General features: G+C 40.0%; 1 protein-coding gene across 1 annotated transcript; it reads right to left on the bottom strand.

Annotated features, from left to right (window-relative positions):
* Nucleotides 1–29170: 29170 nt before the first annotated feature.
* Nucleotides 29171–71251, bottom strand: npffr2a (neuropeptide FF receptor 2a). The gene is made up of 4 exons (XM_082170036.1): nucleotides 70719–71251; nucleotides 69479–69816; nucleotides 55143–55242; nucleotides 29171–31451 (listed from the first exon to the last, which is right to left on the bottom strand). Exons 2-4 carry the CDS (start codon nucleotides 69807–69809, stop codon nucleotides 30611–30613), a joined length of 1272 nt encoding a protein of 423 aa, XP_082026162.1. The 5' UTR covers nucleotides 69810–69816; nucleotides 70719–71251; the 3' UTR covers nucleotides 29171–30610.
* Nucleotides 71252–72089: the final 838 nt, after the last annotated feature.

The raw sequence follows: 72089 nt of genomic DNA, 5'->3' as shown, positions 1-72089 counted from the left end.
GTTTTACCCATGTGACTGGTTTTGTGGTCCAGGGTCACAAATAGTATTTTCAGCTTTCATTTTCAACCACTCATACTCAACGGAAATGTCTGTCATCTCCGTCAAGGGCAAGTGATCAGGAAGCTATTGAATCTGGTTAACTAGGTTTCATCCCTATGTCTTTCCTGTACTGTGTTACCATCGAGACGACATTGAATCAGATCCACAACCTTTTCTGTGTTACTGTAAGGTAATAGTTACATAGTGAAACAATGTATAGGGCCAAAAATATATAATAAAAGTATATTTAAAAATAGAATAGCTTGCCACTTGGTTCCTGCATGGTTCATAGGGGGTTATTATGTGGTAGACCACCTCATAACGTACTTGGTTACTTCAAGACAAACAGAACCTCAGATACTTTTATCTCCCGAGATATGGACAACACAGACACACAGCCATTTGTCTCCACACCCCACAGAGTGAAGCTGTGGGAAAGCTTCTTTCCCTCCTGTCCTCCCCTCACATTTGTTCCTTCTCCCCCACTTCCTTCCCTTTACACATTATTTTTTTTACTCAGTTCACTTAGAAAGATTATATAAATTATTGTTATTATATTATTATTGTTCTATGTCAATGCAAATGAATGAACAGTCACGTTTGGTCTCATTGAAAATGTCTCAGTGCGACTGGTACAATGGTCTCGTCTCCACAGAAGTAAACCAAAAGGCAATAAAGGTTTTAAGAGTTTAGAGATACTTTGCTTACTGTGGTGGGTGTGCCCCTTTCCCAGAGTCCTTCATCCAAACCACCTCCTGTTCCTCGTCAAGGGGTGCGAACCACCTTGGTCTTTAACCCTTGTCAATGCAAATTCCTATTGTAAGTTCATGGCCCACATTAAAGGGGGATATTTTGTCTTGGTCTGGGTATTTAAAGAAATGCTGAAAAAGACTTGGGGCGATTTGTAGTCAGATCAGCCCGTAATGCTTATTGTCCTCCAGACTCTCAACGTTCCCATTATTTCAGGGAACCGAGGTAACTGTAAGGCCCGCCCAATCGGCCAAACAACAGTTTCTGATAAGCGGGTGAAGGTTTCCCGCACGTTCTGCCTTTTCAGTGTGGCAATGTAGTTTAATTCCAATTTACTTTTATCTTACTCCATTTTATCATAACCTCACATTTAGATAAGGTTTAGTTCAAATGAGCAGTCGTTCGCAAGATCCACTTATGATGGTGTTCACTTTATCTATTTCCAGCAGGTGCAAAATTAATGTTCATTGAGAAATCGTCTGTATCACTATGCTGGGAATTTCCTATGATTAGTGAGCTGGATGGTTTTCCTGAGCTACTCTCGTGGTTTGTTTGCAGAATGGGTCTATAGGCATCAAACAGACATTACCTCTGGGACAGACACTTTTTCAAGGTTTTGTATCCTCCTCACAAACCCCCATCCCCCATCACTGACATGTTAAACTTACAGCTTGGACTCTATTTAAATTCACAGCCTGGTTCATAATTCAGTTACACCCATTAACATTGTTATATTCTTGAGTCAGATTCACAGTTAAATATAATTTGCAACACTGAGATAACATGCATGATTACAAGATCATATATTTTTTAATATCATCATGAGTGAGAGGTTAATATAATTCAAATAAAAGCATTATACAGTTGTAATTGAAAGTATTCAACCCCAAGTATTCAGGTTTATTGGCAAAATTGACATACTTTCAGCTGTTTGCAATAAACAAATAAAACAAAATAATTTCCCCAAATAGTTTCCCCAAATTCAACTGAAAATGCAACTTTTAACAACTTCTGGAGTCTCAAAAATTCCCCAATAACCATTCAGAAATGTCCAGGTGCAGTCTAAAAGTTGCAACCTGTTCCTGAGTCTCTGTGTAAGGCTGCACTCCGCTGCTGGTTATATCTGAGATTTTATTCAACCCCCTAAACAGAATCTCTCACAACAGCACAAATCTACAAAACAGGTTTTGTCTCAAGCACACCTGATGCAACTAATCAAGTGCTTCATTAGTTGCACCAGGTGTGCTTGAGTGCAAACACATAAAATATCATGCATGTTAGAAAAAAGTCAAAAGAATGGTCCAAAAAGTTAAAGGGGACATATCATGAAAATCTAACTTTTCCGTGTTTAAGTGCTATGATCGGGTCCCCGGTGCAACCCAGAAAACGTCTACCAACCCAGAAAACGTCTACCAACCCAGAAAACGTGAAAAAGTGGCAACACATTAACTTTGTTTTGGTAAGCCTTTCTCTGCAAGCATGTCAAATAAAAAGCCGATCAGATTTCGCTTCCCTTCTGACGTAGGAAAGGGGATCTTATTATAATATTACCGCCCCTTAATCTGCACATTTCCACCCACGGCGCCACCATTTGGTTTTCACAAGCGACAACAGTGTAACCAGTTCTAACGCAATGGCAAAAGTTCGAGCAAAGCATGCAAACTGTTCTGTCGTTGGCACTGAACACTATTTGACCCAAAAAATATCACAGCTGTCTTATAAAGACCTCAGGGAACTGTGTCAACTTGTGTAAAAGTTGAACATGACGGTGCATGCAAGTCGATGAAATGAATCAATGCAACTCCACAACTACATTTGTACCCAACAACCATTCAGAAATGTCCAGGTGCAGTCTAAAAGTTGCAACCTGTTCCTGAGTTTCTGTGTAAGGCTGCACTCCGCTACTGGTTATTTCTGAGATTTTATTTGGATGAGAGAGAAATCACATGTTTTGTTATTGTTGGAATATCCAAAGCTTGTGTAAAAGATTTGACCATCTTCTGAACGGAGGTGGGGAGCAGCAGCTCATTTGCATTTAAAGGGGTACACTAAAAAATGCCGTGTTTTTGCTCACACTCCAAAACTGTACATTTTAACATGCTATAAAAAAAATCTGTAGGGTATTTTGAGCTGAAATTTCACAGACACATTCTGGAGACACCATATATTTATATTTATATTTAGGGGTTCAAGCATGAAATGCTGAAACCCTATTGTAATTGTAAGGATTTGTAAAACGCATCGTGCAGGACAAACCATAAGGCCTAGAGACTTGAAACCTGGCCAGATGGTAGGCCTCAATTTGGGGACAACCTATCAGAGTATGACACCGATTGGCCCATAGGTGGCGCTACAGCAACCAAAAGTTAAAAATTGCTCATAACTCTTAGACCGTTTGTCCCAGGATCGAGTGTCTTGTATCGTTGGAATCCTTGGCTCAAGGCGGACAAAATGGCTATCTCCGATTTGGATGGAGGCAGGGAAAATGTTCTGCTATGTCGAATTTTGTCCAAAACCTACTTTTGCGAACTAGTCCCTGGTTTTTTGCCCGATCGGAACCAAACCAGTCTAGGACAATTCTCTGGACTCTCTAGATCAATAATTATCGAAAAAAAGTTGAACTTTGGCATTTGGGTGGCTGTAACAGGGTCATTTAGAAAAGGGGGCGTGGCAAAATACACTCAAAAGCCTATAAATCCCAAAGGAAAACTCAGAACTTCACAAAAATTGATGAGCATATGTGTCAGAACATGGTGAGGAAGCATGCAGAGTTTCATGGAGATCGGACCATAGGTGGCGCTATAACTGGCAAAAAGCCTTCATTCTTATTAGGGGTTCAAGCATGAAATGCTGAAACCCTATTGTAATTGTAAGGATTTGTAAAACGCATCGTGCAGGACCAACCGTAAGGCCTAGAGACTGGAAACCTGGCCAGATGGTTGGCCTCAATTTGGGGACAACCTATCAGAGTATGACACCGATTGGCCCATAGGTGGCGCTACAGCAACCAAAAGTTCAAAATTGCTCATAACTCTTAGGCCGTTTGTCCCAGGATCACGTGTCTTGTATCGTTGGAATCCTTGGCTCAAGGTGGACACAATGGCTATCTCCGATTTGCTCGCACTTTGGCGCCAATTTCGAGTAAATTGCTTTTTTTTTTTTTTTTACTATTTTTGCGAACTTCTCCTAGGTTTATGGCCCAATCGGAACCAAACCACTGCAAGAATATTCTCTGGAGTCTGACAATCAATAATCATCCAAAAAATTCTAAATTTCAATTAACGGTCGATAAGGGGAACCAAAATATTTGATGGCACCAGGGCCACTTTTACTAAAACGGTTATAAATTGTGAACGGAAAGATATTTTTTTGCTAAACTTGGGACACATCTTCCTGAGCTCAATCTGAGATCACTTGAAAAAAATCGCAACAATTGGCCACTTGGTGGCACTATAAAATGGTTATAACTTGTGAGTGGAAAGAGATATTTTTGCTAAACTTGGGACACATGTTCATAAACTCAATCTGAGTTGACATGAAAAAAATCGTGACAATTGGCCACTTGGTGGCGCTATAACAGTGAAAGAAATCTGGAAAATAGCTATAAGCGCACCCAACCGTTAGTCTACTGAAAATTGGCACGCAGTGTCTTTGTCCAGGGTGCCATGATAGTCTATGAGAACATTGGTGTATCTCAAAAAACTCAGTATACGTCATTGGCACAATGCCTTGAAGGAGCCGTAGAAGTTTCAAGCCAGTGTTTTTTCACAAGAGTGAAAAACTAAGACTGAATCCTTGCCGAGTCCAACAATACCAAACATGCCAGGTTTCGCCTTATGGTTTTTGTAAGTGTCATTTAGAGCAGTGGTTCTCAATCCTGGTCCTGGGGACCCACAGCTCTGCACAGTTTGTTTGTCTCCCTCATTTAACACACCTGATTCAGATCATCATCTCGTTAGGAAAGAGCTCTATGAACTGAACTGGGTGTGTCAGATAAAGGAGACATATAAAATGTGCAGAGCTGTGGGTCCCAGGACCAGGATTGAGAACCACTGATTTAGAGCTTTAAAAAATTGTGGTTATCTTCAAAGCCGTTAGTCCGATCGAGACAACAACAAAAAAACTAAGGAAATTTGAAAACATAGGTAAATAGCTAAACAATAAAGCCAAAATGTTAAAATTATGATAGGAACTGACAAAAAAATCAATTAAATCCAATCAATTTCACCCATGGATCATTTTGATGCTCTCACATGTTTGAAATAATACATCAATGTTTGTTTCTAGTGGAAAACGTCCACAACGTCCCGGTAATGCTGATCAATAGTATTGTTGATTGATTAATTAATTAAATATCTCCAAATATCCCCAACTGAGCAAGCCAAAGGCAAAAGATTGTGATGAAATTTGTTTTGAATTGGGACTGGCGAATCCCCGTCCATTGAGCTGGTAAGTCCCGCCCCCTCCGTAAAACCCCACTGGACCTCAAAGTTGAAAAACCGTCAATGCAAGTGAATGGGAGAAAATAATTATTTTCTGGTCCCGTTTGAATTGTGCCATGAATGTGAACATATGTGACCCTGGACCACAAAACCAGTCTTATGGGTAATTTTTTTTTTATTGAGATTTATGCATCACATGAAAGCTGAATAAATAAGCTTTCCATTTATGTATGGTTTGTTAGGATAGGACAATATTTGGCCAAGATACAACTATTGAAAATCAGGAATCTGAGGGTGCAAAAAAATCTAAACATTGAGAAAATCGTCTTTAAAGTTGTCCATTTCTGTTGGCGATTGTGCTGCATCCATTCACTAAAATACATTTTTGATATATTTATGGTAGGAAATTTACAAAATATCTTCATGGATCATGATCTTTACTTAATATCCTAATGATTTTTGGCATAAAAGAAAAATCGATAATTTTGACCCATACAGTGTATTGTTGGCTATTGCCACAAATATACCCATGCCACATAAGACTGGTTTTGTGATCCTGGGTCACATATGTTGTCTGTGAATTTTTTATATAATCTTTCGTGTGAAGAATGCTACAATTTAGCGGGTAGAAGTTTGATACGGGTAGACTTTGTGTGAGAGCACTTTGTGGACTACAACTCTCGACGCGTTTGAAACGTCAACACCACTAGCACACGGCTCTAGCTCACGGATCCCGCTAAACATGGCTGTGTCTTTGGTGCACTTCACCGCCTTCTTTCAGGGAGAGGACAAAATCGTTGAGGTTGGCGAAAACCACGGGTAAGTCAACTTTATGGGGTGACGTCACATAGGCGACATGTAGTCTTTCTCGTTATGTCTTTTCCACAACTGCTAGCCGACGAATCATACCATATACTGTCAAACTTGTAACATGAAAGATTATATAAAAAATTCACAGACAACATTATGTTCACATTCATGGCACAATTCAAACGGGACCAGAAAATAATTATTTTCTCCCATTCACTTGCATTGACGGTTTTTCAACTTTGAGGTCCAGCGGGGTTTTACGGAAGGGGCGGGACTTACCAGCTCTATACTGTCAATTACCGTTCGCAAAGACCCGCCCACTTTAGTTACTGTTGCTATGTCTGACAAGCGACACCACTCTCACACCACACCAAGTTCTCACGTAGTGAAAAATACATTGCGGATCAGAGAGGAGACTGCGCTGACAGACAAGTACTTTTGATATGAAACAAAGTCTCACCTTTCAAATGTAGTCATTTTTTTGAGATATTTAAACAATAAATACCGTTTTGTGACTCTTTAATGTGTCTGACAGATCGCTGTAGACTCGAGGCTAAGCTAAAGCTGCTCGTGAACCGATCATCTCTTCCTTCTAGTTAATTTATAGGATTAAAATAAATATGAATGAACATAAAAGGAATGTTGTTTTAAAGTACTAAGACGTCAGTACACTTTGTTTTTCAAATTTAAATCCTCCAATGTTAATCTACTAACTCTCCTGACTGCTTTGTTGGACAAAATGGCGGATTATGATTAGTCAGATCGCCTGTCAATCAAACTCCCTGCGAAGGGTCAATTGAGAATGCCCGTGCGCACAATCCTGATCTAATCGACAACTTTGCAGTTGCACATAGGAAAGCCTGGAAAATCCCACTATAATGTGAGAGAGCATCTTTTTTATGTATTTGGACCTAGGCCTAACAATGTGTTATGGTGCGCTGTCACCAGTGTTTTTTTTTGTTTGTTTTTTTGTTTGTTTTTGTGAGCGTAGGCTACTCCTGATTTTGTTAGTCATCTCATCTCTTACATGCTGTGTATGATCATATCCTGCCCTATTCATGGTAGCCTACTCGCGGACATTGCGTCATCAATGTCATCAATTGCGTCATCAAGGGGCCCGCCTTGATAATCCTACTTAAGGGCCCGGTGTTGGCTCGTTACACCACTGAATATAATTGTCTAAACTCCTTATCAAAATTACATATTTACAAAAAATTTGACACATATTTATGGGCACACTTTGAGTAATACTAATAAAAGTGGTGGAGATCAGGCAAGACTGTAAGAAGACTCAGGCAAAAAGGTGCTATAACTGTAAAAACGCTTTAAAACCATATTTCCTATGGTAAATTGCCTGTATTTGCTGTAAATGGTATTTTCCATCTATTATGTCAGTGGTTACATGCTTGCTAAATAAAACTTAATAACTTTTGATGCTTTTGTGCTTAAAGACCTTGCTTGAACCCCGATAAATGCTGCTTGCAGCTTTATATTTATATTTATATTTATATTTATATGTCACCTTTAATGCTGGGGCCACACCACAAGATATTCGGGCCGATTTCTCCCCTTCCGACAATCCTAAGTGAAGTCCCGATTATCTTGATGGTTCAACAGATTATCTTATCAGATTTTCCTGTGGTGTGTTAAGAGTGACTGAACCTGCTCGGAAGAATGTCGGAGCCGCCCCGATCGCGAAACATGTTGAATATTTACGAATATTCAGAAATCCTGATGTGTGGGGGGAACCCCGAGGACAAACGTGCACGTACTCTGTTGATTGTCAGGTGGAACGAAACGATACCCAGTCAGAAAACGAGCTGACAGAAGACGGGAGCATATTCGCAGTCATGGCGCAGCACAGAGTGAAATGGATATGGACATCAGAGATGGATTTGTGGCAATTCTGTCAAAAGCATTCCAAACACTATCATAGCAATTTCTTCCTGCCTATTGTCTGCTATGTTTATTCTGAAGTCTCGAGAGATTTTGTGCGATTTCCCATGTTCTGGTTGAAAATCTGTTTGTGTGTGTGGTGTGTTTTCTTCTTCACATCGTGGCACACCACACACTATAGGAACAAATCTGTTAAATCTAGAAGTTTTTGTCCTCATGTTTGTGGCCTCTCACATTTTTTTGAAATCTTATAAGATTTTTTATATCTTTTGGTGTGGCCCCAGCATTAGAGAAGATATCATCCCTTGAATTGAATACCTTCACAAAAAAGAAACAGGATACAGAAAGATAACGAAGGCACTAAATATTCCTAGAGACACCGTTGAAAGCCTAGTTCGCAAGTTCAAAGTTAATGGAACAGTGATTACACTACCTGGACAGAGCAGAAAAAGGAAGCCATCAATGGCTGCAACCACATTTCTGAGAAAGCAGGTTCAGAAAAAACTTTTGGTGACTGCAAAAGACCTGCAGCACCACTACTGACCCAAAGGCACAAGAAAAGTTATCTCCAATTTGCTCAAAATCATATAGATAAGCCACAGAGGTTTTGGGATTCTGTTCTGTGGAGCGATGGAACAAAACTGCAACTTTTCGTCCCTATGGATCAGCGGTAGGCTATGGAGGAAGAAAAATGACGCATATGTTGAAAAGAATACTCTGTCTACAGTTAAGGTGGTGGTGGCTCGTGATGCTCTTGGGGCTGCTTTGCATCCTCTGGCACTGGAAATCGGCAGAGTGTGGAAGGCTAGATGGATTAATTTAAGTATCAGGAAATCCTAGGAGAAAACGTCACGCCATCAGTGAGGAAGCTGAAGTTTGGGCGTCATTGGACCTTACAACAGGACAATGATCCCAAGAATACCTAAAATTCCACCAAGGCTTGGTTGCAGAAGAAGTCCAGGAAGATTCTACAGTGGCCTTCACAGTCACCTGACTTGAACCCCATAGAAAATCTCTGGTGGGATTTGAAGAAGGTGGTTGCTACAATTCTAGCTACACATAGATTTGTGTATTCATGCTACACGCAAACCCAAGAATATTACTGAACTGGAGGCAATTGCTCATGAGGAATGTGCTAAGATTCCTCAGAAATGCTTCCAGAAGCTGGTGTCTGGTTATACATCTCTTTTGCAGCAGGTCGTAACAACAAAAGGGTGTTCTACGAAATACTAAAGATGCTTGCCATGAAGGGGTTGAATAATTTTTAAAAGACTGCAGAAGGCATTAAAAGTTGCATTTTCAGTTGAATTTGGGGAAACCACTTGACACATTTGTTGTGTTGAGCTTCAATTACTTTTGTTTGATTTGTTCATTGCAAACAGCTGAAAGTCTGTACATTTTGCCAATAAACCAATGGGGGTTGAATTGCAAAGCAGGTTGAATAATTTCTATTACAACTCGATTACAACGATTACAATGAATATTACTTTGGGGCTTTAATGAGTGTGTGCTCTAAAGCACTTGCAACATGATGCATGCGTGCATAGTCTGTCATTACAGTTCAGCCTTCAATATGGAAAACACTTTTTTTTTTTTATTGCAGCTGCATAGGAATAAGTGCAACAAAAAACAGCATCCTCTGAATGGACAGCTTAATTCTCTTTGCAAAGTGTAACTTCGCAGATTTATTGTTACATTGTCGGTAGTAGTCTAGATGTAAATTAACAATGTTTACTCATTATCTGTGTTACCTGGACAGAGAAATTCACGTTTATTTGTCAGGAACAGTTTTGCTTTTGACAGCTCCTAGGCTTTCGTGAAAACAATAGATTATATGCTGTAGTCATGATCCCAGTCTGTGTTCCCCTGTCTTGTGTCGGACTCTAATTTTGGAATATAATTTTGGAATATTATGATGTTCCTTTTGTTCCTATGTTCAGTTTCTGGGTTAGGTTTTATAGTCCTTTGTAGTCATTTTGTTGATTGGTTCCCTGTTTATTAATCTTGATTGTTCCTAGGTGTGTCTTGTTATATTGTTAGCCCTTTTATTTAAACCCCTGTGTTTCCTGTGTTCTTTGTCAGGTCTTGTCCTTCATGGCTGTTTGTTTGCCATAGTTCATTTTGGTTATTTTGTAAATAAATGTGATTATTGCAATTTGATTTTACTCTCCTGCATTTATAAAGCTCAGCTTCATTACAGCTAGGGATGGAGAAAGGAAGCCTCTTAAAACTATGAAACTTATCTCTGCTTGTTTTGGGGAAAGATTCGAAGCACAAGTAGTGTTGAAAACAGTGCCATCCCGTGGCAGGTCAAATTTACAGCAGCCATAAACTCGAGTGTGCAGCTCAGTTTTTTACATTTTTTATTCATTAAGCACAAATTAAATGTTCAGATTCAAACATTCGGACATGTGAAGCAGTCACGTAACTGAAAAGAAAGTGAGGCTTTAGTGTGTTCGACTTAAAGCGGCTCTGCACAGACCGATCAGTGTATGACTTGAAAGTACCGCGAGAGCGATTCGGAGCCGTCTGTTCTCTAATCGTCCTCACATTACTTTGATTTCATACACCGATCGGTCTGTGTAACGCTGCTTCAAGTCAAACAAACCTTTTGTTTTTCATTGACAGTTATGCCTACTGTAAATATAGAGTTACAACTACGATTAGAGTTGTTTGCATAAAATGCACCGTGAACATTCACACGTTTGCCCTGTGATAGGCTACAATTTATCTCCATAAATACTATTTTCTCAATTCTGCGCATATATTTTCACTTACTTGCATCAATTGCTCGATCAATATTATCATCACATATTTTACATTTGCATTTTTAACTGTAGGTACCACAAACAATTTAATATAGCTAAGTTTGTGTATATTTTACACGTAGTAAAATACTGTATGTGCTGCTTATAAACACCAGACAGATAATGATTTATGAAACAGATGGTCTTTACTCATCTCACTTGCACAAAATAAATGCAGTGATAGAAAGCATAGAAACGCACAGGTGAAATACACTGAAAAATATGTCATCCCTCCGGATCTTCTGCATCCACTCAGCCCGTACCGCAGCGTCAACGGGGAATGCATGAAAGCAGACTTCTTTGTTGAAACGTGATGAAACGGTACATAACAGCACACAACAATGAAGTGCTGAGGCTGTCACCCTCTGAAAGGCAAGTCGCCTCTTGAATCCTAAAAACACTTATTGTGAAAAATTATCTCTGGCAATGGAACTCGGTCGCTGTTGTCTCTCGCTCTCGCTGTCAGATCACCGGAAGTTTTCACCGGAAGTACTGGCCCACACACTCAAGGCCGAACGTCAACGGTCGCCATATTGTGCATGGAGCGAATTCAAGGGTGTTTGCGTGCTTGGTCGGGGAATTATGCGTTTCAATGGCAACACTCTGTCTCTCATTAACGTTTCAGCTGTATTCGACTCTTGGTGATTCTATGGCCATAGGTTGCCTGGTCTTTCCCCAACCATTGGGACACACTCACGGACAATTTACCGTCTCCAATTCACCTGCCCAATTCATACTGCATGTTTTTGGATTGTGGGGGGAAACCGGATCACCCGGAGGAAACCCACACAGACACAGGGAGAACATACATATACCAAACAGAAAGGACTCCTGGTTCAGCCAGGACTTAAACCGGGGACCCTTTAGCTGCAGTGCTACCCACTGAGCCACCCATGGCAACACTATCAACATCTAAATGAATCTGTAGTGGTCAGGTGGTACAGCGGTCACGTGGTACAGGTAGGAGCTCTCAGAAAATTCCCATCTTACAAGCTGTAATTAAGAGCTCTACAAGGAAGTGAATGAGTTGGAATCTCGTAATTATGATTATTACAACATGGCGTGAACTCACCTATACTTCCGCATTTTTGTTTCCTCTCACGAGGACAGTCAAAGCGACAGAGGGAAGATAACAGTTATTGTAAGGGAAGGTATATCACTGAAAATTGTTTTGTATACTTTGTCTACTCTTTAAACAGCATTATGGTAAAAAATGGAACAATATGGCAACAGCTTTCTTACCTGTACATGACGGCGTCTTGCTTCGGGGGTTGGCTGCAACTGACAGAACGGCAGTTTCTTTCAGTTTTTCCCCTCCGTTAAAACACTGTGTTTGTGGTCATCCAGTTTGAAATTTTTACTACAAACATGGAGATTTTTCTGTTTTTCGGTCTCTGCATTCTCTTTATTTAAGATTCTTTGCAGCCTTTAGCTACTGCCTACAACACGCTGGATCCTTCACTGGAAACCGAATGTAACTCACTCTCGCAAAATGTTTGCTCTTTGAATTCATGCAACCGAGAACAATACAAGTTGACACCTTTATGACTAAAAGTTTGCTAAAAAGTATTTCCTACTAAAGCAAGGAGGCATTTGACTGGTGAGCGCACACACAGCAGACTGGTGGGAGTGGCCTTGGACAGCAGTAGCCCAGTGCATTATGGGTGTTGAAGTTTTCCTACCTATTTAGCAAAAGGGTATGGAGATGGGTTTGTTGAGGATCAGTGCTGATGGCTGTCATGTCGATGAGGCCTTCACAGGGGAGAGTCTAGTTGACACAATCTCTGCTGACACTTCAGGGATGCGTTGTGGTCGTGTCTAGGTGCAGTTACTCCATCTGGTCTGGATACGGCCCGGATCCGGCTGACTACATCATGCGTTGTGGTCATGTCTAGGTGCAGGTCCACTATCTGATCTGGATATGGCCTGGATCCAGCTGATTACAGCGAACCTCGGATTATGCACAAAGACTAATATAGGCGTAGATGCCATTCTTCTTCTGATGTAACGGATACAATGGGTGTTATAGGAAGTTTTCCTGGCTCCAGCTGACCTAATTTATGCAGCCTAATAATCATTTAACTGATTTGAATAATAGGAATGTATAATTCTATATGTGTATGCCAGGTTAAAGAGATGTGTTTTTAGTCAAGACAGAGTGCGTCTGCTTCCCGGACAATGTTAGGAAGACTGTTCCAGAGTTTAGGTGCTAAATAGGAAAAGGATCTACCGCCAGCAGTCGATTTTGATATTCTAGGTATTATTAACTGGCCAGAGTTTTGAGATCGCAATAGACGTGAAGGACTATAATGCGTTAAGAGCTCACTCAAGTACTGGGGAGCTAAACCATTTAGTACTTTATAAGTAATCAGCAATATTTTAAAATGTATATGATTTTTAATATGGAGCCAAAGCAGTGTTGACGGAACTGGGCTATGGTCATACTTCCTGGTTCAAGTAAGAACTCTAGCTGCTGCATTTTGGACCAGCTGTAGTTTGTTTATTATGCGTGCAGGGCAACCACCCATAAGAGCATATACAATAATCTAGCCTTGAGGTCATGAACGCATGAACTAACTGTTCCGCATTCTTCATTGAAAGCATATGTCGTAATTTAGATATATTTTTTAAGATGCAAGAATGCGGTTTAACAGATGCTAGAAATGTGGCTTTCAAATGAAAGACTGGTGTCAAAGAGCACACCCAGGTTCCTAAACGACGATGAAGACTTGAAGACTTGAGTGGTGAAGTACCCCTTTAAATTGAACTTCACTAACTTCAACTAACTTCCTGACTAAATTTGTTTGTGTTTATACAAACTCTATAAACCATTAAAGTGCTTAATAAAATTAGAGTAGAGTTCTCTCAAACTTTCCTCATGAGAACATGGCAAAGTTCTGTCAGTTGCATCCCATGTGATCTATTTTTCTCAAAAGAGACTCTGAAACATTGACCTTTGCACTTAATATTTCAGATTGTAAACAACCTGTCAGAACATAGAAAAACAGATCACTCAATACAAGTTTGTCCTTGTAGCATATACTGAATAATTCAGTGTGAGGCCAATCTGAGACTGGTATTTGTAGTTTACTGTGACCATCCTCTATGGATCACCCATTTTCCAAAGGCTTACAAACCGAGGGATTTTTTGTTGTTGTTGTTTGTTTTTCAGTTGTATACTCCAAGGCCACTGAATTAGAAAACTAAAATTGCTTGTCTGTTATTAAATATGGATCAGCTTTACTGCGTGACACTTCACATTTGATACATTTTTGTTGAAATAACTATGTTTCTTCATAGTTTTTCTTATTTTCTTATTTTTTTCTAATCAGTTATGTACATTAGGGTTTTATGTTACATTTAATGTTGTTTATTGCATTTTTTTAATTTCATGTGTGTTACCATGATGATGTTTAGTGTTTTTGTGAATGAAACTGTGCAGCTTATAAATATTTATTAGTATTAACTTTCTCAGATTGTGAAAAAGCTGCCAGCTGCTTACCGTTTTTCTTTTTTATACAGTGCACCCACACTTTTAATATAATTCAATGTTAAGACCTGTGCGCACTGAGCAGTTTCTAGTGCCACAACTTTATCAGGTGTGTGTAATGATAGAAGAGAACTTGACCTCCTCCTCTGCTGCCCTTTGTATTATGCAGACTCTTAAGATAAACCGAGATAATTAATTTACTCTGAATCATATGATGAACTTCTAATGTTTATTCAAACAGTTACGTGAGGGGCATTTCAAACCTTTGTGTAAGATACATGTAAAATTAAGGAAACTGTTTGTAATGTCACAAAGAGATAATGGTCTGGTTTCACAGACAGGGCTTAGATTAAGCCAGAATTAGGCCTTAGTTCAATTAGGTTATTAAAGTAGCTTTTATAAACGTACCTTAAAAAAAAAAAAAAAAAAGTACTGGTGTGCATCTTGAGACAAAACAATGGCACTGACTTATTTTAAGATATGTCAGTGCAAGTTGCTTTAAGTTAAAACATGCATTTTAGTCTGGGACTGCCGGGGGAATGACATGGGAAAAAAAAGTTAGTCAGTCGCATAATTTAAAGGGGTCATGACATGGATTTCCCACAATATCCAAATTAACCATTTTTGGAGCTTGATTAAGTAAATGCTTTTTTATAATGAGGGGGACGTTTTAAGCTATGAAACTTGCAGGATGTTTTAATGATACAAAGACCTCTTGTATGTCAAAAGGTCAATGGAATTTTGAGTTATTATGTCATGACTCCTTTAAAGGAATAGTTAACTCAAAAATGAATCATCATGTAGGCCTACTCACCTTCTAGTTGTTCCACACCTATATCCACTGAACACACACACATGTTGGGTTTTCATGTTTTATGGGGACTTTCTATAGATAAAAGGATTTTTATTCTGTACAAACTGTATATTCAAACTGTATATCTAATCCTACCCCTAAACCTACCCATTATCGAAAACTTTCTGCATTTTTTTATTTATTTAAAAAAACACCCTATAGAATGTTTTTTTTTAAAGCAACACCATGTAGTTTTTCAACCTTCATAATATATTTCCAAGACCCTTGTGATGGTACATCGACTTATAGGTTGAATTACACGTCTGCCATAGCCTGACAGGATCTGTATCGCTTTTACTGGCACTACGGAACTTCGGGGTTCGGGTAGTAACCCGAGCACAAAAAGAACTACAAAATTCGACTGCTTTACGGCATACCTCACTTCCCCCACCACCACTCGCTTCTAATATTTTTTTTTTAAATAAATAAAAAAACGCTTACATTTCGGGAAAAAATTCAATCCTTTTTTAACCTTTTGGCTTCCCGTACATCCAGTTGTGCTTCTCAGGGGCGGACTTTACCATTAGGCAAAGGTCGGCAATTGCCTTGGGCCCCGAGCTACCTAGGGGCCCCCAAAATGCCCTATTAACTTATGCTTAATTATAATTTTTTTCTATTATTTTTTTTATTATATATTTCTAAAACTCCGTTAGCGAAAAATGGCATCAAATCATTATTGTCGTGTCGCAGACAGGAGGGGGCCCCCCGCCTCACTACATTGGACTATTCCATTATCTCACTTACTGCGCATCTGCGAAAGTGACAAGGCTGTGCCAAAAAACTGATGGAGAAAAATAAGTGATTGACAGACAGAGTGTACAGAGTGACAGACAGAGTGTAGAGTAGTAGACAGAGTAAAAATGAAGCGAAGCTAGCTACCCAAGCGGTGCCGAAAAAAGGAGGAAGCGGGAGGAAAGCAAAAAGTCTGTAAAGGTGCGCGGCGCGAAAGTTAAACAATACGCAGTAACAGGAGGACTGGGAAATACACAAACAGAGCAAGACGAGTCTAAACGCGAAAATGTAAAGTTTCGAAGTTACCCAAGCGGCTAAAATAAAAGAAAAAAGTGAAAAGACGCTGATAAGTATTTGGGAACGCTGCCAAAGATGACAAACTTTTTTACGGCTACTGTTGGGGATACAGATCAGGAACAACAAAGTCCAACGCACAGAAAAATCGTGAAGCAAAGAGGACACGCAGATCGAAATACAAAACTGAGCAGTTTACTTATGAATCATGATATTTAAAAAAAATATCAGCTCTCAGATTCTGTCAATTCTATTACGAAATTCAAACAATAAATACCGTTTTGCCATTTTAATGTGACGTGACAGATTCCTATAGCGGCACGTGAACTGATCATCTCTAGCTAATAGTAAATAAACACGAATTAACAATGTTGAAAGATACAGTATAACTTACCGAAATGTATATTTTTCATTCATAATATCAATCGTGTTTTTCAACCGCGGAAAGAGGTAAAACAGCTGGAGAACAATCGTCACATAACATTTACCTCAGGAAAGCCATTTAATTGGCTAGAAAAAAAAAAGCTATAGAGAGTATTTGGCTAAATATGTGTACTATATTACTTATTTTAATCTTAAATTATACCAGCTGATAGGGCTTTTTTTTTTTCTTGAGAGAGAGAAAAGTAATGCCTATCTTGTGAAACGTTACCTAATATTTTTCCAAATGAGTCAATATTGAATCAAATCACAAGAATTGAATCGAAATGGTGAAATTTGTCAAGCAAAAAAAAAAAAAAAAAAAAAAAAAAACATAGCTTACCAGATATTGTACCATGTAAACATTGTAACATGTTTCTGTTTAGGAGTAAAGAAGTGTATGCAGGGTTAAAGGGGACGTTTTTTCTCCTCTCTAACCTTTACTTCCCCGTAGATTAGCTTTACCTGCCTATCCACCATTCAGTCGGTACATATTTTTTCGTCTCTTTTAAAGATTGGATGGGGAGGGGCCCATAGCCTACCTACCTTCGCCTTGGGCCCCCGATTTGCTAAATCCGCCACTGGTGCTTCTTGCTCGTATTCAGTTCTGATGGTATGGTAACTCGGCAACTACGCATGATTTGTAGTATGGAGGAGGAGGAGGGGTGCCTGACCGATGCTGACTTGGCCGTCATGCTGTTGGACTAGTAAGTAACAGTTATATTGCTTGCATACTATCTCTAGTTCTTCGAATTTGTTGTCTACCTGGCTATGTTACGGAAGCTATCTGGTCCTCCATTTATCTTCATGAATCAAGTAATGCTAGTAGAGGAGTAAATATCAATCTGGTAGCTAGTAAACGCTAACATGCTAGTTTTCGATGAAAAAATAAAACCCATGAAATTATATTCATATGACATGCTGATATATATGCCACTGTACCTGGGATGAAGACATTTCACACGCAATGCAGGCAGTCTGCCCAAGACGTGAGAACTCCTTTTGCAGAGTTCGGGGATATCGGCTTGTCAACAAATGCACATGTATCACCTGGTGTAACCATGACAGATTTTATGACATTTGCAGAAGACAATACTGTTTCCCAACTGTAGGGGGACCCCGAGAGCAAAAGTTACATGGTGTTGCTTTAAGCCATTTGGTTTATGAGGACACAAGAAGTGACACAGAATGTTTACGTTGTATACCCATGTCATTATACATATTTGTGTCCTCATAAACCACACACACACACACACACACACACACACACACACACACACACACACACACACACACACACACACACACACACACACACACACACACACACACACACACACACACTCTCTCTCTTTTGAAAAATATTCACTGCTGTTTTCCATACAATAATAATTTCCAATTCCATACAAAACATGGCCATATCATGCATATAGTCATCATTAATACTGTATGATTGGATTGCATCTGTTCAAATCAATGTTTGTGCATGCTTGTGTGTACGTACGTTCATTTGATTGTATACATTTGTTTAAATATGTGGCAGCTAGAGATATAACAATAGTATAAAAATTGTCAATAGTATAAAAATGATGTCTATGAAATGTCCCCATAACTACTCCAAGTTTTCTTCACCTCTAAATCTTGTTAGGTTTTTTTTTTTTTGAAGGAGAGCAAATAATAACAGAACTATGCCTCTGACGCCTGAATGTCAAGCTTAACAACTGAACTCCATTGTTGTCGCAGCCTGAGTAAAGCTTTTGAGGCTTCAGAGATGAGATAGTAGAATAGAATGAGAATCAGATGGTAATGTATTTTTTCAGAACTGAACCATTCCTGTGCTTATGGTCATCTGTCTGCACCTCAATGTAATATTCCTCATGCTCCAATTAAAAACATTCAGTGAAAGCCACAATGTTTCTTCACTCTTGTTTTTACTATTTTGTGCATACAAGTGAGAATTCGAACCATTATGCACTAAATTCTTCTTTCTTCTAATTCCACAACGAATTACTCTGTCAAGGTTTGAATGATCCCATAAGAGATCAGTGGAGCAGCCTGCAGAGGAAACGTTTGATGGATGTCATGGCCACTTACTCCTGCAGCTATTCGGCAGAACAAACGATCCAAGTCCAAGGCCAAGATTTCAGAGCGCTGCTTTCTTTGTTGTCTAAATGATCACGTCCAGAACACTAATAGGCTTTGACACTCTGCAACCAAGTGGGGCAAAAGCAGAGGATAAGCCTTTTCGTGCTGGATTTAGACTATGGAAAGGGAATTTCAGAGGTAAAAGATTGTGCACACTTTAGGCTTCTTGTGCCCAAAACATTCAGATTGCTGTTTAGAAGAAAAAGTACAATCAGTTCTGAATGAATAAAACATATTTTCATTCAGAACTGACTTGAATACACATCTTCTATTATAAGCATGTTTTTAATTTCTGAATAAAAATTCTGAATTTTGGGGGCATAAAGTAGAACATGACAAGGTGATACAACTGTTCTGAAATCATAATTTTGAAGAAAAAAAAAAATCTTATTAAATGGATGAAATTCTTGACAAGAAAAAAGTAAGTTGTTTGGCACAATCTTTCATTTCAAGTTCAAAGTACAAGTTTCTTAATAATAATTTGACCTTTTTATGATGAGACCATTCTTGTCATAATACTTGAACAGTGGATTTCAAAGGCGACTGAGCAAAAAAAAATATATAGGCTATAAAAAAATAAAGGACTCTGACATAAATATGGGGTCACATAACATCACTGAGAATATTTTAAAATGAATAAGTGTGTCTTTGATTCTTTTGTGATCTCTTTATAGTGACTATGATTTCTGACTCTGTAGTCTTTGTACAGTGACAGCAAAAAAGATGATCTTCCTGGTTAACATGGCTTTAAGAGAACAACAACTCCATCTTAGACATGTCTGAGAATGTTTTGCAGTAGGTGCAAATCCTTTTGACATCATTCCTGCAAACTTAAAAACCTAGAACTGGCCTTTTATGTTGATTCATATTTCAGTTATCTCATTTAATACTAAAGTTTATCTTTTTACAAGAGTCAGTGACAAATATAAGTATTCAAGGTAAAGAAAATGAAAAATATATAAGTTTTAGAAGTTACAGTTTATTGTGCTGTTAATTTATTTTACAAAATGAAATAAGAATCAACAATATTTCGACAGCATTTATCAATCTTAGTTAAGGTTAATTTCAGCATTTACTAATATGTTATTAAAATAATAGCTGCTTTTGTTAACAGTTAATGCACTGTGAACTAACATGAACAAACAATAAACAGCTGTATCTTTATTAACTAACATTAACAAAGATTACTGTTAATGTCAAGTCAAGTCAAGTTTATTTGTATAGCGCTTTTCACAATACAGATTGTATCAAAGCAGCTTCACAGTATTAAATTAAAATAATACAACAAAGTTTTTTTCAAGAGGAATTTATTGATTGATAAAATTAAATTAGATATCCCCAAAATATCCCCAACTGAGCAAGCCAAAGGCAACAGTGGCAAGGAACCGAAAAACTCCATCAAGTGACCTAATGGTGTCCTAAAACTCCATCAGGTGACCTAATGGAGAAAAAAAACCTTGGGAGAACCCAGGCTCAGTCGGGGGCCAGTTCTCCTCTGGCATTTATGAGCTAGAGGCCGGATTGTAGTTTGAACTGTAGGATTATAAGAATGCCTGCCTGAAGAGATGCGACTTTAATCTAGTTTTAAACTGGGAGAGCGAGTCTGAGCAACGAACAGTATCAGGAAGACTATTCCAGAGTTTTGGAGCCAAATGTGAAAATGCTCTCCCTCCTTTGGTGGTTCTGGATATCCTAGGTATGACCAAAAGCCTTGAATTTAGTGATCTTAAAGAGCGCGATGGATTATAGGGTGATAGAAGATCCGTTAAATAGACTGGAGCTAAGCCGTTTAGGGCTTTGTAAGTCAGTAGCAATATCTTATAATTAATACGGAGCTTTATAGGTAACCAATGCAGTGATGATAAAATCTGTGTTATATGATCATATTTTCTTGATCTCGTAAGAACTCTAGCGGCGGCATTTTGGACTAACTGTAGCTTGTTTATTGAGGATGCAGGACAACCAGCTAATAAAGCATTACAGTAATCCAGTCTTGAGGTCATGAATGCATGAACTAACTTTTCTGCATCAGAAACTGATAGCATATTATGTAGCTTAGCAATGTTTCTAAGGTGGAAAAAGGCTGTTTTTGTAACATATGAAATATGATTTTCAAAAGACAGGTTGCAATCGAGTACAACACCCAGGTCTTTTACTGTAGAGGATAAAGTAACAGGACATCCTATGATGTTAAAGTTGTATTGTGCGAGGTTTTGTGGGCGGTTTTTTGAACCGATAAGTATTACCTCTGTCTTGTCTGGATTTAATAAAAGAAAATTACGCGTCATCCAATCTTTTATATCTTTAACACACTGTCAATTTGGAAAATTTAGCGTTTTCATCCGGCCGTGATGAAATATATATTTGAGTGTCATCAGCATAACAATGGAAACTAATTCCATGTTTCCTTATAATATTTCCAAGTGGCATCATATATATGGAAAATAACAGAGGGCCTAATACAGATCCCTGTGGCACTCCATAGTTTACTGGAGTTATGATCGATTTTTCTCCATTTAAATAGACAAAATGGTAGCGGTCAGATAGGTATGATTTGAACCAGCTTAGTGCTTGTCCTTGAACACCAGTATAATTTTGTAGTCGATCTAAGAGTAATGTATGATCTATAGTATCGAACGCAGCACTAAGATCAAGTAAAACTAGTATTGAGATACAGCCTTGGTCAGAAGCTAAAAGTAAATCATTTGTGATTTTAACAAGCGCAGTTTCAGTGCTATGATGCGGTCTGAATCCAGACTGAAACTTTTCATAGATATCATTTTGTTGCAAGAAAGAGCCCAGTTGAGCGGACACCACTTTTTCTAATATTTTAGACATAAATGGAAGATTTGAAATGGGTCTATAATTTGCTAAATTATTATGATCTAATTGTGGTTTCTTAATGAGAGGTTTTATAACTGCCAGTTTAAATGTTCTTGGAACATGACCTAAAGATAAAGACAAGTTAATAATATTGAGGAGAGGCTCTTCCACTACAGGTAACACTTCTTTCAGTAGTTTAGTTGGTATAGGATCTAATAAACATGTTGTTGTTTTAGATGAAGTGATAAGTTTATTTAACTCTTTTTGTTCTATAGTTGTAAAGCACTGTAATTGTTCTTGCGGGGTGATAATTGAAGCTGAATTATAAGGCGCGATTGAAGATTGAACGTTTACAATTGTGGTTCTGATGCTTTCTATTTTCTCAGTGAAGAAGTTCATGAAATCATTACTACTGAACTGTAACGGGATATTTTGTTCGGGTGACGTCTGTTTATTTGTTAGTCTAGCCACGGTGTTAAATAAAAACCTTGGATTGTTTTGGTTGTTTTCTATTAGTTTGCGGAGGTGCTCAGCCCTGGCTGCTTTTAGGGCCTTTTTATAACGTGACATACTGTCTTTCCACGCGATTCTAAAGACCTCTAAATTAGTTTGTTTCCATTTACGCTCTAAAATACGGGTTTCTCTCTTTAAAGCATGCGTAGTATTGTTATACCATGGTGCTTTACTTTTTTCTCTGACCTTTTTTAATTTAATAGGTGCAACCACATCCAATGTTCTAGAGAGAATGGTGCTCATAGTGCTAGTTAGTTCTTCTAGTTCATCTGTTTGTTTGGGTTCAGGCAGCAGCTGAGACAGATTAGATAAGCAATTTGAGAAATTATCTATGGTGGATGGGAGGATTGTTCTGCCTGGTTGATAACGCGACGCCGCATGACATATTACAGCAGTACGTAATATGCAAGTTACCATGTAGTGATCAGTGACTTCATCACTTTGTGGAATGATATCTATATCGGTTGGATCGGTTCCATGTGATATAATTAAATCGAGTGTATGATTAAGACGATGAGTTGGTCCGGTGACGTTTTGCTTGACCCCAAATGAATTTAATAAATCTGTAAACGCAGCTCCTAACGCATCATTTGGATTATCTACGTGTATGTTAAAATCTCCAACAATTAATGCTTTATCGACATTGACTAATAGGTCCGAGAGAAAATCTCCAAACTCTTTTAGGAAATCAGCGTAAGGCCCTGGCGGTCTATATACGGTAGCCAAGGCTAGAGATAATAGGGATGTTTTTCTAACATCTAAGAGCGTAACATTTAGTACAAGTACTTCAAATGAAATAAACTTATAACCCGTTTTCTGAGTAACATTTAGAAAATCTTTATAAATGGTTGCAACACCTCCGCCACGACCAATGAGACGGGGCTCATGCTTATAACAGTATCCAGGAGGAGTAGACTCATTAATACCGAAATAATAATTTGGTTTAAGCCAGGTTTCAGTAAGGCAAAGTACATCGAAGCTATTATCTGTGACTATTTCATTTACAATAACTGCCTTAGGTGTGAGTGATCTAATGTTTAGAAGACCTAGCTTTAGAAATAGTTTTTGTTTACTAATAGCAACATTTTCTGTTTTAATAACAATTAGATTTTTCCTAGATCCTGCATTAGATTTATTATTTGATCTCACTAAACGAGGAATAGACACGGTTTCTATGCAATGTTCTACACTAGTATTTATATCAGTTGAATTGGTGCAGCAGAGACTATGATTTGGACTTTTGGTTACTAGTCAAAGGGTATTTAACATTTTGGAGATGTTATCTGACAGAAGATCCGCTCCGAATCTGCTTGGGTGTAAGCCATCAGCACGGAAAAGCCTAGGACGCTCCCAAAACAGATTCCAATTATTTACAAAGAGCAGTTTCTGCTCATTGCACCATGACATTAACCATTCATTTAGCGCAAATAATCTGCTGAACTTTTCATGCCCTAGTCGGTACGTGGGAAGCGGTCCTGACACAATGATCGTTGTTTCAGGCGATGTGCTGCGTACCGTATCGATTAGATTCCTGAAGTCTTTCTTCAGAATCTCTCTAATGTAATGCTAAGTAATGATACGTAATGTTGTAACAAATGTATTGTTCATTGTTTGTTGATGTTAGACATGGCTATGGCCTGAGATGCTTGGATATGATCCAGCATCCCTATGACTTTACATAGGACAAATGGTTTAGACAATGGATGGATGGATGAATGGATGGATGGATGAATGGATCACATGACATGACAACTAACCTTATCTCATCATAAAAAGGTCAAATTATTTAACTGATTTGATCCTTGCTACCATTGCCTTTTTAATGCTGTTTAATGCATGTTGGTCGCAACACATGACTTTGACAGAAACGTTTTTCAAAACCTTTTTTTTATATATATATAAACTTGTACTTTGACCTTAAAATAAAAGATTGTGCCAAACAACTTACTTTTTTCTTGTCAAGAATTTCGTCCCTTTAATACTATTTCTTTTTCTAAATTATGATTTTAGAACAGTTGTATCACCTTGACATCTTCTACTTTATGCCCCCAAAATTCTGAATTTTTATTCAGAAATTAAAAACATGCTTATAATAGAAGATGTGTATTCAAGTCATTGTACAGTATGTATGAATGGCATTTTTAATGTATTAACATAGGAAATCGGATCCAGACAAAAATGAGCATCACATCAGTGACGCTCAGCACACAGAGGCAAATGAAGAAGAGACTTGTATTCAAGCCCTTTCACATTGATTTATTACCCTGAGCACATTTGTATTACATAATTCTGAAACTCACAAGCCTTGGACTCCATTCTGACAAATTACAACGATCACTGGAAACAAACATAATATTATAATATAAGTACAGTCATTTTCTTTTATTCACTTCCCTCATTTTTAAATGTTGCCACAATAACAGGTCTGTATGATTGATGTCCTTTTCAACAGTGCCATCAATTCGGCCAACATGTTTTACTATCGTTTTGCACATGACGAATGTTTACACATGCAGTTAAGATCAGTGACCGGATCATGACAAATGACTTGCCTCATTGGCACTCGGAGTTGTGACCACATCACGTCTACATCACTAACACATTACATTAAAATCGTAAGTATGATGAGTCATTTCTCAAGTTCCCCAGCAGTGACCTAAATGAATTCATCATTCACTCCAGTCTCGTCTATACTCTCTGATTTGACTCTTTGTGACAGTTTTTTTCTTGCTACTTGGAACATCATACTCACACATGTCCCTAGATTCACACCAGTGCTGTGCATGCAACTGAAAGCACAGCAGGTTGAATCATGGCCAGAATTGTTCTGTTTCCAGCGACGTCAGAGGTACTGGCCCTGGGCCGTGCAACGCCTGATTACATTACCAAGAGCCGATCTCAGCTCCCTCATTGGTTACAGCAGAAAGTTCAGTTTGAATAGATCAGTGATAGATCACATGGCAGTTTGATCAGACACGTCTTGCTTTACATTGAAATGCTGTATAGCCTACTTCAACACTAAAGTCTGCAGGCTTATGGCAAGTATCTTGCACATAAAGAATGATTTGCACCCATTCAGCCATTCAGGAAAAGGAAACGGTGACAGAATCAGTGATGTCACCGTGTGTCAAGTGTCAAGACAACAACTGATGTACAAAAATCATTTTCTTTCTTGGTATTTTTGTGTTATTTTCCAGTACAAATATCTAAGCATTCTTAATTCAAGATCCATTTTCTTGAGAAGCAAAATGACATACGATATTCATTATGAAAACAAGTATCTAAATTAAGTGAGTTTATGCTTAAAACAAGTTTTTTTTTTTTTTTTTTTTTTTTTTTTTGCAGTGTAAAAAGAAAATAAATAAATCAAAAAGAGCAATTGAGTTACACTGCTTTATTAATCTACATCAAATGATGGCATCTCCACAATATAAAAAGCACTCTGAAGGACAGACCATTTTAGTCCATATCCAAAAGTTAACCCTGAACACAGATTGCTTTACTCCTTGTTGAAAAGTGCATTTATAAAATCAAAATGAGTCTGTCACAATTACTTTTGAAACAACTGTACTCACTATAATCATGTAGCCAACACTAATATAACAAGATTCATGAAGCCTTAAATACTGACAGTTTACAGCATTGCTTTTGCAAATACATCATTAGAAATACACAAATTAACAATTTCACAGTAAGTACTCCGTTGTTCATAAACAGCATAATCATGTTCAGTAAACAGTGAGATAAAAATGACCGTTTCTTCGAGACATTTTTCTTCAAGGGCTAGAGAGTCCATAAAGTTAGAGTCACCTTGTAATCATAGATGTTTTTTTTTCTTTATATGCTGTCTGTTTCTATCACACATTCCTTCATCTAATTTTCGATCTCACTATACAGTGGTGATGCTGCCTTAATCATGTTGAGATCACATTGGTTTATGTTGTGTCTGCTGTCAAGAAGAGGGCAGAATTAACATACTCATCTCCCATCTGCTATGATAATCACAAATACACAACTCTGACTGCCGAAAGATTTAATCTACTGTCGACAACAGACTCTAGAATTATTTGAAGACAAATCCTCTGTATGAACGCCTTTAATGGTTCAAATAAGTAATCCAACAAACTCCTGTCACAGTATTTGAATGAAAAATACTATAGGAAATGCAAATGTGTTGCTCTGTTTGAGGGAGAGAAAAGACTTTTCTGCTGACATTCACATTGAATGTAGGACATTCATTCATTCAAGTTGAAATAAAAATAAATAAACTGGGATAAACAAACATTGGATGGCATTTTTTCTGGAACTTCACCCAAAGCAAACTGGAGTGGGGGTGTAAAAAGATACAAAATAAGTAAAAAGTCTTTCTGCAACTTTCAGAACATCCTTACCAGTTTGAATATATGCGTACTTAATAAAACTATTTATTGAAACTGATCTGCAAAAACAGCTTGTTCTGTTCTTCTAAATCACTGTGAATAAAAAGTACAAAGTAGACAGAAACAATTATTCCTAAACTTTGTGCTTGTCCTGGCTTTCGCGCCGCATATCTTAACAGACAGCTGAGGTTTATATTTAAAGAGATTCCAGTCTGACTTTAACAGTTTCACTATAGATTAATTTGTGAAGCTGTCACAAGATAATGCAGGCCGAAGGAAGGGGTAGTAGAAAAAACCTGAAAGGAAAGTAAGTGGTTTATTCCACATGCAAACAGAGAGGGTAGAAAATGGTAATGAATAATTAAATGATGACTGGTTTTGGCACAGACAGGAAAAAGCATGCTTGAAGAATAAATTAGCTTTAAGCCAGTGAATCACAGTGCTACATACATCCAGACTCATGAGCGTCAAATATTATTTTTGCCCATACAAAACCTACTTCTGTCTATCTATGTCAAACAATTTAACAAAAGTCAACACTGATGAACAGAGCAACCAGTGTGAGTTACTTACTACAAGTTCTGTACAGTGAACAATCAGCTAAATCTCATTTTAAAAGGCTCATTTTACCAGGTTTTGGCACAAGTTTAAAAAATATGGTATTTAAAAAAAGAACTCCCACCAAAATTTATTTCAGCATTTAGAGGGATTTGTCACAAATGAGGTATGTTTAATTTTAGTATTATGATGTGCCTGTGCTGTGCCTAAAATCCCAGAAACAATTAAAGGAGAACTCTGGTGAATTTTTAAGTTAATCTTGATCGTTTTACCTTTGTGAGTACTGTCTATAAAAAAAAAAAACTAACCGGATTGGTGCTTGCAACGCGGAGCTGTTACAGTTAATGCCCAGAGCTCCCATTCAGCTATAACGTACGGTGGCCGAGAGAGCTCAACGCGCTGCAACTGAAGAAAACACATGCAAATAGAAAAACACCTACAAATTAAGAAAACATCTTCATCAGTTTCACAACACATGTGTGCTCCAAATACTCACAACACAACCAAATACAGAAACGCGCTGCAAAAGTTCACAACACAACCAAATACAGAAACGCGCTGCAAATAGGACAGAACACAATGGAAATGTTTCCGGGGAAGCCAATAAGTGACGGACCCGACTGGGACGTGCTTACGGAGCTGTCTACTTTAATTAAATGTATTATTTTATTTTTGTTGCAAAACGTACAGAGATTACACGTTTATGACATACAACTTTGTATACAATATACAAAATGCATTTGTAATATGTTCAATGTCATAAGAATACTAATCAGAAAAGAACAAGCTGAAGACTAAAATAAATTAAAGAAAAAAAGATAGAGAAAAAGAACATGAGGGAAAGATATTAATATATACATCAGTTACATTGTACACATTCATGTTATGTTAAAATAAGTTTCATAAGAAATGTTAGAATGAAGGGTCCAAATCATAGACAGTAGGCTATATAAGAGGTCCAAATATGAGACGGCGCTGCGTTGTCATGGGAACATCCCAGGTGAAAATAATGAGGAAATTACATTGGCTTTCGTTGCTCCCTTCATCAAGTCCGTTCCAAACGGCTACATAATGGCACACAAGTGCCCCGCTCCCTCCAAAGTGCCCACGTCAAGGGCTCTGCCATCTGCCCTTTTAAGGGAGTAACGTTAGGGCATAGGTAATGCTCACGAGCAATAAAAAACGTCCCAGCCGGGTCCGTCACTTATTGGGTTCCCCAGAAACATTTCCGTTGTGTTCTGTACTATTTGCAGCGCGTTTCTGTATTTGGTTGTGTTGTGAACTTTTGCAGCGCATTTCTGTATTTGGTTGTGTGGTGAACTTTTGCAGCGCGTTTCTGTATTTGGTTGTGTTGTGAGTATTTGGAGCACACATGTGTTGTGAAACTGATGAAGATGTTTTCTTAATTTGCCGGTGTTTTTCTATTTGCATGTGTTTTCTTCAGTTGCAGCGCGTTGAGCTCTCTCGGCCACCGTAATAACGGCAGTTATGGGGGCATAAACCTAAAGAGTGTCTTTGTGCCTCTTTACAGACACAAAATGCAATTAAAATGTCTGTCCAACATGAACAGGGCCCTTACATGACAACAAGATGCGTTTAGCAACTTAGCCATTGTTTAAACTCACCTAAATAGTGTTTTAGACAGCTAGCTGTAGTCTCGCGCTGAAGTCCCGTGGGAACTCAGTTGTAGCCGGAAAAAGGTAAATAGTAACGTCAAAGGGATAGTTCACTTTGAAATACATTTTTGGTATGTTTTAGCTCCAAGATGTAGGTGTCTTTTTTTCCGCAGTTGTTTCAATTTTGATATTTTTAGGTCAAACCGTTCTTGTCTGTCAGTCATATAATGCAGGTCTATGGTCACCACCTCAAAGAGCATGCACAGAGTCCAAATTAAAACAATTCCCCGTCGTCCAAATTAAACAATTCCCCATCGTAAGTACACATTGATGGCCTAAGACACGAAACGAGCGGTTTGTGTGAGAAAACGAACAGTATTTAAATCGTTTTTAACTCTTATACACAGCCATGTCCGAGTGATCTGATCTGACGTGTACGCAGACTGGTGCATAGATATATACACTAGATGTCGCCTTAAAGACATTCGTTCCAATGAACTGCCGTAGACAAGGCGACATCTAGTGTATATATCTATGCACCAGTCTGCGTACACGTCAGATATGCATAGATATATACACTAGATGTCGCCTTGTCTACGGCAGTTCATTGGAACGAATGTCTTTAAGGCGACATCTAGTGTATATATCTATGCACCAGTCTGCGTACACGTCAGATCAGATCACTCGGACATGGCTGTGTATAAGAGTTAAAAACGATTTAAATACTGTTCGTTTTCTCACACAAACCGCTCGTTTCGTGTCTTAGGCCATCAATGTGTACTTACGATGGGGAATTGTTTAATTTGGACGACGGGGAATTGTTTTAATTTGGACTCTGTGCATGCTCTTTGAGGTGGTGACCATAGACCTGCATTATATGACTGACAGACAAGAACGGTTTGACCTAAAACTATCAAAATTGAAACTACTGCGGAAAAAAAGACACCTACATCTTGGATGCCCTTGAGGTAAGCTAAAACATACCAAAAATGTATTTCAAAGTGAACTATCCCTTTAAGTGCGCGTGATTTTTTTTCCCCCAAACCACTTCAGCGGAAATCCCGCACTGCAGCTGATTCTAAGGTTTTCATTGGTCATGTCAATTACAGATTGCCTACACCAAACACTGATCCCTAAACCTACCCGTCACTGTAACCTAAACCAATGAAATCAGCTGCAGGGCGGGATTTCCGCTAAAGTGGTTTGGGGGAAAAAAATGCGCACACAGGTGGGAGGAGCGTCGTGTTCCAGCTACAACTGAGTTCCCACGGGACTTCAGCGCGAGACTACAGTTAGCCGTCTAAAACACTATTTAGGTGAGTTTAAACAATGGCTAAGTTGCTAAACGCATCTTGTTGTCATGTAAGGGCCCTGTTCATGTTGGACAGACATTTTAATTGCATTTTGTGTCTGTTAAGAGGCACAAAGACACTCTTTAGGTTTATGCCCCCATAACTGCCGTTATAGCTGAATGGGAGCTCTGGGCATTAACTGTAACAGCTCCGCGTTGCAAGCACCAATCCGGTTCGTTTTTTTTTTTCTATAGACAGTACTCACAAAGGTAAAACGATCAAGATTAACTTAAAAATTCACCGGAGTTCTCCTTTAATGATTCTGGATTATGGCAGTTCTGATACTTTCAGATTGCATATAAAATTAAATACATAAATAAAATGATGTACAGTAAAATCCCAGATCCCATTAGTATACAGTAGTGAATACACAAAATGTATTCTGTTTATACATAATTTTACAATAATCTTTTTTTTTACTGAATTTATCTTCACAAAGTGCAGTTTACAAGACTACAGTTGATAAACTCCCAGATGTGCAAGAAAGTACATTCATGTTAACAGCAAATGACTGTTCAAAACAAATGTGAATAAAATCCATTTTATACACAATTATATCATCTTAACAATATGTAATTTTAATTTTTTTTAAATTAAATAATAGTCATTAGATGAAATGAGCCTGTTATGTATCCTACATCATTGTCATCTAAAAACCACCGGCCCATTATTATTCACCTCTATGAAGCCCTTAAAGAGAAGCTCCTTCCATGCTGCATTCAGACACTTTCTCTAAATCTTCCATCACTAAGTCTTGCTCGTTGACGTGGTTCATCCTCCTTGAGCTGTTGTTCTCCAGGCTATTAAGAGAGATGGGCTCTGTGGAGGGTTGCAGGTTTACCGGCTGCACAGAATTACCTTGCACCCTGTGAGAATAGGTCCGATGTTGACCACCGACAGGACACAGGCCGAACTTAAAGATGGCCTGAAATCCACGGCGGAAGTTCTCGTTGAAGAACCCGTAAATTATCGGGTTGACACTGCTGTTGAAAAAGGCTAGCCAGTGGGCAAAGGGGTAGATGTAGATGTTAATAAGCCTGTACTGATGTTCAGTAAGTTTAACATAGTCTGTTAGCATCATCAGAGTCCACAGAGGCAACCAGGATAAGATGAAGAGTAAGGCCACGATGAGGAGCATTTTGATCACTCTTTGTTTTTTCTTCGACACAGAGTGACGGTTATCGTGGCCAGGTTTGGCCCCCGCTGGCATAGCCGTTTTAAACAGAGTGATCCCAATCCTTGCATACATGATCACTATGAGGGACAGAGGAACTAGGTAAATGTTGGCAAAAAGGACAGTTGTGTAGATCTTCCTCATCTCCTGGTTTGGCCAGTTTTCCCTGCACCAGTAGAAAGGGCTTGTTCGGTTGCCATCTCCCAGGAACACGCGGATGGTTTGTTCTTTAGTCACTTGAAGCATGACGCCAGAGGGGCACATGATGGACACTGCCAGGACCCAGATTATCACAATAGTGAGGGTGGCTGTTGATATTGTCAGTTTCTGTTTGAAGGGATATACAATACATCTGAATCTGCAAAAGACAGCAACAGGCAACAGGTTAAACATTTAACAGCTCTATGAAGAAACAGTTGTGTTTTTATCATGCAGTCACACTAATGACTGAGGCTATTTCAGAGTTTCTTCTTTCCAGTATTTTTGGAGATGAACAGGATGACAGTTTTTCAAAAGATGTTTCGCTCTCATTTCATGTTCTCTCAACTCAATATGTATTGGTTAATAGTACTGTAGCGAAATGAGAAAATTGTGGACTCACTTAACGGTTTTATTAACTTGAGCACTTGAGTGGCCAACTCCAAAATTTCCCCCAATTCCCACCCACACATAACTGCACAGGCTTGTTCTTCGGGAGAACACCCCACCACACAAACAGAACACATTACATATGAAAAGAACATACATGCACTTAGATCACACCTGAATAGAACATAAAACACTCTTTAGACTAAGAAAATGTTCAAATCTGAAAAAGGTTTCTATAGACCAGATTGTTTCACTATAGATGGTTAGTATGATAGTATGATATCCCATTTATAGTTGTATCTGTCCCACTAAATGATGGAAGCCCATTTCCACCATGGAATAAAACATATAAATGTTAATTGCAATGTATTATCTTGCAATTCTGTCTTTTTTCTCTAAAATTTGAGTTTCGGAATATTTTCCCCGAATCTCTGGAAATTGAGTGAAATCACACAGAGCTGGTCACAATTAACATTTTATAAAGCTTATTTGCAATTTAAATCATATTATCATCCAATGTTACTGCAAATAGGATTTCCATCTAACATAAATCAATATTTACAAAGTCTGTTATTGCTCTCCCACAGGTCCTGCATTGTCCCGCAAAATCACGTCTGCTGACCCGCAACAGAAGTGGTCAGCCTAATAGTAATGTAAAAAAAAATACACAAATGAAAAGTGCACTCGATTTCTCAGCACTCTTAAAGTCCCAGTAAAGGCCATTCTAAAAAAAATTCTAAACACATTAGAAATGTTAGAAATGTATTGCTAAAACACATTACAAAGACTGTGAACTGTGAAGTACTGAATTGTGGAGTTAGACCTTTAACAGTTTTTCACCATTGCTGTGTTCCGGATTTTTTGGGCGGGGCTAAAACGGGGGCTCGATGACGCACTTTAGTCCCTGAGCTCCTGGACACGCCCCTACTTGATGACGCACTGGAGCCCCTGACGCTGGCCCCACCCCTAAAAATATATATAGAGCACATTCACATCAGTTTGCCGATCGCGAGTTACTGTTACTCATTACTATTAGTGACTACAGCCTACAGTTTTCTAGCTAGCTATGCCTTCGTCACGGAAATGCGCACTACCTGGATGCGATCATGTACAAAACAGATCGGTGGTTACTTAAACTTCCGAAAAACGATCACATCAACAAGAGGTGGATTCATTTGTGAAGAGCCACCTTGAAGGAGAGCTGAGGATCACCGCCAAAACCCGCCTCTGTAGTGATAATTTTACACGGGATAGTTTTATAAACTTTCGTCGGAGACATCTGGGATTCACTGATAATCCGCTGTTACTGGTGAATGGGGCCAAACCGACTATCTCCCTCGGCCTTCATCCTCCCGTCGCGCCGACAACTGGTGCCATCGTCGGCAGTGCGTGCCCACATGAGTGTAAGTTGCCTTGTGTGCTTGCTTATGTTATAATTATATAAGGTAGTCCAGGCTTGAACATGTATGGCTTTGTAAAACTAATTAAGCTGCTAGGAGCATCCATTCCGGCTGTAGCGGTGAGGCGATGACAGCTTTCCCGCGAGTTGGCGTGGTTTCAGCGCAGCCAGCGGACCCGCCCCCAGCGTTTGAGAGCAGAAACTACTGCTCATTTTTTCAAGATTTTGATAGCTTATTTGATGTACTTGCTGGCTTTTTTTATCATTCAAATTTGGCTGGGTGGCTTATAACACATTTTTCTGTGGTGTGACAAACTCAGAACACATACTTAATTTTGACTTTACAGGGATTTTAATAGTCCTAAAGTACAATTGATTCGTAACCCAAAAAACAAACGCTCTTAGAGAACGGTTTAAAACAAGGATACTAATTTGATGTTTTAGACGCTCTTCAGTGAAAACTACTCTTTAAAAAAAACACTTACTTGAAAGAAATGAAACAAAACCAAATGAGACGCTATGAGAAGAAAGAATATTAACGATATCTCTAATGTGGAAGAGTAACGACTATAGTGACTGTCACTGTAAAGTGTTATTATCTGCAGAATAGACAACAAATGAAGACTTCAGATGCAAAAGCCTCCTAGTCCGTCTAACGTTTTTCTTTAATATAATTATTTTTTATCAGGCTCCTATGTATAGGTTTCTACCTAAGTACCGACATTAAAAGTATTTGATAAACGTATACTATGTGCAGAGAGCATTCACTCAATATTATTATCTCATTTTTGAAATAGGTGGCAGAGGCTTTTGCATCAGAGGTCTTCAAATATAAAAAGTGTAGGCTACCCTTGTGTTTTCCAAAACTGTCCAAATAAATGCTGGGTAGGATATAGGCCTAAATCAAACTACACTACAAAAGTAGGCTACTACAAAAAGTTAAGTATGCTACACAGTATTAATTGCCTATAAATGCCTGCCTTCCAGCTCTTCAGATCCTCTAGTGATACGTGGGAGTACTTACCATGAATTTATGTACAGCATATAATACATCCTCCTCTGCACACCTGGGACATTTATGTAGCCTATATTTTCTATGCCATACACAATGTATTTCTGCAAGCTGTGTCCGAAACCACCCTGTTGGTGCACACTGTGCGATTAATAATAGCCTTTACGATTGTTGCTTTTCAGACTATACGAACATGATCATCGCTGTATGTCACACTGTAAGATCTCAGTTGTCATTAATGTCAGACTGTAGGACAGCTAAAGACACATTAAAAACGGACGCACACATGAAAACTTCTCCGGAGTTTTACATCATCAATCAATCAATGACACGTTCAGTGACAGTGAGCTGCATTACACGCGGAATTGAAATTGTGGCTACAAAGAAATTTAACGTTAATTTTGGTCACGGCTTGTCTTGAAAAACAAAGACAATTTGATGGTCGTCATAGGAGAGTCAAAATCTTGAGGTCTGAGGTCAAATTTGATTGCAACGGTCATTAGTCGGCTGTCGGTGAACATTTCAAACTAACGATCAAAGACTTTAGATTTTAGGCAAGGATCAGAGGATTCTTTTAGGATTTGCAAAATTTGTCTCAGACGGCCAAATCGTGGCCAAAATCGCACAATGCACCCAGCTTTAGTTGACAATTTCATTCCCTATATAATGCATACTCATTTATAACCATAATGCACTCTGATTAATAGTACACATGTATTCACTTCAATACAGTGTTACCCATATGCAAAAGGACTGAAATTTTTATTTTGTACTGGTTGATAAAAAAAAAAGATATATTACAAACCAAAATTATACAGGTTGGTTTTGAATTGAATTTAAAAGTTTTGACTTTTTAACCTTCAAAGAAATCAATTCTGACCAGTTTCATATTTGCAGTATTATTATTACAGCATAGGGGAGATCGGGGCACAACACATTTTGGTTTTGGCTCAATTATTTAAAAAATAATTAAGTTAGATTTATTTTAATTTTTTACACAAGCAACATACACATCTCTGCTACAAATGAACACAATGTTTTTTTTCTAGGACCTACCATTTTCGTACAGTTGCACTGAAAGTGACAGAAGTGCAAATGTTACAACTTACCCAATATGCGGGGTTAATTGTAACAGACAGAGGGGTTAGTTGTAACACTTGTGTGTAACACACATACTTCAGTACTATTTTATCTGTATAGTGTGATACTGTTTATACATCTGTATAGATATATATATCCATACATCCATCCCTTATCCAATCATCCTTCTTTTATGGATCAATATCATGGATAGAGATATAGGAAAGGTCTGCACAGTTTTGCAATAAATAAATAAATAAAATCATCAAATATTGTAATTGCAATTGAATTATATTTGTGTGTGGCAGCTGCATGTAAAATTATTATTATTAATAATAATAAAAACAAAATCACATTTTAAAGGGTTTATTGCATGAAAACAGACTATATTTTTAATAAATAAACAAATGATCAATGCATAGTAAACAAATGTGGGAAAAAAAATCTAACTTTGACATTTAATTTCCAACATTGTTTGTGAAAGTCCAACAAAGTTAAATGTGGCTAAATAAATATATAAATAAATACTCAAACCTGAAAAGCTGTGTGGCTCCCTGTTTTCATTTCATTATCGTTTTACACTTGGCGGCTTAGTTGTAACACTGTGCAACAACTAACCCCGCTGTGTAAAAAATATTTTAAGCCTAGCTAACAGTTGCTAGGAGTTGCTGATATGTTTCAAAATGGTGCTGTGTTTTAGCCAACAAGACAGAGATTAAGGTAATATAAAGTTAGATTTGGTGACACACCCAACTCAGAAACTGAAAAAAACGTATGATGAAAAAATTTACTTGCATGGTGTCAAAACACTCTTTGTCCAGAATCTTCACGAAATCTTATCAAAACTTTCCAGAAATCCGCGGGAGACCGTCTTCTGGCAGCAAGAGAAAAAGAGCGGAAACACAACCTGCTTGACCCTGACTAACTATGTAAAAGGCCCCGCGCTCCCCTATTACAGGCACATTTGCCATGAAATCAATTTATTTTGAGGGGTCCATGACTTAATATCCATACATCCTTCACATTTCATATGAATGGTCAGAATAAAAAACAAACTTGAAAACTGAGGTCAGACTAAAATGTTTGCCTAAATTAGTGTATAATTGATTTTATGCACTACTTAGTAATGGATGAATCTAAAATAGTTCAGCTTTGTGGTGTACTATGAAGTATTTGTTATAATGCCTTATTGTCTATAAATATATATACACACTACATTGATAGCCAGAACAATCAATTACAAACTACAGACAGGCTACTCACTATGCTGCAGTGAAGGAATCATACGGACAGGAAACATACAACGAAAGTGTAAAACATGACCTCAGATGACAACTTAACACAATTAAATGTGATTCCATGTGTAAAAATGTAAGAGGAGATGAGGGTTAATTTAACACTCTGATTCACCGTCTGGCAGTATTAAGCAGGAACAGATGCACTACAGCATTGACACACACGCACACACACACACACACACACACACACACACATACACAAACACACACACACAGAGAGACACCCAATCCAGCAGTGATAGTTTTCATTTCACTGCTTCCCCCAAAGGCCCCATGTCGTGATGATATAACAATGACATCAGGTGGGTATGGAAACCCAGCTGTCCAATCTAAAGGAACAGAACCAATCCGAGAACAACAGTCTGGACACAGTCTGGACCTTCCAGTGGACTAACGCCCGTTTGAAAGTGACACATTTCCTGCTGCCAGTTGGTGGCGCTATAACTTTGACTCATAATAGTTGCATCCATCTGATTGGCCTCTTACCACGCACACATTGCTGAAGTTTCATCAAGATCAGTTAATGTATGCAGAAGTTATACCACTTCGTGTTTCTCTTGTGCAAATGTGATGATACCAGTCTTTCTGCATGGTTTAACTGAGTACAGAGACTTAATTCAAATGGTCCACGTTTACAGCGTTCCTTAAAATGTATATATACAGTATATATATACACATACATACATACATACATACATATATACATATATATATATATATATACAGCGATGACGGGCCCAGGCTGCGATGTCAAGATTGCAATGCTGGAGTGTGTGTGTGTGTGTGTGTGTGTGTGTGTGTGTGTGTGTGTGTGGCGCGGGCGCAATAGTCACATCCATGTGATCGGCCTCTTACAACAAACAAACTGCTGAAGTTTCATCAAGTATGTTTCTAGCATGCTTAGTACACAATAATTATGTGGTTAGTACTGCATTACTGTGTTAACCATGTCAGTTTCTGTTGCTAGTAAGTGGAGCTATGTCTATATCTGAATTTCGCTATGTAGATGTGTTCAGTGCAGGACTTTTATCAAACATGTGAATTTTGGGGCAGATTGGACTTAGGCTTTGTACTTCACTCACGTTCCAATATCGACGGAAAAAATCATCCTCTTCACATGCGCAAAAATGTGCTTGGAAACATCACAGTGGAGTGGTGCTTACTGTGAACATACGAATTGTACTACTGACTATTTAAACAGAGCAGTGTAATTTTTATATGTTAGGTTGACTATTTTATTATTACATTTTATTAAGGCTATAATGAACAGGCTGCGAACTTCAGTATACATTAACTGATCTAGATGAAACTTCAGCAGTGTGTTCGTTGTAAGAGGCCGATCACATGGACGTGACTATTGTGAGTCAAAGTCATAGCGCCACTACTAGGGCTGTCACTTTTGTGAAAAAATCCTGTTCGATTTTTGAGACATAAGTGTTCATTGAATCGATTGTAAAATCGATTTTCCATGTCTAAAGATGTTTCCATTTTAAACGCCAAATATGGGCAAATCCACGGACAACTAAAAGGCATTAGGACGAACGTAAAGAGGGCGCTTGAGACGCGCACAAGTCAGCAAATATTACTGATGATTTATTCGCGTGAAGTTTCATGCACAATGACAAACAGGAGTGCAACATTGTTGAAAAACAATAAGCAGAGTGGACTGCCATAATATAAATGTGTGTGTATATATATATATATATATATATATATATATATATATATATATATATGTATAAACACGTTGCTGTGAGATGCGTGATGGTTCTGTTGTGATCTTTGTTTAACTATTTTCGCTGCTGAAACAGAACAAAAACAGTCAATATTGCACCGGCTTGGGCCCGTCATCGCTGCTTGCAGCTATATACTAAACCCATTTTATTCTTTTTTTTTTTTCAATTTAAGAATTATGTTTAAGTTTAAAAACAGCCAGATGCGTGGGCAAGGGCCCTGCATCTCTGCAGAAATTGAAAATCACGTGACAGGCTGGTGGTCAGAGAATTACACGGTACAAGAAGGCTGCACAATGGATGATAGGAAGTGGAGAAACAAAGTTCTGTATGACCCGCAGGACTTTTTATATGAAGATTTAAATGCTAAAGAAAAAGCATGAGAGTTGGCTGTTTTTGTCAATTGTAAGTTTTAATTTAGCGTTGTGAGATTTTATGAGATTTTAACATAAGAAAAGTAATTTTAGCAAATTAATATATAAATCTATATAGAAGTAATGCATTGAATAAAAAGTTGTTTAAATTTTGCGTGTTTAAATGGGAATAAGTCTATGAAAGACTATAACTGTAGGCTACTGTGTACAAAGAGAATTGCAATTCTGACCATTTTTTTTGTAACAACTACTGACAATTATTAGTAATATTATTAAATTTAATTATTCACAGGCCTCATTCATGAAACAAGCTGAATTTCTGTGTAAATCACTCATGTAAAACAAAATCTTTCTTAAATTATCTCAGTGAACTGAGTTCAACAGATTAAATAAAAATGAGGACAGGCGGAGCCAGACAGAGTCATAGGGGTGGAGAGATGGAGTGCAGCGGACGGCTCGCAATGTCAGACCAAGGTGAAGCCAGAGGATCGAGGGAGCCCGGTGCAGCCATAAGTCCGATGGTCCAAGGTGGAGCCGACGGAGAGACAGAGGAGACAAGGTGGAGGAGTCTGGACGATAGGCCCAGGTGGAGTGACGAGATCAATGGCTGGAGGCAGAGCCAGGGGATACCTTCTTCCAGGAGGAGCTGGATGCTGGAAGGCCCAAGGTGGATCCATGTCACAGAGGGGAGGCAGAGGAGGAGGAGACGAGGGACTGCCTGAAGTTTGAAGAGGAGGTGGGAGAGGGAGGTTGGGTGGGAACTCTGGAGACTTTGAGCAGGATGGAACCAGCCGGGAGGCAAGTTGCTCTCTGAAACCCGTTTTCAAAACTTTGCATTTTCACTTTGCAAATCATTTTCAAATTTGCCGTGTAAACAACAAAAATGTGAATCTCTGATGACGATGACGTCATGCACATGCGTATTACGTGTTCAGTCTGTGTTACATCGCCATCTAATGGCCTGGCAGCAGAATATCCAGCATCGCGTTAGTTCAGGCAGGCCATGTCAGCCAAGCTCGCATCAGCTGATAGCCAGCTGTTCCTGAAGTGTACCAATCCAGTGTCGACATCTATCACAGCGGCACATATACATTTCCATTCCTTCAGCATTTCGTCCATAGCATCGCTGCTCGCATTTAAACTGTTATTGCTGAATTTAGATAACTATTGTATGGCTGCAAGTAGGGCTGCAACAACTAATCGATAAAATCGATAATAATCGATTATGAAAATCGTTGTCAACGAATGTCATTGTCGATTAGTTGGTCTGCTCACGTCACGGGAAGCGTTAATGATGACGTCACTTTTATGACAACACAGTCACACGCGAAATGGCAGAGTAATCGGAGAGAAATGACAGTTCAGTCGGTGGCAGAAAAAGTCATCTAAGGCATGGGAGCATTTTACATTAAATCTGGAATCTGCAAGTTATGCAAAGCTGAGCTTGTGTGGCATGGAAGTACCACAATGATGCACGAACACATGAAGAGGAAACACGTTGGTGTCACGGATGAAGGTGAAACATCAGCACAGCGAGCAAAAACTGTATATCCTCATTTTATGAAGATGTGAAAATTGTATAGTCTAGTTTAATTCAATACTACAGTGTAAACAGCTTTGTTTTCTAACTTTGGGACAGTCACACTAGATCTATTTTGCATCGAGCATCAGGTTGCGCAATCAGTTCGCTCGGAACATAAGTGATGGATTATAATAGCGCTACTGCAGAAATAGGTTAAATTAAATGGTGTTTACAAAGTGAAGCACTAAATATAAAGACAGTTAATAACAGCAGCAGTAACATATTGTTTTTTAGTCACTGTAGTCAGTGGTTTTCAGCGAATGCTTGTGCACTAATGCATAATTTTTCTTGTCCTTTTAATCAAGCCTATTAGCTTGTTGCGTAAGTTAACGTTACCTCCATTCCACTCTCTTTTTATAGCATTAACGTTACTATGTAAGGGATAACGTTAATGTAGAGCTTCGCGTCGGGGTCCCGATCAGCCTGTCGGGGTTGTATTCGCTATTTCAACCGCCTCGCTCTACATTATCCCGCTTATTGCATGGCTACCCACCAAATAATTCAATAATTTGACACAAAATATTGATTTAAAAATTAGTTTAATGATTTAAAAATTATTGTATTGCTTCCGCTAAAGAAAATAGTCCGTTCCGTCTCTACGGTTAGAATCCTTCGTCCATAGCAACGCTCTGTTTTTCATGGCAACGGTGTGTTATAACGTTACTTCGCAGCGTCTGATATCAAGAAATAACAGACCGCGTTCTACATTGGAATTCAAAATCTGCTGCTTAATATCTTATTACAAACATGTTTGTGTCCTAATTTCATAATGTGAAGTTTATATGAGCAGCACAACTCAATATTTTGTTTTATTTATATATATTTTGGATATTTAAATAAGTTTTACTGTTTAAAAACTGGACAAACTTTTGTGTTTTTTAAGGTTTAAAATGTAAAAATTAAAGATTATATTAGTAAAACTCAATGTGTGGCTTTTGCACTTTTTAAAGTACACTTTTACACATAAATACCCTGATTTAGGGTTTTATTTAGTTATAATAAGCAAAAAATCAAATTGAATTGTAAAAAAAAGTTTTTATCCGATTAATCGATTAATCGAAAAAATAATCATCCGATTAATCGATTATCAAAATAATCGTTAGTTGCAGCCCTAGCTGCAAGTTAATTTAACATCGGCAATTAGGAAACTGCTATTCTTAGCACAAGTCATTATTACATTATTGACCATGTCTGATCTGGATTCAGACGAAGAACAAGTTCGGCTTTTCTTAGAAAACGCCGGTGAGAATTTTGATCCAGACAATGCTCCAAGTGTGCGCAGAAGTTCGCGACTGGCCAACAAAACAACTCCTCTGCTTATTATAGCTGACAGACCTGCTGAGAAGACCTGCGACGCTGTACAGCCACAACATCCAGTCTTCTCTCGGAATCAGCCACTAAGAACTCTTTCAATTTTCACGAAGAACTCTTTCAATTGAACTTCTTGAACTCTGGCTGGATGAAGGACCACCACCTTCAACTAAACCTTGCGAAGACAGAGTTGCTTGTGGTCCCGGCCAACCCAACAATACACCACACCACAACTTCTCCATTCAGCTAGGTTCGTCATCAATAACTCCATCAAGGTCAGCCAGGAACCTTGGAGTTGTGATTGATGATCAATTGAACTTTACAGACCACATTGCTAGAACTGCCCGGTCCTGCAGATTTGCCTTATACAACATTAGGAGGATCAGGCCCTTCCTATCAGAGCATGCTATACAACTTCTTGTCCAAGCACTTGTTCTATCCAGACTGGACTATTGTAATGCTCTCCTAGCAGGTCTTCCAGCTTGCATTGTCAAACCTCTGCAACTGATCCAAAATTCTGCAGCTAGAGTGGTCTTTAATGAGCCGAAGAGAGCACATGTCACTCCTCTCCTCACAAAATTGCACTGATTGCCAGTTGCCGCTCGCATCAAATTCAAGTCACTGACTTTTGCCTACAGAACAACCACTGGCTCTGCTCCCTCCTACCTAAACTCATTACTTCAGACTTACGTGCCATCCAGAAACTTATGCTCTGCAAGTGAATGCCGTCTTGTGGTGCCATCTCAAAGAGGCACAAAATATCTTTATCTGACCTTTTTCTGGTCTGTTCCATGCTGGTGGAATGACCTGCCTAACTCAACCAAAGCTGCTAAGTCCGTGACCATTTTCAAGAAACGTCTGAAGACGCATCTTTTTCGGCAACACTTGATCCATTAATACTAACACTTCATCTTCTCTTCTATATCTATTATCTTTCTAAAAAAAAAAAAAACTAAAAAAAAAAACACGTACTGCGTTAGATTAAACTAGGAAGGGTCATAGCACTTGTATATTGTTGTCCTATTGTTAGTTTAACTGCTTCTATTGTTCTCATTTGTAAGTCGCTTTAGATAAAAGCGTCTGCTAAATGAATAAATGTAAATGTCAATTCTTCCTGGAAAACATCCCAGAAACGCCCGCAACTCCATCGACTCCAACGCCATCCGGATCCAGGAAAGCCACTGCCAAATGAAAGCGCTCCTCCCGTTCCACCAACCCACCAGCTCTGAAGAAATGGACGGAACAGAGATCCGGCAACATCGCATTGCTCGAGTCTACAGAGGATCCTGTGCTGTCAGCCCTTCAGAACATTCAAATCTCCCTAACCAGCTTAGACGCTAGGATCCAAGCCCTGGAAAATCAGCCTTCTTCTTTCCACACAACTTTATCGACGCCTGCTCCCATGGCTCCCGTTGCTCCCATGGCTCTGAGAATGCACATATCAAAAAAGAGAAAATAAAGCCTTCTCCACCTGTCAATGTTCCTGAACTTGACAAGGCTTTGAGAAAGCATCCAAATCGCTGTTTTCTGCATTATTTGATATCTGGACTTATTCAAGGTTTCTTGGCTGGTTTAACACTTCTCCCAAAAACATCGTTCTTTTGCAATAATCTTCGGTCAGCCATTAAAGAGCCCGAAGTAGTCGATAGTTTATTGGCAAAAGAGGTAAAGAAAGGCTATTTGATTGGTCCCTTTGATAGTTCCCCCTTTCTAGTTTTTCGCGTTAATCCTTTAGGTGTAGCTACAAGGAAATATTCCGGGAAAAATACTCCGTCAATTTTAACATTGAGCTCATTTTTTTGAGTGATTCCTTCAGAGTGAACATGGTGAATCTGACTGCAGTAGATCTGAAAGATATGAATAAAAGTGATGTTAATTCAGCCAGCGCACATACGTGTATTTACTTCCTGTTTTCGGTCGAAGTCCACAGTAGTCGATTGTCGAGTTCATGCGCGTGATCATAGGTCGTGATCATACGCGTGATCATACTTGACAATCGACTACTGTGGACTTCGACCGAAAACAGGAAGTAAATACAGGTATGTGCGCGGTCTGAATTAACATCACTTTTATTCATATCTTTCACATCTACTGCAGTCAGATTCACCGTGTTCACTCTGAAGGAATCACTCACATGGCTGTGCACTTGTAATGACACATCAAGGATGTTAAGAGGCTAAAAGCAGGTTTAAAACTATTTTAGTCAACAGGGCAAAAAAAAATTTAAAAGAGGATAACACGGTGTAGGCAACACCGATTTTTGTCATTGTTCTCTGTACTGACAGCACTCCAAATTTACAAAAAATGTACCGGAGTTCTCCTTTAAGTGGAACTATCCTTCTGGTCACAAAGAGAGAGAGAGAGAGAAAAAAAAACACCATAAGAGTGAATTGCGGGAACAGCAATCAGGTAGACTTGTGTTCTCTCCTCTCCAAGTTTGATGTCAGCAAAGAACAGTAAAGTTAAGTTGATGTGCATCTCTCTCTAGTCTGTCTGTCTGTCTTGCTAAGCTGGGCAGTGCGTCTTTTGGTCTGTTTCGCCCAACAACAAAAAAGTGAGAGTGAAATACAACTATTTATTACGTTTGATAAATGACAAAGGGCAACGAACGGTGTTTGTTTATAAATTGCAGCTCGGAAAAGATAACCGCGTCGCGCGTTAACATGCGTTCATGCGTGTGCACGAAATGAAACGCGCACTTTCCAGCAGAAACATCTGTGGGGACCAGTACGATATATGGGCGTGATGCCACTCCTCATTATAGGCGCATATTTAAAACAAGACAATGAGTCTCCAAGTCAGTTTAGTCACAACTCTGCAATAAAGCAAGATGGAAAGCAATGTATTGACATTGACTATTGATTTATAGGCTATATTGCATTTAATATGTTGATTGGCTGGACATACTGGTCAATATGAATATACGTCCCTCAGTAAATAATAATTTACTCGGTTACTAACGTAACTTCGGTTCTCTCTAGAAGAGGGAACGAGTACTGCGTAAGTATCTTACGCTAGGGGAAAATCCCTTTTCCGCGAGATATTGAAGCCAAAAAATTATCCTTCATTTTTGATTATTGTAAAACGCGTTGCGGCAGCATACAGACATAGAAAAGACGGCTTGTGTGCCTATTGGTTGTTCTGCGGCAACTGCAGCAGCCTATCGAGCGAGGCCTAGCGTGACGTCAGACCCAATGAGGGTGCTTCGCGCCCACTGCGTCACGTCCCGCCGAAACGGGCGTGGCTTAGGCCTATAAATCCAGCTCGCAGGCAGCTGATATCTGGTTTTTCATCGCCGAAGCTAACCAGAGCGTGTGCATGCACGGCAAGATACGCAGTACTCGTTCCCTCTTCTAGAGAGAACCGAGGTTACGTTAGTAACCGAGTACGTTCTCTTACGAGAGGTCTCTCGTACTGCGTAAGTATCTTACGCTAGGGGACCCAATGTAAAACGCCGTGCGTGCTGGGATCTGACACCAAAGACCCAAGGGCGAAAGCCTGGGGTTCATATAGTGCATAATCACCAGGGGAACTCACAGGGAGTCCGGGAAGAGGGAGGGGCGGAGCCGCGCTCTTCCACATATAGCAGCGTCCCTCAGACGCAAATTACATCATACAGACAGGGCGGAGTACGGCCTGAACTGATGGAAAATTGTGGGTCTTATTCATTTGCCCATAAGCATTTTGCGGTCGATCAGCGAGCAGTGCTCATCGAGCAGTGCTCAGCAGACACAGTATTCTGAACCGATAGCATCAGAACAGACAGTACTGGTATATTTAGACCGACAACAGCCTGGCCTGTAAGGCGGGAACCTCTAGGTTATAAAACCTTATAAATGTAGACGGGGAGGCCCAGCCTGCCGCCATACATATATTTTGCAAGGCAATCCCACTTGACCAGGCCCACGATGAAGCCATGCTTCTCGTGGAGTGCGCTCTGACACCCAACGGGCACTGCATACCCTTGGAAGTGTACGCCAGCGCAATGGCGTCAACTATCCATCTGGATAGTCTCTGTTTCGACGCGGCTAGTCCCTTGGAACGTCCGCTGAACGAAACGAAGAGCTGCTCCGTCTGTCTGAAGACAGATGAGCGAGACACATAAGCTCTTAATGCCCTGACTGGACAAAGGAAGCTCGCGTCTCCTTCCTCGTCAGAGACCGGTAGGGCTGACAGGGAAATGACCTGTGCCCTAAACGGTGTGTTGAGGGATTTTGGAACATAACCGTGCTTAGGTTTGAGTATAACTCTTGAGTCATTAGGCCCAAACTCCATGCACGTCGCGCTCACTGAGAGCGCGTGTAAGTCCCCTATGCGCTTCACTGAAGCGAGAGCCAGAAGAAACACTGTCTTGAAAGACAGGTGTTTAAGATCAATCGTCTGTAAAGGCTCGAATGGGTCACCTTTCATGGCCTCCAGTACCGTAGAAAGGTCCCATACGGGGACTGAGGGAGGTCTGGGAGGATTCAGTCTCTTAGCTCCTCTAAGGAAGCGGATGACTAAATCGTTCCTTCCAATTGACTGGCCGAGCGTTGTTTTTGAGAACGCTGCTATGGCCGCCACATAAACTTTGAGCGTGGAAGGGGACCTGCCCTTGTCCAACAGCTCTTATAGGAAGGAGAGAACCTCCGTCACCCCACAGTCTGGGGGCGACACGCCACGAGCTGTGCACCAGCTGGAGAACACTGACCATTTCGAGGAATAGAGACGTCGCGTAGAGACGTCTAGCCTGCGTTATCGTGTTTAACACTCCACTTGGGAGGTCAGCGGGTACCCGTTGATGGCCCAAACATGAAGGGACCACAGCTCTGGGCGCGGATGCCAAATTGAGCCCTTGGCCTGAGAGAGGAGGTCCCTCCTCACTGGCACTGGCCATGGGGCAGTGCTCGCTAGCTGCATCAGAACTGGGAACCAGGGTTGGTTTTTCCAGAACGGCGCTACGAGTAGCACTGAGCATCCTTCTTCCCTGATCCGTTCTATCACCTGAGGCAGGAGAGAGACGGAAGGAAAGGCATAGAGCGGGCGGCTGGGCCATACATGAGCCAGCGCGTCCCTGCTCTTGGAGAAGAATTCCAGACAGTGAGCGTTTTCTTGAGACGCGAACAGGTCTACTTCCGCTCTGCCGAATTTCTTCCACAGCAGCTGGACTGTCTGTGGGTGTAGAGACCACTCGCCTGTCGGAACATTGTTCCTGGACAGTCTGTCCGGTCCTACGTTTAGGTCTCAGCGAGAGCAGGTTGCGCTGAGCCCACACCAGGAGGCGTTCTGTCAGCCTGTGCAGGTTTCGGGACCTGAGGCCGCCCTGGTGATTTATGTAGGACACCACTGACATGTTGTCCGAGCGGACCAGGACGTGGTGTCCTCGTATTTGGAGACAAAAACGCGTCAGCGCGTTGTCTACTGCCAGCATTTCGAGGCAGTTTATGTGTAGAAGCTTCTCCCGTTCTGACCATTGGCCGAAGAACGGTCTGCCCTCGAGCAGCGCTCCCATCCCGAGGTGGATGCGTCTGAAGACACTACCTTCACACTCGAGGAAGTCCCCAGGCTTACACCTGATTGGTACCAGTCGTTTGCTTTCCAAGGTTTCAGAGCTGCGATGCATTTCTGATTGACCTTGAGACGAAGCAGACCGGAAGCCCACGCTCGGCGCGGCACTCGCGCTTTCAGCCAGAACTGTAGCGGGCGCATACGAAGCAAGCCCAGCTGAAGTACTGATGATGCTGAGGCCATGAGACCTAGCATCCTCTGAAATTTCTTGAGCGGGACAGATGCGCCGCAGCGGAAAGAGCTCGCTGCGCGCTGAATGTCTAGTACGCGCTGTGGTGACAGTCGCGCTATCATAGACAGCGAGTCCAGTTCTGTGCCCAGAAAATATATTATCTGTCTGGGGGACAGAGAACTCTTCGCCCAATTGACTCTGAGACCCAGATTCTCGAGGTGATCGAGTAAAATGGTCCTGTGCTCTATGAGCACCGAGTGAGATTGAGCTAGAATCAGCCAATCGTCCAAGTAGTTCAATACTCGCATGCCCTGTAGCCTGAGGGGTGCGAGCGCTGCGTCCATGCACATCGTAAATGTACGGGGTGCTAGGGACAAGCCGAACGGTAGGACTGTGTACTGATATGCCTGGCCCTCGAAGGCGAATCTCAAATATCGCCTGTGACGTGACGAAGCACTCTGTTCAGTTGCCTTAGATCTAGTATGGGTCTGAGACCCCCGTCTTTTTTCGGTACCAGGATGTATCTGCTGTATAGCCCTCCTTGAAGTAGGTGTGCTACTTCTGTTTTTACCGTGGTCTCGACGCGTGTTGCATAGCGACGAGGGCGTCGGCGAAACTGTAGCGAATAGCCTCTTTTTATAATGTCTAGCACCCACCTCGAAACCCCGGGTAGCCTCGCCCATGCATCTGCATGAATGGCTAGGGGTTGAATGCGAAGCGCGCTCTGGTCGCTCAGCGACAGAGGGGCTTCAGTGTGCTGTAACACAAGCGTCGCGCTTATGACATTCGAGGCAGAGGGCGCGCTGATAACAGCGGGCAGATTGCCCGCGCTCGACTCCTCTACGGTGGTTAACCGAGAGGGGGAGGGCTGGGTGAGTCCCGTAGGACTTGTTATGTCTATGTGTGGATGTGGGCACGGGATAGCGGGCACATTTACCACACCGAGAGCATTGTCCGCCTGAGCAGAGCGAATGTACGTTGGTTTCGTTTTCACAGAAATCTCGAGACATGCAGGACGTAGTGATTGTGGGCACTGGGCAGTGGGCACATCTGCTACGTTTAATGCGCAATCGAACTGGGTCGATTTTATGTGCGCGAGCCCTGTGTGACGGGCTGTGCTTTTGTGTAAGAATGGGCACTGGACAGTGGGCATTTTGTCTACACTCATAACACCATCAGCCGTGGCCGGGACACCAGAAAATACACTCTTTGTGGGATTTATCTGGGTAGCCTTGAAAACGGCATTTGTGTGCAGGCAAGCGGGCAGTGGAACCGGCTTGTTGACTGCAAAATACACTGGAACGGTCACATTTCTTGGAACTGAACGAGCGATGAGTTTTGGTGGAAGTCCGGCCGCAGCGGGACTTGGACACCGTCGTTTCCCTAGGCGTGCTAGGACGACTTCGGGGCCTCGGCTTTACCGCAATCCTGGGCCGCGGCCCACGCGGGGCGGGGCGGCGGCCAGATGAGCGAGAGCGCGGTCTCGCGCTTCGGGCCTGTCGGCGCTGCGAAGTGGCGGCGGTGGGCGGAGGCTGAGGCTGTGAGCTCTGAGCAGACGGTTTCGCACGGCCTGCTGCAGAACTGGAGCGCTTCGGCAGGAAGTGCTTCATAGCCTGTGATGCTTTCTGTACCTCGGCGAATCTTTCCGCGAAATCTTTGACGGAAGTTCCGAAGAGGCCAGCGGGAGAAAGCGGAGTGTCGAGGAACGCGGCGCGCTCAGACTCAGACATCTCAGAGAGCGTTAGCCATAGGTGTCTCTCAGTCACAGTGAGAGAGGCCATGCTTCATCCTATGGCCTGTGCAGCAGACTTAGTAGCGCGGAGAGCGAGGTCCGTAGCACTTCTCAAGTCTGGCACGCAAATTGCATCTGGTCCTTCCTCGTCCAGCTTTCGGAGGAGATCGGCCTGGAAAATTTGCAGTGTGGCCATAGTATGCAGCGCTGACGCAGCCTGCCCAGCGGCGGAGAAAGCGCGACCGAGCAGGGTTGACGTCATGCGGCAAGCTTTTGAAGGCAGAGCCAGCTTAGCGCGCCGTCCAGCGGAGGGCGGGCATAGGTGGGCTGCTATCGCTTCTTCGACCGGCGGCAGCGAATGGTAACCTCTGTTTTTAGCATTGTCAACAGCGGAGAATGCTAGAAAAACAGCAGAGCGCATTCTAGCTGAGAAGGGGGCGTTCCAAGACTTAGCGACTTCTTCGTGTTTCTTAGGAAGAAAGGGCACTGGTCTGGACGCAGGCGAAGCACGCTCCCCAGGAAGAAAATATCCATCCAGCCGGTTGTGAGCAGGCTGTTCAGGCGTAGACCACTCGAGGCCGAGGCTCGCCGCGGCCTGTGCGAGTACGCGCATCAGCTCTGACTTGATGCTATCTCTTTTGCCTGACGATGCGCGGACAGAGGGCGCGAGATCCACAGAGCTCGCCCAATCCTCGCTGCCCGATGCCAGGAGAGAGCAGGAATCATCCTCCCCCAACGCGGCTTTTTCATCAGCGTCATCGACGGAAGTGGCAGCAGACGGCGGCCGCTGTCCGTCAGGAAGAGACACTGACGAAGCCGGTGAAGCTGGCGGGTGAACCGGCGAGCTTTGACGGGTGGAGGAAGGTTCCGGGACCCGCTGAGCACGGCGCTTTTTACGGCGCGGCACTACAGCGGGCGGAGGTGCAGTCTCAGTGAAATATGCCAGGCGAGTCCTCAGAGTCGCCATAGGCAGTAGCTCGTAGTGATGGCAGCCGCCGTCAGTGAGCGCGAGAGCTGCATGATCCTCACCCAGGCAGGAAATGCAGATAACGTGGCGGTCCCCGTCGCTGAGTGTGGCTCTGCACGAGCCGCAGGAAGGCATCTTTAAAAAGACGCAAGCTCTTTTAGACAGTGTGTGTCGCGGCGGCGAACACACACACAGCAGAGAGTGTAAAGGATATAGGCGCCGGATAGCGCAGCAGGAAGGCGATTGAAGGCGGCGCGGCCAGCGACTTCAGTGACGACTCGTCCCGCTGCAAGTGCTTCCTCAGACGGCGCGGCTTCTCTCCGGATCCAGCGCTTGTGCTTCGCTGAAGAGATGAAAAATCAGATATCAGCTGCCTGCGAGCTGGATTTATAGGCCTAAGCCACGCCCGTTTCGGCGGGACGTGACGCAGTGGGCGCGAAGCACCCTCATTGGGTCTGACGTCACGCTAGGCCTCGCTCGATAGGCTGCTGCAGTTGCCGCAGAACAGCCAATAGGCACACGAGCCGTCTTGCCTATGTCTGTATGCTGCCGCAACGTGTTTTAATTTTTTGGCTTCAATATCTCGTGGAAAAGGGATTTTCCCCTAGCGTAAGATACTTACGCAGTACGAGAGACCTCTCGTAAGAGAACCATCAAGTATTGCTTTTATCATTTAAAACACAGTGACATGCTATGACAAGCCATTTTAGCTTTTATTCATTCACAGGATGCATTTTTGATATCAATAATTAAATTTGTACTATTTAAAATGTGAATCCTTGATATCAAGAATGTACTTTTTCTAGTAACAATGTCTATTTCTGATATCCGGAATTACATTTTCATTAGTACTAGTTGAAGGAGGGAGGATTGTAGTGGGACTGGGAGCACTGGGGTGTCAGGTGTGACTGTGTGGCAATGGCAAATGGTTTCCATGGCTCATGGGTCAGGTAGGAGGGCCCCTTAAAGGAACACTCCACCGTTTTTTGAAATAGGGCTTATTCACCTTCTTTCCTACATTTAGATAGGTGGGCAAATGCATTTTTGTCTCAGTGCATGCATTGTTTTAGTTTGACAGGGTTGGTGCTAGCTTAGCTTAGCATAATGAATGGAATCCTTTGTTGCCAGCTAGCATGTCCTGAGTAAAAGTGATATATATATAAATAAAAAAAAACCACCTAATTACTTCTTGTGGCCTGCGTATTCACAACAAGTACAAATAGCGATGCAGATTAACACTAGGCGATTTCCTATGCAGATTTTGACTTGGGACTATATTAGGGGGAAGCACAGGCGAAGCACTGCTACTTGGGCGCAGAGATATCATGCCCAAGTAGCAGTGCTTCGCCTGTGCTTCCCCCTAATATAGTCCTTAATATATAAGTCAATATCTGCCTAGGAAATCGCCTAGTGTTAATCTGCATCGATATTTGTGCTTGTTGTGAATACGCAGGCCACAAGAAGTAATTAGGTAGGGTTTTTTTTGTTTTTTTTATCACTTTTATTCAGGACATGCTAGCTGGCAACAAAGGATTCCATTCATTATGCTAAGCTAAGCTCACGCCGACCCTGTCAAACTAAAACAATGCATGCACTGAGACAAAAATGCATTTGCCCACCTATCTAAATGTGGGAAAGAAGGTGAATAAGCCCTATTTCAAAAAACGGTGGAGTGTTCCTTTAACAGAAGTTTGCTTAGGGCCCCAGGGAGGTCAGGATCGGCTCTGAGTAGATGCCATTCAGTTAATTAAAACAGCTGGTAAGGGCGCTTGGCTGGGCAAAGCCATCATCGTCGATGATTTTAAAATCATGCTGCTTCACCTGTCTCAGTGGTACCTCTTTGGAGTTCAATGGCGTAAAGATTTGTTTTATTCTGTTAGACTTACTTTCGGCTGCCGCAGCAGCCCTCGTATTTTCGATACTTTATCGGAAGCGCTCTATTGGATTCTTTTAAATAACTATAAGCTGCCTTTCGTGCTTCATTTGTTAGGCGATTTCTTGGTCGTGGACTATCCAAAATCTAAATTCGAGCGATGCATTAATATTCTGAAAGAAACTTTTAGTACGCTAGGTATACCTCTCTCAGAAGAAAAAATTGTGGGGCCATCAAATACAATAGAATTTCTTGGCATCATCCTAGACAGCAATCTCATGCAAGCTTTCTTACCTTTTAATAAACTTGATCGTATCAGGGAGGTTATTAAAAAAAAATGTAACTCTCTCTGTTAGGGCATTTAAATTTTACGATGCGAATCATTCCGCAAGGTTGTTGTTTCATTTATGATTTATCAAAAACAGTTGAGAAATTGCACGATTCTATCAAACTAGATTCAGGCTGCAAATCCGAGCTGCATTTTTGGTCTCTTCTATGTGAAGGGTGGAACGGGATTTCTTTTTTTAATAACAATTTAGTAGAGACTTCTATCAACCTTAGGTTCTTTACTGACGCCACTCCTTCTATCGGATACAGAGATAGAAGGATTATTGAAATCCAGATTATTGAAATCCTTCTATCGGATTTCAATAATCATTGGTTCGCTAGCGCTTGGCCAAAAGAATTGTCGACTCTTCCTACTAACACACTATCAACAGCGCTGTTAGCATTATATCCTATCGTCATTGCCTGCGTTCTTTGGGGCAATCAGTGGTCCAGAAAACAAATGATCGTTTACTGCAACAATGCAGCAACGGTTTTCATTATTAATAAAGGGCGCTCCTCAGTTCCCTTCATTAATAAAATTGAGGCGTCTTATGTGGACAAGTATTATCAGCAATTTTACTCTCCGTACTGCTCACATACCTGGCCTCGATAACAAAATAGCTGACTGTCTGTCTCGTTTTAAATTTCAGGAGTTCAAAACTATGTGCCCAGATGCCTCTCCATCGAGCCTGCCTTGCCAAGCATTCGCCCCAACTGTTCTCGACTAAACGCCACACTGCAGTCTTATCTTTCCACAGCTTCTCTGTACATGAGATCCGGTCTAGCCACTTCTACATTAAAAGTGTATGACTCTGCTTGGATTCGATTTTCTACATTTTGCTCCACCTTTTCAGTTTCTGTCTTGCCTGTTAAAATCGCTATTGTATGTTCTTATATAATGCATTGTCATTTAGCACAAAAAATGCAGCCCTCCTCCATTAAAAGTCAGATTTCAGGCATTCAGTTTCATCTAAGATGCTTGGATCCATCCTTCTACAGTCTTTTGGGGCATCCATCTAACCGTCTGCTCCTCAATAGTATCAAAAAGGAAGCGCCAAAAGGCAAAGACAAATGCCTTCCTCTTACTTTTCTATCTTGTTAGAAAACCGGTTGTTAACAGGGGTGCTTCAGTCCTTATGTGGATTCACTTTTAGAAGCCGTTTTCCTTTGTGCTTTTTATGGTTTTCTCAGGGTGAAATCACTACACGCAATAATAATTTTGATCCCTCTCACAATCTCACATTGTCTGATATCACTTTTGACTAACGTTTTCTTCCATTTTTCTTAAACATTCAAAGTCTGACAAAGAATCTAAAGGTATTTCAGTTGTCATTGCTCGTTCTAACACAGATTTTTGCCCTTTTTATTCCATGTCCCAGTATCTGTGTTTTCACCCTCATGCTCATCCTGATGAACCTCTATTCGTCACTGAGGCGAAAAAAGCCATGTTCAGATCCTGGTTTGCCACTCGTCTCCGTTTGGTCTGCCAATCCTGTGGCCTCTCACCAGAGCAATACACGACTCACTCCTTTCGCATTGGAGCAGCTACATCAGCGGCCTCTGTCACAACGATTCATACACTGAAAGCTCTGGGAAGATGGTCTTCTGGCGCATACGAACGTTATTTTCGTCCTGGACTTAAAGGGATGGTTCGGAGTAAAATCAACATAGGGTCCTTTGCACCATGACCTCGAGCCAAACTAATAATATAATTCGATTATATATTTTTTTCTTCCCCAACATATCACGTTATCAACCATTCAAATGCTTCAGTTGTGTTGGGGCATATGGTTGTTTTGGGGGTTTGACTTGCTGCTCTCCCTGCTCTATCCTGGCGTGGGAGTTTTGCCCAGAACAGAACCATACCGCCAACACTAACTGTATGCTATAATTGTAATCATTTTATATACTTGGTGAAGTGGTCCTGACTGAAATCAAGCATTACGTTAGTTCAGGCAGGCCACGTCAGCCAAGCTCACATCAGCTGATAGCCAGCTGTTCCTGACGTGTACCAATCCAGCGTCGACATCTATCACAGCGGCACATATAAATTCCCATTCCTTCAGCATTTCCTCCATAGAATCGCTGCTCGCATTTAAACTCCCTCCTCCAACCCCAACTCCACCCAACCGAACCTTTAATCATTCTGACTATTTAGTTTTTTCCATACAGTTCAATACATTGCAAGCTTTTCTATCAAGGATTTTTTTTTTTTTTTTTTACAACTCATGTAATTGTTCTGTACCCCACGGGGGTTTAACTTGCTGCCCTCCCCGCTCTGTCAAGGCATAGCTGCATGGACAGGTGTGTGAGTTTTGCCCAGAACAGAACCATACCGCCAACTCAAACTGTATGCTATAATTGTAATAAATGTATATGCTTGGCGAAGTGGTCCTGACTGAAACAGGGTTTTTAGTCGTTTTCTCGGATCCGTGTGAATGGGGAGCGTTTTGACAATGGTGTCATCTGTATGCGAAAAACTCAAAGTAAAAACTTCTCAGTTTTAAGCATATCGTTGTTGTGTAAACGTGCCCTAAATGAGGAAACTAAACAGGCACAGTTCAACAGAATTATTAACTAACGAGTTACCAAGTAAACAACCTACTGTACAACCTCAGAACTAAACAGAACATACACGTTACACCAAGGGGGCAGCAGGATAACTTTAAGTATTTAAATGAAGACATTATTATTATTAATATATCCAAAGAATTTAACACTAATAAAGTTTTTAAAAAAAGTAAAAAAGAAAACAAGATAAAATCACAAAACACAAAATGATTCATAGTTATTTTATTTAATACATCAATACTCACGATTTGTTAATAAAAAAAAGTTTGAAAACAAGCAGCTTTGTCATGATTACAGCAGAAACGCCAGAAATATCCCAGCCTTTATGTGTTGGATAATGAGGGGCCTTCAAGTCACAAAGGTTAAGAAACCACTTAAATGTTTTAAATATTCAAGGTCAAATGCTATTTAAATATTTGATCTTTTGAGAGTGCATCATTAATGCCTTAGCTGAGGGACAAGGTGATATTACCATGACATTACCTGTCAACCGCTATGGCAACCAAGGTGAAAACTGATGCTGAGACTGAAATGCCCTGGACCATACCGCTCATTTTGCAGACCATGCTCCCAAATGGCCAACCTGTAGAGAAGAGTGAGATCACATAGATAATCCTGGCTAAATTATACAGGCATATTCACATTAATTGGATAACATTAATGTCTGTTAAAATTATTGTAAATGGTGTCCAATAATGTATGCACTGCTGAACTTTCATAGCGTTTACAATGATGCAGTTCATCATGTTGAGTGTCATTTGACATGCATCTATTTGGGACACACTGAGTCACCCAAGCAGCTGGGGTACTAAATTTCATGTACAGTGGATGGTATTTTGCAGATTGACAAAATGCCACTTTATGTAGGAAAAAAATCAGAAATACAGATATTAGAAATCCATTTTTGACTGAGGTAATAATTAACATTTGTGTGGAAACTATGACAGATTGAAAAACCTTATAAACATAAAAATCTAATTCGTGGTTAACGATACTGAATATCATTTCAATTAATTTAGCAAGTTTTGACTTTACAATTAGGCTCATTTTTGACTGGGGTTTAAACAACGCACTGATGTGGGCCAGAACAGCAAGATGTCTTAAAATTTGCCTCAGTATACAGCATGTGGGTCAGTTGCTGCAATCACACTTACCATCTGGTGGGATTTGATGTATTTTGTGTATGATTGGAGGAGGTGAATTGGCTTAGGGAAAGGCTTAACTATATTTCACTGTGGGGGTGGGGAGTGTGTGTGTGTAGGAGACAGAATTAATTTGTGTTTTATAGTGACCGTTCACACAGGATATGTTCTTGCGTCAGTCTGAAATACAAAGTTCTGTCATGAAACTCTAGACAGCGCAAGCTAATAGGTCCTTAAAGGTCCCATTGCATGAACATTTCACTTTATGAGGTTTTTTAACCTTGATATGAGTTTCCCTAGCCTGCCTATGGTCCCCCAGTGGCTAGATGTTTTGATGGGTGTAAACCAAGCCCTGGGTATTTTTGGGAAAATGAAAGCTCAGACGGGCGAATCTAGAAATCTTCCCTTTATGTCATCATAAGGGGAAAGGTTACCTCCCCTTTCTCTTCTTTGCCCGCAAAAATTATTTGGCCCGCCCATGAGAATAATGAGAATATACGCGAGCACAATATTGGTTTTTCCTCGAGAGACATCATGGCTTGCAAACGAGCGAAGCATGGCAGTTGCTCAGTGTTTGGATATACAAATGAACACAAAATATTTTTTTTAGTTCCTTCATTCGAGCCTCCGAAGAACCAGTGGGTTATGTAAATTTCTGATGTGTAATTGTTCAAGTTCAGACACATAATCTTACTCTCAAAATCGTTCAATACTGTTTATGCATCAGTAAATCAAGCCAGTGACTAAACGATCAACTTCACGTCGTTTCTCTTAGTAGGATGAAAATAATCTTACTTAAACTATGATTAATATATAAAGCAATCAAAGAACAATCCCTTTCCAATCGCCAAAACTGTCAATCACAGTGCGAGTTTATCTGGACACTTGCCAAAACTCGTTATGAAATCAATGACGCTATTACACTGCACAACGAAGCTCTTACTGTACTTACCTCATGTTTGCATTGGTTAAAGCATTAATGAGAGTGCAGTCTTCATTCACACGATCAACAGACTGTCATCTGCTCAATGCTCATCACTGCAACCTTTTATGTGATGGGAATAGATCTAAACACTTAAAAAACTTCTCACGATTCGTTAATCCCGATAGCTGTAATAGTAAAAACGTATAATAGCTGTAATAGTAAAAGTTTCCGAGAGAGTTCCACATGTAATGCTAGATATTTCATATCCAAGCATGTCAGCCAATCACAGCAGTTACACTGAAGTCTCACAGCAGACACGCCCCTTCAAACAGAGCATTCAAATCAGAGGCTAAAATCAGGCTAGGAAATATGCCTTTTATTTCTAAATTATAACAACTTTTGATCTAAAAAACATACTAACATTATAAGGACACCCCAGGAAACATTCTAAAATAATAAAATAATCCATGCAATGGGACCTTTAACACAACCTGATTGCAATTACATCATTCTCTATAGGGCACAGCTGATTGGTTCCCGCTGTATAAGTAGCCAGTGAGCTTGCACGCTAAACCTTGAAATACTTGGTTAGCATTTGCCTTAGCAGTGCAGCGTGCTTTCAGAAGTCCTCCATATTCCCCAGCTGCACCAGTATAGATCTGTTGTGGGCAATTCATGTGCACTATATTCAGGGACGGACTGACAATCTGTGCGTTCTGGAAAAGTCCAGAACGGCTGTCCAACCGAGGGCCGTCGGCAAAAAAAAAAAAAAAAAAAAAAAAAAAAAAAGTCTAATAAAGCAATACAGCCAACAGCAGGGGCACTAATATGATCACTTATGCTACGTGTAAAAAACAACAACTGAGGAAGAAGAGTCGGCCTATAGCCACTGACAGAAAGTTAGTTTTATAAGGCTGCACTTTTAAATTTGCTTACATTATATTTGAATAGCAGCTGGTCTCCAACGTGGTGCCTGTGAGTTGCCCGCTAAACACATTCTATAAATAGCCCCAACTTGCCGTCGGGGTTCCAGACTTCGAATAAATGGTATAATTTTGCGACCTTTTCAACTAAACGTTTCAATTTGAACTTAATTGCCTCTACAAAATTACCCAACTCTCTTTGATTATACGCTGTCATTTGCGTTGCGTATGAGAACCATCAAATGGCAAACGCTCAAAAAGCAGAACAAAATTTGTTTGATCTGATCAGCGCACAGCATTATTAGTTCGGCCAAAAAAACAGCGATCGCGGACAAAGCTGATCTCGATCACGCGAACATTAGGGCTATTACACAGAGCTGTGCGATCCACTGAGAAGCATTTCAATTCAGCGCAGAATTCTCTATCTCTAATAAACCCACAAATGACTATGTGATTTAAGCTTGTAAAAAGCCAGATGAAACAGCGCTGATATTCTCAACATATTGACGCAAAAACAAAACAAAAAAAACAGGCGAAACATTGTTCCGAGAACAAACCAGCTAGAAGACATTTCACACCAAAACTTATGAATTAATGCCTAATGCAGTAGGCCTAATGTTTTGTTTAGAAGTTATGGCAGTTTATTTTTATTTAATTTTTCATTTATATTTATATTTATACAAAATGTTTGGGCTACTGTTTTTGATAACACATACAATAGGTTTATAGAAAATCAACAAAAAAAATCAATAAATATTTTCATAATTTTTCAGGAATTGTTTTTTTTTATTAAACGCTTGTAAGTCTGAACCAGAATATCAAGATATTTTATTATTTCCCATATGATGGTGAAAAATAAAAAAGCGTCACCATGTTATGTAGGCCTATAATACATATTGGAGTATAACAAATAAAAATTCCTTCTAGATTATTTTATCCCTTGAGGTAGCCCTCGCAAACAAAAAGGTTGGAGACCCCTCACCCCTGGTGGTATATAGTAACTATGTTTTATAATGACAAGTTTGTGTAATTTGGGTTTTCTGTAGCCTGTGACATTTCATTATTTGTATTTTATGGCATTGTACATTTTTTGTTTTTATTTGAAGGCTGAGGCTTCATTAATAAACACAACCCCAATAATCATCATTAGTTTTGAGATGTTACTTGCTGTGAATAGCTTGTCTGATAGGCTACAGTAGTGTGGCATAGTATCAGCACATCCTGGCTAGTGTCTGTTGCACACGGCTAGGCGAATGGGATGATGGGCCTATTTGGGAGAAAGTCCAGGGCTGTTTTTTATCCCCAGTTCGTTCCTGCTGAGAGTTATGATAGAACTGCTTTTTAAAGACCCCCTGTGGTCATGTTTTTAACATTGTTAATATGACTATGTGGAGTTTTTAATGTTTTAAGACAAATTATGTGCAAATCATAGACTAAAAAAAGATGGACAACGCCCCTTCACTCTCTCCATTGGTGAAAAGTGAAGTGCGATCAAAGTCCTAATATGGCGCTGACATCTTTCGCAGATTTGGGACCTGATTATGTGCAGTAGTGAACGCAGGACCAGAGTCTGCGCAGTAGTGAGCGTGAAGTGGAGCCGCGATATCAATCAGTTTACTGCAGATCAACTCATTATGTAAGTGTGAAATAAACAGTCATGGGCATGTAGAAATTAAAGCTGAAACTCCAATCTCCTCCCAAAAATCCCCCAAAATGTCCATTGGTGCCTCAGTGACTACTTCGTTTAGAGAAGCTGTCAATCACAGCTGTCAATCATTACGTCACATTCCCGTTTTTATAGCATCAAGAGAAGCCAGGTTATCCCAGTATATTTTTCTGTTGATCTGAAAAATTTGGATTTAGCAATATAGCTGGTAAAATATGTATATTATGTATATAAAGATGTTATGATGAACTATATGCCTTCCTTCACAGACGTTCTAAATTGTTCAAAGCGTTTGTGTAACATTAGCAACACATTACTTGCTGTTTGATAATGTAGTCAAAGACTTTTCATATCAATTAGTCATGTGTGCGACATTGAGAGCGATACATAAAAAGTGTTACCATTCTGAAACATCGACTTGTAGACGAGCCTAACTCTTCCTCTTCTTCTTCTGAATTGGTTTCTGGTTCAAACATATATGGCTAAATTAAACCAGTATTGCAGTGTTTACTACACTTAAGGCGGGGACTAATGTGCATATTCATGGACTGCGTATACTAAATGAAGCAAGGGTGCAGAGTTACATTCAAGCTGTTTTAAGGCATGAATAAATTATTTTCACAGGAAAAAAATCATTTAAATATGTAATTTTGGTCATCAAACATGAGTTTTAAGTGATACAATTATTGACTACAGGGGGATTTTAAATGTTTATAAAAACAGAATTTAGAATTCAGAATTTGAGTTTTGTAGCTTTTAGTCTCTGTGTCATCCATCTATCTTTGAGGTCATCTATATGAGGTCATACCCCTTGTGAAAAAGTACAGTTTATCACACTTTTAAAAAGAGTACTTATTACAGAAATAATATACTTTAAAATAATATACTTAAGTGCAAATTGAATACTTGAATTAAATGAATATGTATTATATTTAAAATATATACTGAATGAAATTCCCTTTCAAGGGAACTCGCGCTGCGTCGAATGACACTGTGGGAACGCTCTGTGTGATAGATATCAGTCCAATGATTTTCTCAGGGTTTGGAAGCACGCGCTGTGGTTTCTTTTGCCCCAAGTAAGGCACCGGTGCTGCAATTCTAGCTCTGAGGAGTTAGATGTTGTACGATACAGGAGATACTGAGGATTCGCCACCTCACTCTCCTGCATATGAGGAGCTGGTGGAGTTTGTGACTTGCGCTTTTGCCAGGTTAAACATTGACTGACCAGCCAAGAAGCAGTACATGCATCCCAAAAGTAAATTAGATGCACGTTTCCCGCCCTCTAGGTCACAGCCTCCTCGTTGGGACTGCCGTTTTTTCCCAATTTCCACACCGAGGTGTTTAGGTCATGGAAGAAGCCAGTCTCTTATTGTGTGTATAGTGCACAAACATCACATTATTCATCGATATTAGACTACAAAGAGCACGGTAATGGGGAGATGCCTAAGGTGGAAGAGACGCTGGCCAGCTATTTCTCCTCTCAGACTGCATCGTCCCTAAAGGCCCCGACGTAACCAACCAAACCTTTGGTGGGTAAGGCTTATTCAGCAGCTGGTCAGGCTGCAGCATGTCTTCACACAATATCACTGGTGAAAGCCTACCAGGCTGACCTGTTAGGAGACCTTAGGTCCTGCGCACAGTTGAAAAGGGTTACACAATTCAGTTCGGGTCTCGCCTCCCCAGATTTATGGGGTCTTGCCCACAGTATAGGCCCCAAGCAGGCTGGGGGTTGCGTCCCATTTTGGATCTGCGTCAACCAGTCAGACATGCAGCTCAAATTCTAAATGTTAACCTTGAGGCAAATCGTACCACAGATCAGATCTGAGGACTGATAACAGCGCACGAGTACCAAATAAAAATTCTCTTTTGCCTCTTCTTGTGCTGGAATCTATCTATCTATCTATCTATCTATCTATCTATCTATCTATCCTGAACTTTTGTAAAATAAAACATCATATTGTAAGCATCATCCCTCATAAATTAGTAAGGGTATGGCAGCACAAATCTTACATTTATTATTCATTTTATCAATAGGTCTCTATTGGGATCGGAAGAATTTACAGAGAAAGCTTCCAGATTCAAAATGGGATAAGAAAGAGCAAGAGAAAGGGGGGACACTCAGCTCAAGCTTCACTTGAACCAACTCAACCTGCAATCCTCATGATCAAAAGCCACCGCGCCACCTCTGCAAACGCGGGACCTGAACCATGGGGCACAGATGTCTCACTCTGATCCCTCAAGAAGAGGAAGAGGTTCTTATTGTGAACACAGTCACCCCTCTCGAGAACTTACTGAGTGCGCTCCATTCCAAACAAACAACACCAAGGTAGTGCGAGTCATCACCAGTAAAAGGGAACTCAAAGAATTTTCACAAAAGTGTTGTGATGCTAATTGAAAAATCCACTACATTCTTGCAGTTCTGACCTAATACATTTCAAATTGCTAATTTTTTAAACATTATTTACAACAACCTAAAATCAACCTTATGGAGCATCTCACACAGAGATGTTATAGAGAAACACAGTCATTATTTCAGAAAATTACAATAGCACACATAAAATAATCATTTATACCATGATTCAAAAATAATTTGTGACTTTACAAAGACTGGCAAATAAAATGATTTGTTTCTTATTTACTGTCATCCATCCTAGTGATAAATGATCTTCCTCACAATATTTTTTTCCATGTCTTTCGTTGCCAATAATGATTGGATAATACACATACGTCTCCTTCAAATAATAATAATGGCCAGTGCAGTGGCTGAGATATACATAAACCCATAGACATATGTCTAGTCTATGCATAGACCTACCAACGTCCGTTTCCATGATTTTTGGAATGACTTATCGCGAGAGGAAAAAATGAAGTTTTAGTCGCATAACATCGGTTAATGGAAACGCCGTCATTTCGCAATTAGTTTTTTGTCGATATTTACAACAACAACAACAACAACAACAAAAAATAAAAATAAATCGCAAAAGTTCTGTGCAAATCTGTAATGGAAACGAGCCTAGGACACACAGAAAGACTGCATGCGCACAAGACAACACGCCAGAACACAGTTCTCTTTCGCGCTTGAACGAACAATAACACACACAATTATGCCAAAAAAATTATTTTTGTGGAGTATTATAACATAAGAGCAGTCTTATTATTTTACAAAAATAATGTATTGAGGCCAAACATATAAAATAAGTTATTGAGGCCAAAACATCATACATCATAAACTGAAAAGCGGGACTGCCCCCGTTTATCACATCACTTCACCAAGTGACAGCAGTAAAAAGGCTCCTGATTGGTTAACGTGGCGCGAACTGACGCCAAAGTTCAGATTTTTCAACTCAGGCATCAGACGCGAATTTGCATCAAACGCGTGAATGCACAAAAGGCACCAAATCAAATCAATAAAATCAAATCAAATTTATGGCAAGCCAAAGTATTCATAAACACCTGGTCAGGCGTCTTGCACACTGACGGTACGGATCCACTTGTCCATGTGACACTTCTGTCGCGCCGCACTCCACTTTATTCCTATGGGTGACGTCAAGCGACTTAGACGCGTCCGCAAAGCATTCCGGGAAGGCGGCGCTTCATTTGGAAAAATGCTGCGCGTCAAAAAGCTGGCCGATGCCCATCTTTATGCAAATGAATTCCATTGAACGCGGCGCGACTATCCAATAGAAGTAGAGCATATGGAGACAGGGGGAAGTCTCTCACAGGTCCTCTGTTCTAATACGCAACATTTCCCGCTCGGTCAAAACCACGCCCATAACGGTGAACGCCCATCAATGTACAAATGTGGGGAGGCGTCGCGACACCACGCAACAGTCGTGTCGCAAAAGTTTATCTGTACCATCACACGTCAAAAGCGTGCGTTTCGACAGCCAAAAAAGTGCGCGTTCTTACGGTGCGGATCCACTTGTCCGTGCGACACTTCTGAATTGCCGCACTCCACTATATTCCTATGGGTGACGTCAAGTAACTTTGACGCACCGCAAAGCATTCCGGGAAGGCGGCGCTTCATTTGGAAAAATGCTGCGCGTCAAAAAGCAGGTCGATGCCCATCTTTATGCAAATGAATTCCGTTAAACGCGACGCGACTATCCAATATAAGTAGAGCATATGGAGATGGGGGAAATCTCTCACCGGTCCTCTGTTCTAATACGCAACATTTCCCGCTCGGTCAAAACCACGCCCATAGCGGTAAACGCCCATCAACGTAAAAATGTGGGGAGGCGTCGCGACACCACGCGACAGTCGTGTCGCAAAAGTGGATCTGTACCGTTAACGTGCGCTTTGTGGTTACGGAAAACACGTGTCAAAAAACGTGCATTCTCGCATTCTTTGGGGTCACCGAAAACGCATGTTTTTGACGCGCGTTTATCGTAACAAAAATGGGCGCCGAAAACGTGTGTTTTGAGTAGGACAAAACGCACGTTATGAACGTGTAAACAGGTAAACCTAACAGGCAGTGCAAACGTGTGTGAAGTGTCCAAACAGGCGAAAAGAACGTGCTCGTTCCCTATAGTGTTCTCGAGATCGCACGTCGAAGACTCATTGCTCGAGTCTGTCATGCTTTTGTCCCTATATGTAAATTCTCTATATGTTAAAGTAAATAAAAAAAAAGTTATGAAGTTTAAGTTTATGAACATTTTAAATATATAAAATACATATTGTTGTTTTATATATATATTTACAAACCATTTTTCAACCCTAAAACTTCACGAAAATCAATGCTAAATATCTGGACAAGTTCTGGGCCAGATTTTAGGTTGATGTTTCAATAAATGAGCTTTAAGAAAGATTTTATTGTGCGCAGTACCAAACTTTTTCACTAGATGACATCCAAACTCCACCGATGACCCTTCGATTTCCATATATGGTTTTAGTGATCTGAACCATATATTTCCATACTATTCCAAATATTTCTGAAGTAGACATCCTATTCAGAAATAGTTAGGGCAGTAATGTTAATATTTGATTTGAATTCAATCTCTAAAACACTTATAAAAATGTATGGAAAGAATCAAAGCGCGTGTTATAGTTTGCCTCCACATCACAAATCATGAAGAATCTATTGGTATTTATCTACTGCTGTCATTTATTTTGATAATTAGTCTTCAAATATGAATAATAGATTCTGAAAGATTTTAAATTATATGTAGTTAGTCAAGATTACTTTAGGTTTAGACTAAGATATTATTGTTATAAATGTAGAATGGCAAGTGTCCCACGGGTGTCAGGGAGAGTCTTAAAAATAGTGGTTAAAAACATTTTTATTAATCATAAATTCAGATATTTATTCCTTGAATTGTGTGAAAAGTTTTATTGAATTGATACAATACAAATGGTAGACGATGTGATTTGAGTTTCACGAAATCTGAATCCACAAAACTACATTTTGAATGTATGTGTTGTAGCAATAATTGATATAGTCTAATTGCAGTTATTTAGGCCACACCACCTACAAGCTCCAGGTCTTGGTTACTTGATTATATAATTTTTTTAGACTGAAGATAGCATCTGGTGTAATACATGACATACTGTACATTGCAATACATACATTACTGCGGTATTACAGAATTAAAACAGCATTTTTGCGTTTTCGGTGACCACAAAGCGCACGTCGAGAACGTGCGTTTTAAATAGCAGATCACACGTCGAGGACGCGCGTTTTGATGCAAAAACCTCTTTTTTTTTGTTGTTCAAAAAACTTTTATTCAAAAACCTCGCTTTTATGGCAAATAATTTATGTCGAAACGCACGCTTTTGACGTGGCAGTGTGCAATCAGACGCCTGACCAGGCGTTTATGAATACGTTGGCTTGCCATACAGGAAATCACTCGCGCCAGACGCTCTATTCGCGTTTGGTGTGAACGCAACATTATGATGAACGTAAAGAGTTGTGACTCGTGAGAGAATATGAAGCGCGTGTGAGATCCGCGTCTCTGTCAGCAGCGGCTGGACTTAAAGGGACAGTACACAGTAGCCACTAATTATCTCTGTCTTTAAAGTTATTCAAAGAACAAATGGAACAGAGAAAATTACTCATTGCTCTTGACTAAAGAACTTTTGTAACTTTAATAAAAAGTTCAAATCTCAAATCTCAAAAACATTTTTTTTTATGGCTTTATGTGAGGATTGTTTGAAGTTCACTTAAATTAAAAGTTGTTATATATTTTTAAGCCTAATAAATGTTTTTAAAAAATGGATAGCTTTCAATTGCAATGACGGAATCGCTTTTATGCAGACATCAGTGGCTTATTCATAGGTGTTATCAATCATTTAGTTGTTGTTGCTAGTTTGAGTTGCGAAATACACATTTCAGCATTATCACTAATCTGTGAGTGCATTTTCCTTGAGAACCAAGCAAGTTGACTCCTAAAACCATTTGGTTATTATATCGCAATGGCATATCGCAATCGCAATATTTACCTCAATAATCGCAATATGGCATTTTACCCAAATCGTGCAGCCCTGGTGCAAGTGCACTCTAAATGAAGCTGGACTGTATGAAATGGATCAGACAAAAATGTTGATTATTAACGAGCTGTAGTTTTATCACATCTACATCACGCACTGACAAAGATGCACATAATGACATGGGTCGCCAATAAGGTGCATACTGCATCTGGTCTGCCAATTTTAGTAGCCTACATTGAATGATGGTACGTTTTTTTCCCGTAAAGTAGGAGAGAGGCCGCACTATGCATATATATACTTTTATTGGTTTATACTTTTATATAATAATATATACTTTTATAAGTCTCCCCACCCCCATTAAGCATTTTAGAATGTCCCCAACACACTTTTTCAAAGAACGCATTTCACATTCATAATAACCTCATCAAGAGTAAACAGGCAAGACTGCTGCAGGACGTGTGTGAGTGAGAGACGTGGCAGATTGCGCTTCTCTCCACATTTTCCCTACCGAGCCTACAGAGTTAAAGATTATGGGAGGCACTTTCGGTTTGGGGAAGTTCCACTCAAAAAGACTGAAACAAATCATTTCAAAATAAGGTTGCGCAGCGCAACAAATAATCCTTTTCCATTAGTTTGACTGGACGAGCTTCTTCATGCTCTATTTTCTGACATCATGGGAACATTATGCTTGGTATTTTTAATGTGACGGTATAACAATAATGTTTATCTATGTTTAATCTATGTCTATGTGCATGCGTTTTCTTCATTTGCAGCGCATTGAGCTCTCGGCCACCGTTGGTAAATAGGCTACACTATGTATTGTCTGTCAGAATGACAGAAATCACTTTGAAATAATAACACTCAGGCTGTGTTTAGATTTCGATTTAGAATGGTGAACATTTTTTGGGATGGGAGAATTTTTTTTTTTTTCAAATCTTTTGCGTTCCCTCGCAAAAGTTTTGCGTTCTCCCGAGAAACTTTGCGTTCCCACGCAAAAGTTTTGCGTTCCCTCGCAAAGATATTTGCGTTCCCACGCAAAACTTTTGCTTTCCCTCGCAAAGATATTTGCGTTCCCACGCAAAACTTTTGCGTTCCCTTGCAAAGATATTTGCGTTCCCACGCAAAACCTGTTTACAGCTCGGACAGACACGTCCTGTTTAATGTCCCGCTAGCAGTGTTTCAGAGCTCCGTACGTTTATGGAGCGTTTCATAGTGTTTGAACTTGGACTCAATTTCAAATATAAAGAAATGCGGTCAGTGCTATAACTCAAGGAGTTCAGTGAAGTTGGCAATATTCACATAGGCTATTCGAACTTCCCTATTCTTGAGCTAAACGTTGTTAAAACACAAACGACACCTATTTACAATCACAGTAACCTAGACAACGAGCTACAACCCAATTATCATCAAAACGAGCTTTATAATAGGCTATTAATTTGTCTCTAACCAGATGAGAGACAAGTCCAAATAAGGGGCCGTCTGTAAAGTGCAAATCCCCAAACCCTTCTGCACATTTTATATTATTAAACATATTCAATAGCTTCACTGTGACGCACTGTACTGTCACCAAATTCAGTTCACACATGCTCTCCTGCTGGTTATACTACATTACTTAGTTTGATAAAAAAAAAAAATTAAGTGTAATTTTTAAGATTCTTTTTTAAATAAAATCAATAACTTCACCCTTTTTAGAAAAAATATTAAATAACTTCACACTGTTATACAGTGTAATGCCATCAAATTCAGTAAGCAAATATAATGCAAAAGCTATGTAGAGTACCAATATAATTTGTGTAAAGAATAGGCCTACTTATTTTTTATATGCAATTACTTCCCAAACAAAGTGTTGTAGGCCTATAACCAACATTAGAGCAGTGATATGTGAACTAAATTTGGTGTGTTACAGTGAAGTTATTGATTATTTTTCATAATATAAAATGTGCAAAAGCAGTGTATGACCAGTGGGTCACCATTGATGTGTAAACTTAATTGGGTGGCACTACAGTTTGTAACATTGAAGTTAATGACTATTTTTGTATTTTTGACTATGAGTTGATGCTGTACGCCTAGTCGGTTTTTGGGTTACTATTGCACTTTGCAGACGGTCCCTTTGAACTTGTCTCTCAGCCGCCTGCTCATAGAAAGATCCATTTAGCCTATATTATAAAAGCTTGTTTTGATGAGAATTGGGTTGTAGCTCGTTGTCTAGGTTATTGTGATTGTAAATAGGTGTCGTTTGTGTTTTAACAACATTTAGCTCAAGAATATTGATCCGGGAAGTTTGAATAGCCTCTGTGAATATTGCCAACTTCACTGAACTCCTTGAGTTAAGCACTGACCGCATTTCTTTATATTTGAGTCCAATTTCAAACACTATGAAACGCTCCATTAACGTACGGAGCTCTGAAACACTGCCAGCGGGACATTAAACAGGACGTGTCTGTCCGAGCTCAAAACAGGTTTTGCGTGGGAACGCAAATATCTTTGCGAGGGAACGCTAAGTTTGCGTGGGAACGCAAATATCTTTGCGAGGGAACGCAAAAGTTTTGCGTGGGAACGCAAAGTTTTTCGGGGAAACGCAAACGTTTTGCGAGGGAACGCAAAGTTTCTCGGGGGAACGCAAAAGTTTTGTGAGGGAACGCAAAAGTTTTGCGAGGGAACGCAAAAGATTTGAAAAAAAATTATTCTCCCAACCTAAAAATATTTCCACCACCACGTCCCTTTAGGGGCTCCGTACTTCCCTCCGTCTCGTTCACTCAGAGTATGTCATTGCTTCTGTTGCATGAGCGCCCACTACTGGCAGAAAGCGTTGACATGTTAAAATGGAACACCCGGCCTAAGCCCTTGATCACTTGTTATCTGCTATGTTTTTTGTTTTTGTTTTGTTTTTTATAGGAATTTGTTTTATGCACCATTCTATAGGCTTGTATGTTTGGGCTGTTAAAAATTGAAATCTAAACAAATATTAAATATCAATAAATGTATATATTTGTATTCAATTAAATAAAAAACAAAAATTATAATACAATAAACTATATCTGTGTTTAAAAAAAAAAGAAGTCAACTTAATGGTACAATCATTAAATGCGGTTAAATGTCAAAATAACGGCAATATCATACACTAATTGTGTGGGGTGGAAGTAAATTAAGCGTGATCTGCTGTGACATCACAATCATGTTGCATCGTGATCTAAGGATCTGCCTGAAGTGTACATGTTGAGTTGACTCACTCCCTCTGTCAAAATCAAGGGGTCGAGGGTCTGTCCAAATAAACTTCCCTCGTCCACTTCCCTCGTCAGCATGCATCTTTTGTTGCAGTTTTGTCTTGTGGCTATGGTTATGCGATACAAATGCAAGAACATATGACTATATTTCAGAAACTGATGGTGACTCCCTATCACTAATGGGTGGCACCAAAAACCTTTTTTATAGTCTAGCAGCACTTCTAAATGTAAATTTTTATGAAAATTGTGGTCCGGCTTGTCATTCATGGTCCTATCTTAAATCTGTCATTCTAATGGTGAACAGCATCCTCTACTACCACACACAACATTAACTCGGTGTTTACTGAAGCCTAGAATACTACTAGAATAGATGGTCACTTTTCTGGTCACGACAGCCCTAGGGAGATTCATAAATGTCAGTTGAATATTCAAGCATTTACAACCTTAGCTAGAACAAGGGACTTTAATGAAGATGCAAATAATTACATATATGGTTCCTGGCATTGCACTGACCTGTAATAATGTTGTCAAGAAGAGTTGTGGGCATGCAGAAAATCCCAACAAGAAGGTCACTGATGGCGAGGTTGAGGATGAAAAGGTTGGTGACAGTGCGCATGTTTTTGCTCCGCAACACAATGAAGCACACCACTCCATTTCCGACCATACAGACCAGGAAAATGAGAAGGTAGGACACTATAAAGACTGCTGCTACTGATGGCTGATGCAGGTAATATCCAACATATGTAATGTTGTTCTGAGGTAAGAAGAATTCACCAGAGCCATTGAGAAAAGTCCAGTTACCATCATCCACAAGGGTAAAGTTCAGGTCCAGTGTTTCATTCATTTTAGATCTGAGGATAATAGAATAGAGTTGAGAGATGGGCTTTATTCCCACAGTTCTCCTCAAACAATATCAAGCCTTTGTCTTTCTGGTACTGTCTCCCTTTTTTGCTTTCAACCTCTCTCGCATGCAGTTGCTACTGAACAAATCTGTTTATCTATTTATCTCTCCGACCTCCAGTTGTATAATTAATTATGCATATTGTAAGCTATTGATTATTGACAAATAACACCCTACCATTAACCTACTTTTCATAAAGTGGCTTGCAGTTATCTACACTCTGCAATCACATTTGTCTCTGTAATCACTCAAAAATGATAAGAATGTAGACACATCAACACTTCAGATGACTTTGAGCCTGGTTATATGTAATCTGAAATATTTTATTGGCTACTTAATTTGTATCGGGAGTTAATTTGTGAAGCACACAATTAACAGAGTCAGAGATCATCTAGTTGTGAAATACAGTCTGGATCAAATAATCATGGGTCAATTCTGCCTGACACTCACATTGTTTTTATATGGCATGCAACTGAAGTAAAGTTTCTATTTATTTTATTTTCTCAATTAAATAATCATCATACATCTCATAGAGGATAAATTAAATCGAACAGAATACAGATAAACATACCTTTAAAGTGCTAATAATAGGCCGTTTTATCTACCAGAAAATTACATTGAGAGTACTTATACAGTAATGGGCTTCAGCTACTTGTAAGTACTAAAATGCAGAGTAGCAATTAGAGCTAGTCTATTAATTATATGCATATCCCTACTGATATTATCTCATTTTTACCACAAAAACATCACACAATGTGTCATTAACATTTTTAAATATATTAACAAATAATAATAAAAACATACAGACAGAGTGCTTCTTGTAGCCAACCAGGCAATATCAGTCTTTCTTACCTTTTTATATACCCAGTTTCCCCAAAGTACTACCTGTTTCCAGGTAAAAACGAACACCTCGTTCGCCTGGTCCTCCAAGGAGAGACATAAGAGTCTTTTGAAAGATTTTTATAACGAGTAACACCTGAATAATTGTTTACGAATGAATTTCATTTCCTCTTAAAGAGAACTCCGACATATTGCGTGCCATAATTCGTAGTTTCAGCAAGTTTTCCAAGCGAAGCAAAGCTGCCGGTGTCAGTTCCACAATCTTCAGCGGACTGTCAGTGAACAATGCGCGAGCACGATGGAGAAGGGAAGAGAGAGACTGGCGGAGTGATGATGCGCTTTTAAGCGTCACAGCGCGCATGGTGATGGACACGGTATTGAATTGTGCTCTGGGCTCTACTTGCATCCAGTGTGATAGTTTCAGCTTCGGACTACAGGACACACAAAACATCAAAAAGGTAAACAGTTAAGCACAAAGTGTTTTTATTATTTATTTTGCACTGTGACCTTTTTTGCATTGAAGCTGAGATTCTTGCTTTATTTAATCAAGCCGCGGTATTTGGCGCAATTGATTTCAATTTAATTTACAATTGTATTAGTGCTTTTTAAGGTTCTATATAATCATGTTATCACCGTTCTGGGATCGTATTTATATTGGCATAGCAATGTGTATCAGCAATAGGGGGCACCATTCACTAGTGTTTGTGAACAGGGCACCCATTCCCACTGGTTCCTTAAAGGTATAATTTCCCAAAAATGTAAATTCTGTTATTATTTACTCACCCTTATGTTGTGCCAAACCTGCATGAATTTCTTTATTCCGAGGGTCACAAAATAAGATGCTTAGTAGAAAGTTGGGGACAGACAGATTCAGTCTCCATTCACTTTCACTGGATCTGTTTCCAGATAATGAAAGTGAATGGTAACTGTCTTTCTGTCTAACATCTGATTTTGTGTTTTAGGTGAGGTGAGTTTTCACTTTTGGGATGAACTAATTGTTTTAAAGTCTGCATGAAAGAAGTTGCGATGGTCTTTTCTTCGCTATATATCCAAGTGAAAAGGATATTATTATTTGTTTAACTGGATCGTTGGACCATTGTGGTTTGCTTTGCTGTGATCTCATGTGACAAGTGACAGGTTGTCCCTCCCTCACACTGAAAAACATGTGAGTGATTCTATAATTGGAGATACATTTTGCATTTCAAAAAAGTTAAGGAAAAAAAACTGTTCACTATCAGAAATTCTTTCCAGTATCTTATTGAAAACATATTCAATTTTAATTATTCATTGCTTGCTAAAAACGTTATTTCTTTTTTCTCTTTTAATGAAAAAACTGATTTCTTTCTAGTATTGTTTGTCAACAGACAAATTAAGCAATGGCAA

The sequence above is a fragment of the Leuciscus leuciscus genome (genome assembly GCF_965113295.1).
Source record: "Leuciscus leuciscus genome assembly, chromosome: 5".
Taxonomy (NCBI): domain Eukaryota; kingdom Metazoa; phylum Chordata; class Actinopteri; order Cypriniformes; family Leuciscidae; genus Leuciscus; species Leuciscus leuciscus.
Note: the sequence above shows the minus strand (reverse complement) of the source record. Positions and strands in the feature narration are given on the sequence as shown.

What these genes read in the sequence shown, in the direction of transcription:
- npffr2a (XM_082170036.1), bottom strand. Translation starts at nt 69,809, where the DNA reads ATGAATGAAACACTGGACCTGAACTTTACCCTTGTGGATGATGGTAAC. An exon ending in TCTTGACAACATTATTACAG is followed by an intron (nt 55,243 to 69,478) that starts GTCAGTGCAATG and finishes TCTTCTCTACAG; the next exon opens with GTTGGCCATTTGGGAGCATG. An exon ending in GTTGCCATAGCGGTTGACAG is followed by an intron (nt 31,452 to 55,142) that starts GTAATGTCATGG and finishes TGTCTTTTGCAG; the next exon opens with ATTCAGATGTATTGTATATC.